This window comes from Bombina bombina, chromosome 5 (genome assembly GCF_027579735.1).
Source record: "Bombina bombina isolate aBomBom1 chromosome 5, aBomBom1.pri, whole genome shotgun sequence".
In the NCBI taxonomy this organism is placed as follows: domain Eukaryota; kingdom Metazoa; phylum Chordata; class Amphibia; order Anura; family Bombinatoridae; genus Bombina; species Bombina bombina.
Genome location: NC_069503.1, coordinates 1093194171 through 1093266259, shown reverse-complemented (window position 1 = coordinate 1093266259; position 72089 = coordinate 1093194171).

The window sequence follows — 72089 nt, the reverse complement described above, 5'->3', positions numbered from 1 at the left end:
AACCCACCCAAATATGGCCACTGCAGAACGTATTATGGAGGAGATCCACATCTTTTTGGATAGCTGCCGCACTGTACTTGAGCGTTCTAGCATCTCTGCGCCTCAACAAAAGGAAGCCACATCGACCACCCATATTGCCCATGCTCACTCTCCTATGCTTACCACCGTGTGGAGGGGCGCTTTGGAGCCCCGGCGTCCCTCCACCACTTGGCATTTACTCCATGTTACTCTGGGAGTGGAGGCTATGGCGGCAGTGACCCATCCAATTGTGACAGAAGCCGGAGGCAGCGCTCCCAAAGCAGAATACTTGGCTCCTTCAAGCGTTGCAGGCATCGCCTGCATGACATCGGTCACAGCGGAGCGATGTAGCCTGGTAAGATTTCAGGCACCTCTTGTTATGGCCCGTGGGGGTTTCCCGGGTCTAAAGTATGCAGCTCAACTTGGCCAGCTTGGAACGGGCCTTCCCTCCATTGGCTAGAACTTTTGTCACCTCCGGTATGCTCTACCCAGTACAGGCTATTCACTGTTGTCCAGAGCTCTGACATGGTGACCCAGAGACTTTGTCCAGCTTTCCGGTCCGGTGTGGGGAAACCTTATCCTTGTACACTGCATTACAACAACTCCTCTCTCTCAACCTGAAGGGTAATGCAGCACATTTTGTGAATTTTTCTAAACTCTACTATACATATAAGTCTGTTACCCGGATCTTAATCACACTCCTTTGCAGCCTGTTCACACGTTACTTGTTGTTAAGCCATCCTGCACTCCTGACCATTAGTACAGCTACAACTGCTCTTCTATCTCTAATCCTACCAGAGGACTTGGCCAAATTTAGAGACAGTGCTCCCAGGAAAATCGCTGCTATTTAAGTTTAAATTTAGGCTTCTTTGGACTGGCATGTAACACGGATGTACCACCACCTTACATAATATTTACTGTTTAGTGTGTATGTTGTGTTTAGATTTAAGCATACTTGTATCTCATATAGAAATGTACAGTATGTGTGCAAAGAGATTTGCAACACAAAGAAAGAAAGACTGCAGGTTACTGGATTGTGTAATAACTCCACCCACTGTAGGTAAAGGTCAGACAAATAAAGAATAAGTAAATATAAGGATCAAAATCATCCAAACATGCTCATTTGTACTAAATAACTTTATTGGTGAAAAATATTTAAAAGTCCGACTGGACTCATACACATGCACACACACACATACAATTAAAACTAGCTGGAACTCAGGTAATATGATTGGTATATCAAATAGCACTCTAAAGTACAAATTATAATAACTAACAAGGGATATTAACTGTTTATAGTGTTATAATATTGATCCCTGTTAGTATATGATAGGCTATAGACAGCAAGAAAAAATAACTGCTGAATTAGTTAGTCCTCCTTAAAGGCAAGTCTGCACCAAGTAAGATAGGCAAAAACACTATATAATCTGATGTGCTGGGTATTAGTGCATTAATTAGATATCCCTGCACGTCCTTAAATATCTACGTGTTTTATTCCCAAACTAAGTGAGAGTTGCACTATAATTATTATTTCCAATACTGTTGCTAGTAATAGTAAAGTGGTCAGTATATCGGCCCCATAGATATAAGGTATAAGCCTTTATTTCAAAGACAAAATATGGTGAGTGCCTCTTATTGAATCACCAGTATGGCAGTTGCTGTGTGTAACCTGCTGTTCGGGGTGAATATATTAGAGTAAATTAGCATCAACCGATATTATTTGCTACAAACTAACAAGCGTTGCCGCAATTTTTAGCACATCGCATAGTAGTGCTTTATCAACTAGTTTGAATACTGTGCAGTTAACCCGCTTTGATAACGTAAGCTTATGAGTTTTGAAATCTGACCCCTGCTATCGGCAGGAAAAATACCACAGAAATTCTTAGAAATATCCCATTACAGACAACAAACAAAGCTAAGTAGTAAATAAGGACTAAGCTACCAAAAGGTCTCTTCTATAGCGGAGACCTGATTACTTTTAACTGTCTATAGATATTATGCATATATCAAGAGTGCTATGACTGAGTCAGCGAATTAAAAAATAGAGGTTCAATAACCCCGTGTTCGTGCCCCTGACGCGCGTTTCACATTACGCTTCCTCAGAGGGGTACGCGCCAGCCGGACAGAGCGGGTTATGTTGGAGTCAAAAGCCCGCCTACGTGTTTTGATTGGTTCACCAGGATAACGCTATGTGGCTTCTCATTGGTCAATATTTGCAGTATGACAAATGGAAGTTCGAAAAGCGCATTTGCTTAGAGAGCTGATAGATTCTCATTTGCGAGCTGAATTTGTCAGAAACTTATTTAAAAGGGCAAGAGTTAGTGTATCTATCAGATACATATAGTCGAGCATCGAGAGCGAAATATAAAGTATTAGGTGCGCTTTATTATTTGCATCGAAGTGTGATACTTGTGAAGTATGTCTCTGTTGGTGATAAATTATGTTAGTAGAATGCTGCTGGTCATTTCATAGATATGGTATCTAAATCATCTATATCTACTTGATTTTACATTATACCATAGATAAATTTATGGAACTTATTTGTATCGATACTGGGATAGACAACCAATCATAGTTCGAACAGAGTGAGATATTAAATATCTACCATTAGTTGTCCAAGATTTTAAACAATATATCACTGTTCTATTTGTCAGACTAAGAATTCACAATTTGAAAAAGTTTTCTGTACAGTGCCCTATTTTAAGTACCATATACAATAGATGCACTTTGATTGAAAAATTCCTCGAGTATACAGAATAAATAAATCCACCATAGAATTAAAAGAACTAGACAGTGTAAATGTAATATAGTGTAGTGGAAGAGTGTGAACAAAGGACAAACATGAATAATAAGGGGATGTGGTGCTCGCAAAAAGTAAAAGAACGGGGGGTGTGAGTGAACATTTGAATTCCACACAAAGTATATTGAATCGTATGTTCCAATAGTATGTAGAAGTAAAAAGTCTTGCTACACTGTGTAAAGTGGAAAAAATTAATTGATAATTGTGTAGAAAAATGTTAGGTGAAGTGACTTATTAGCTAAAAAGTGATATTAAATGAATATACAATTTATAAATACCAGAGTGTGATAACATATATTAAGCGCTCATAAGACTTAGTGAAGAGCTGGTGTATACATAAGTTGTGTTTTTGTTAACTTATTATTAGAATAGTGGATTGAGGGAAAAGCTTTTTGGAAAAAGAACTTTTTATAAATAAACATTGTAATTGTTAAATTCATTTAATCCGTGTGGATGTACAGTATTGAGTAGATGTATCCAACGGCATTCTGCTTTTGGTAGAGAATTTTCTAGATTGCCCCCTCTAATGCCAAGGGAGACTTTATGCAGAACAGAGAATTTTAAATGGCTGCTTTGTCCTCGATGTTTAAGTAAAAAATGTTTCGCTACACTTGTAATCTTTTTTCCTTTTTGTAAATATTTTTCTGCGTTCTTAATATTGTTTTTATGTTCTAGAATCCTGACCCTTGCCTCTCTGGTCGTCATGCCTACATAGGCTTTTTCACATTCACAGTAAATGACTCCCAGGGATCTGCAGGTGAAGTGGTGTTTAAGTTTTTGACTTTTCCCATATTTGTCCTTAATTTCTTTAATTTTTCTGACATGAGGACAGACAGAACATGTGCCACATGGGTACATGCCAGGGTCAGTGTCACTTTTTTTCAGAGTGTGTACATAATGACTCTGTACAAGTTGATCCTTTAGATTTCTCGGTCTCTTATAGCCTATTTGTACTCTTGCTCCTAATGTATCTTTAAGCTCAGGATCACTGGTGAGGATGTGCCAGTTCTCGTTGAGTATCTTAATCACACTCTGCATCTGCGGGTTGTATGTAGTGATCAATCTAGGAATAGCGGTGGAATTGTCTTTGATTTTAGGACACAATAGGGTGTCTCTGGATGTTTTCAGAGCTTTGAATTTCGCATGTTTGATGGCCCTATTGCTGTAGCCTCTTTGTAATAGCCTAGTTGTAAGAAGTTTACTCTCATTTTCATATATAGAGACATCAGAACAATTTCTCCTCAGCCGTAGGAATTCCCCATATGGAATTGCTTTTAAAGTGCATCCTGGATGTGCACTTGTCCTGTGCAGTAGTGAATTTGTGGCAGTTTCTTTCCTAAAGACCTTGGTTGCAATGGTGCCATCAACATTTTTTGTAATTGTTAGATCTAGGAAATCAATTTTACACAGATCGGCTTGGTATGTCAATTTGATATTAAATTTATTTTGATTGAGAACTAAAAAGAACTCATCAAGATGTTCACGTGTGCCTTCCCAAACAAATAGCACATCATCGATGTACCTTATCCATAAAGGTACATGGTCTGTGTATTTTTCCATGCCTTCAGAAAAAACAATTTTTTGTTCCCAGTGCCCTAGGAACAAGTTGGCATATGTCAGGGCACAATAAGTGCCCATGGCAGTCCCTTGTGTTTGTAGGTAGAAACTATCTTTAAATGTAAAGATATTGTGAGTCAGGACATACTTCAAAAGGAGTAAAATAAACTCATTATGTTCTTTGTTATCCGATTCATTGGTGGAAAGAAAGTATTTAACTGCCTGTATACCATCATTGTGTCTGATACTGGTATATAATGACTCTACATCTGCGGTAATAAGCCAGGTATCACTATTAAGATGTAAGTTTTGCATAATCTTTAAGACCTCCATAGTATCGCGGACATATGAGGGCATAGCAGTCAAATATTCTCTTAATCTCTGATCTATATATCTGCTAGCTGCCTCAGTTAGATTATTATTGCCCGATACTATGGGTCTTCCTGGTGGTTTGGTAAGGTTTTTATGAACCTTTGGTGAAAAGTATATAGTCGCAAGAGTAGGGTTCTTTTGTATCAGGAAGTTTTTTTCGGTTTTGGTGATGGTTCCATTCTCCCATGTCCTGACTATGAGTTTATTATATTGTTCCATATAGTCAGATTGAGGATTGAATAGTAGTTTTTTATAACAATCTTTATTAGATAACTGTCTCATGGCTTCATCAACATAGTCATCTTTAGGCCACAACACTATGTTTCCGCCCTTGTCTGACGGCTTAATGACTACATCAGTCCATGTTTGAATATCATTCAATGCCCTTTTTTCAGGGAGAGTGAGGTTATTATTTACATCAAAAATAGGCAAAGTTTCTATTTTTTGACATACAATCTGCGAAAAGACACTGACTTGAGGTGAAATGGATGCAGGTGGTGTATATGTAGATTTTGGTTTTAACCCTTTCTTCCATTGAATAGCTTGGGTTTCAGTATCAGAGTCACTTAAGAGATCAGAGAGGAAGAAAGAGATGTGTCCATTCACCACAATCAGGACCAACTCATGAGAGTAATTAACCTGAGCAAACACTCTCTGAATACTAATCATGAGAGTGTTCTCTCTAAAGGATTAACTTTCTGTCCCACCAATACTCTAAACAAGTTTGAGTTAATTAAAGACATACACCTATTTTCACGAAAACTGTTACTAAAAAAGATGTACTCAAATAAAAATGATCCCTCTTTATCTAAAGAGGAATTAGACTCTCTGCAAGATTTGGAAGATCTCTTAAGATAGATATACTAACTCTTGCCCTTTTAAATAAGTTTCTGACAAATTCAGCTCGCAAATGAGAATCTATGAGAATCTATCAGCTCTCTAAGCAAATGCGCTTTTCGAACTTCCATTTGTCATACTGCAAATATTGACCAATGAGAAGCCACATAGCGTTATCCTGGTGAACCAATCAAAACACGTCTTCGGGCTTTTGACTCCAACATAACCCGCTCTGTCCGGCCGGCGCGTACCCCTCTGAGGAAGCGTAATGTGAGACGCGCGTCAGGGGCACGAACACGGGGTTATTGAACCTCTATTTTTTAATTCGCTGACTCAGTCATAGCACTCTTGATATATGCATAATATCTATAGACAGTTAAAAGTAATCAGGTCTCCGCTATAGAAGAGACCTTTTGGTAGCTTAGTCCTTATTTACTACTTAACTTTGTTTGTTGTCTGTAATGGGATATTTCTAAGCATTTCTGTGGTATTTTTCCTGCCGATAGTAGGGGTCAGATTTCAAAACTCATAAGCTTACGTTATCAAAGCGGGTTAACTGCACAGTATTCAAACTAGCTGATAAAGCACTACTATGCGATGTGCTAAAAATTGCGGCAACGCTTGTTAGTTTGTAGCAAATAATATCGGTTGATGCTAATTTACTCTAATATATTCACCCCGAACAGCAGGTTACACACAGCAACTGCCATACTGGTGGTTCAATAAGAGGCACTCACCATATTTTGTCTTTGAAATCAAGGCTTATACCTTATATCTATGGGGCCGATATACTGACCACTTTACTATTACTAGCAACAGTATTGGAAATAATAATTATAGTGCAACTCTCACTTAGTTTGGGAATAAAACACGTAGATATTTAAGGACGTGCAGGGATATCTAATTAATGCACCAATACCCAGCACATCAGATTATATAGTGTTTTTGCCTATCTTACTTGGTGCAGACTTGCCTTTAAGGAGGACTAACTAATTCAGCAGTTATTTTTTCTTGCTGTCTATAGCCTATCATATACTAACAGGGATCAATATTATAACACTATAAACAGTTAAGATCCCTTGTTAGTTATTATAATTTGTACTTTAGAGTGCTATTTGATATACCAATCATATTACCTGAGTTCCAGCTAGTTTTAATTGTATGTGTGTGTGTGCATGTGTATGAGTCCAGTCGGACTTTTAAATATTTTTCACCAATAAAGTTATTTAGTACAAATGAGCATGTTTGGATGATTTTGATCCTTATATTTACTTATTCTTTATTTGTCTGACCTTTACCTACAGTGGGTGGAGTTATTACACAATCCAGTAACCTGCAGTCTTTCTTTCTTTGTGTTGCAAATCTCTTTGCACACATACTGTACATTTCTATGTATATTATTGCATAAGGTTCTGGGATTCTGGGACTATAAGTATTATAAAAAGTGATTTAGTCCTTGAATTTAAGAATTATAACCCACTTCCTTTCCCTCTCCATCCTCAGTTAAACGATTGTATCTCATATACCCTTATCCTTATTATGCTTAGAGGTTTTGTTCAAGTTCTTATCTAGAGCCTACACCTAAAGCTGGCATGGTTCCTCCAACAGTCTGTTTAACCATGTCTTGTTTATATGGTTCTGTTTTGCCCGTTTCTAAGCATTACATGCAGCCTCCACTATCCTTTTTAAAAAACCTTAATCCCTAAAATTAGGCATATTTCCATTTACCCTGTCTATGCTATACTGTGATATCTATCAAACCCTGACTGATAATATATATGCTTGCTATGAATGGTCTTATTCACTGGTGTATTTTCTGGAAAGAGTTTATATTGCCTAGCAGAACCCCCTGTTTTTACAGCTTTCCTTTTAATCCAATTGTCCATTCCATATTCCATACCTTTAACATTACTTTTAGCATGCTCATATTATAATTTATGCCGCATCCATTCACAGCATCGCAAAGAGCCCACTACCACAAACTTGCTCTCTATTTTAAATTGACCTTTGCATTGTATTAGCTGCACACTTGTTTACAATTTAATATTCTCACTCTAATGTTCCTAATGTCTGCAACTGCTTAACCTTCTCTGAACTTCTAACGTTCCAGACCAAGTGTAGGATATACATGTACTTTGTAATTCTTAGGATGTTGGAACTATCTGTATATAGCCCCTGTCCACAGGTTTTGTATGGTGACGCCACCGGCGGCCGAGGTGGTGAGCCATACGTTTCATGATTACTGACATTTCAATACAAGGGGATATTTTCAATCCTCACATGCCACTAACTTTACTGGGTTATCTATGTCTATTTGTTTTCTTTCCTTTCTGCAACAGCACCTCTAAAGCCATTTAAATAGAAGTTAGAATGTGTGCTATAGTTTAATCTTTTGAGCTTGTTGGGGCTACAATGTGATTTACAGCTTGTTACATAGCAGTGTTGGATAGGTTTTTAGTGTAGGCTGGACCTGCTTTGTTACTCTTATGTCCCTATCTATGGTATACCACATAAGTCGCATAAACCTCATTTCACTTACCACCTCCTCCCCCCCCCCTTGTAATGTACCTCCTAATGTTGGAGGGCTATCTATATGGCTTATCTTGTCTATGCCATACTCTAACATAGCGACCATTCTACTTGCGTAGTTCACAGCATTTCCCCCATCTACTTTAATAATTTACATTATTTATGAGTAGTCCTGAGGATTTACTATTACTCCCAGTTAATACCCCTCCTGTCTTATGTTGCATAAATCTTCGGGACCTTAGGAACAAAACTGTTGTTAAATTTAAAAAATCCGAGGTTTATCAATGAGATCCAAAAGTGGTCTCCTTAATTACAATTTCCTTCTTTCGCTTCATTAATACCTGTTACTTTTGTTGGCCCAAGAGTAAACTATTGTGTCATATAGAAGGTTCATGAAAGATTAGCATCTTATCTGTATAATGTTTGCAAGCTATGGCCTAGATTTAGAGTTGGGTGGTAGCCGTCAAAACCAGCGTTAGAGGCTCCTAACGCTGGTTTTTACCGCCCTCTGGTATTTGGAGCCAGTCATTAAAGGGTCTAACGCTCACTTTCCAGCCGCGACTTTTCCATACCGCAGATCCCCTTACGTCAATTGCGTATCCTATCTTTTCAATGGGATCTTTCTAACGCCGGTATTTAGAGTCGTGGCTGAAGTGAGCGTTAGAAAACTAACGACAAAACTCCAGCCGCAGAAAAAAAACAGTAGTTAAGAGCTTTCTGGGCTAACGCCGGTTTATAAAGCTCTTAACTACTGTGCTCTAAAGTACACTAACACCCATAAACTACCTATGTACCCCTAAACCGAGGTCCCCCCACATCGCCTCCACTCTATTAAAAATTTTTAACCCCTAATCTGCCGTCCGCACGCCGCCGCAAGGTACGTTATACTTATGTACCCCTAATCTGCTGCCCCTAACACCGCCGACCCCTATATTATATTTATTAACCCCTAATCTGCCCCCCTCAACGTCGCCTCCACCTGCCTACACTTATTAACCCCTAATCTGCCGACCGGACCGCAGCGCTATTATAATAAAGTTATTAACCCCTAATCCGCCTCACTCCCGCCTCAATAACCCTATAATAAATAGTATTAACCCCTAATCTGCCCTCCCTAACATCGCCGACACCTAACTTCAAACATTAACCCCTAATCTGCCGACCGGAGCTCACCGCTATTCTAATAAATTTTTTAACCCATAAAGCTAACCCTAACCCTAACCCTAACAACCCCCTAAGTTAAATATAATTTAAATTTAACGAAATGAATTAACTATTATTAAATAAATTATTCCTATTTAAATCTAAATACTTACCTGTAAAATAAACCCTAATATAGCTACAATATAAATTATAATTATATTGTAGCTATTTTAGGATTTGTATTTAATTTACAGGTAACTTTGTAATTATTTTAACCAGGTACAATAGCTATTAAATAGTTAATAACTATTTAATAGTTACCTAGTTAAAATAATTACAAAATTACCTGTAAAATAAATCCTAACCTAAGTTACAATTAAACCTAACACTACACTATCAATAAATTAATTAAATAAAATACCTACAATTACCTACAATTAAACCTAACACTACACTATCAATAAATTAATTAAATACAATACCTACAAATAAAAACATTTAAAAAAACTAACTAAAGTACAAAAAATAAAAAAGAACTAAGTTACAAAAAATAAAAAAAAATATTTACAAACATAAGAAAAATATTACAACAATTTTAAACTAATTACACCTACTCTAAGCCCCCTAATAAAATAACAAAGCCCCCCAAAATAAAAAAATGCCCTACCCTATTCTAAATTAAAAAAGTTCAAAGCTCTTTTACCTTACCAGCCCTTAAAAGGACCTTTTGTGGGGCATGCCCCAAAGAATTCAGCTCTTTTGCCTGTAAAAAAAACATACAATACCCCCCCCAACATCTTTTTTATATTTTATACTTATTATTTCAATACATTTATATATATATATAACATGTAAATGAAGGATGTCTGGTGTGGGGAAAAAGCTTCAAAACAGGTAATTTTATTCAGCAATATTTAGAAACATCAAATGGTTTGTCCTTTGCAAGGAAAGGCCTGACACGTTCGTGCATGCACACATGGGGGCCTATCTATCAAGCTCTGAATGGAGCTCGATGCCCTGTGTTTCTGGTGAGCCTGCAGACTCGCCAGAAACAGCAGTTATGAAGCAGCGGTCACAAAGACCGCTGCTCCATAACCTGTCCGCCTGCTCTGAGCAGGCGGACAGATATCGCTGGAAATCAACCCGATCAAGTACAATTGGGTTGATTGATACCCCCCTGCTGACGGCCCATTGGCCGCGATTCTGCAGGGGGCGGCGTATTGCTCTCCGCATTCAGCGAGGTCTGGCGGACCTGATCCGCAGTGTCGGATCAGGTCTGCCAGACCTTGTTAAATAGGGGCCATAGGCTTCAGCAGAGGCTACCTTAGCTCAGGTTACATGTGATATTTATTCACTTGATCTACCAATCAGAATATCAACATTCTATTGTTCACATTATTGCTTAATTGTGTATGTAATTGGGTATATGATTAACCTCTAAGAACAACATGATTCTCTAAGTAATTATGATTCTAACATGTTAATATTTACTATAAGTAAAGTATGGTGAAATGAGATCCCTCAGATCATACATCAAGGTAAAAATTATTATTCGTATAATGTATACAGTTCGTTAAGGGAAAGATCAACTTTAAAACAAAAGTTTATTACCCAAATAAAATTAAGTGAACAGAAAATACACATAAAAGTAATAAAAACATTTTTATATAAAGAATGGTGGATATATGAATAACAATAAAAAATAATTTAATGAAATAACTATATAATTCCAAATAATAAATAAAGTAAATGAATAGCAAATATGGAAAAATATAAATATTTCAGAAAAATTCAATTCTAAAGTTTACTTCATCAAAGATTGGGCCATAACATATATATTTTTTTTATTAACTAAGGCCTAGATTTGGAGTTTGGCGGTAGCCGTGAAAACCAGCGTTAGAGGCTCCTAACGCTGGTTTTAGGCTACCTCCGGTATTTGGAGTCACTCAAAAAAGGGTCTAACGCTCACTTTTCAGCCGCGACTTTTCCATACCGCAGATCCCCTTACGTCAATTGCATATCCTATCTTTTCAATGGTATTTTTCTAACTTCGGTATTTAGAGTCGTGTCTGAAGTGAGCGTTAGAATTCTAACGACAAAACTCCAGCCGCAGAAAAAAGTCAGTAGTTAAGAGCTTTCTGGGCTAACGACGGTTCATAAAGCTCTTAACTACTGTACTCTAAAGTACACTAACACCCATAAACTACCTATGAACCCCTAAACCGAGGTCCCCCCATATCGCCGCCACTCGATTAAATATTTTTAACCCCTAATCTGCCGACCACCACCTACGTTATCCTTATGTACCCCTAATCTGCTGCCCCTAACACCGCCGACCCCTATATTATATTTATTAACCTCTAACCTGCCCCCCACCAACGTCGCAGCCAGCTACCTACACTTATTAACCCCTAATCTGCCGACCGCAAAGAGCCGCCAACTACATTATAGCTATGTACCCCTAATCTGCAGCCCCTAATACCGCCGACCCCTATTTTATATTTATTAACCCCTAATCTGCCCCCCCTCAACGTCGCCTCCACCTGCCTACACTTATTAACCCCTAATCTGCCGAGCGGACCTGAGCGCTACTATAATAAAGTTATTAACCCCTAATCCGCCTCACTAACCCTATAATAAATAGTATTAACCCCTAATCTGCCCTCCCTAACATCGCCGACACCTAACTTCAAACATTAACCCCTAATCTGCCGACTGGAGCTCACCGCTATTCTAATAAATGTATTAACCCCTAAAGCTAAGTCTAACCCTAACACTAACACCCCCCTAAATTAAATATAATTTTAATCTAACGAAATTAATTAACTCTTCTTAAATAAATTATTCCTATTTAAAGTAAATACTTACCTGTAAAATAAATCCTAATATAGCTACAATATAAATTATAATGATATTATAGCTATTTTAGGATTTATATTTATTTTACAGGTAACTTTGTATTTATTTTAACCAGGTACAATAGCTATTAAATAGTTAAGAACTATTTAATAGCTAAAATAGTTAAAATAATTACAAAATTACCTGTAAAATAAATCCTAACCTAAGTTACAATTAAACCTAACACTATACTATCATTAAATTAATTAAATAAAATACCTACAATTACCTACAATTAAACCTAACACTACACTATCAATACATTAATTAAATACAATACCTACAAATACAAAGAAATAAACTAACTAAAGTACAAAAAATAAAAAAGAACTAAGTTACAAAAAATAAAAAAATATTTACAAACATAAGAAAAATCTTACAACAATTTTAAACTAATTACACCTACTCTAAGCCCCCTAATAAAATAACAAAGCCCCCCAAAATAAAAAATGCCCTACCCTATTCTAATTACTAAAGTTCAAAGCTCTTTTACCTTACCAGCCCTGAACAGGGCCCTTTGCGGGGCATGCCCCAAAGAATTCAGCTCTTTTGCCTGTAAAAAAAAACATACAATACCCCCCCAACATTACAACCCACCACCCACATACCCCTAATCTAACCCAAACCCCCTTAAATAAACCTAACACTAAGCCCCTGAAGATCATCCTACCTTGTCTTCACCATACCAGGTTCATCGATCGGTCCTGGCTCCAAAATCTTCATCCAACCCAAGCGGGGGCTGGCGATCCATCATCCGGCGGCTGAAGAGGTCCAGAAGAGGCTCCAAAGTCTTCATCCTATCCGGGAAGAAGAGTAGATCCGGACCGGCAACCATCATCTTCCAAGCGGCATCTTCTATCTTCATCCGATGAGGACCGGCTCCATCCTGAAGACCTCCACCGCGGACCCATCTTCATCCGGCGACGTCCAACTGAAGAATGACGGTTCCTTTAAGGGACGTCATCCAAGATGGCGTCCCTCGAATTTCGATTGGCTGATAGGATTCTATCAGCCAATCGGAATTTAATGTAGGAATATTCTGATTGGCTGATGGAATCAGCCAATCAGAATCAAGATCAATCCGATTGGCTGATCCAATCAGCCAATCAGATTGAGCTCGCATTCTATTGGCTGATCGGAACAGCCAATAGAATGCGAGCTCAATCTGATTGGCTTATGGATCAGCCAATCGGATTGAACTTGATTCTGATTGGCTGATCCATCAGCCAATCAGAATATTCCTACCTTAATTCCGATTGGCTGATAGAATCCTATCAGCCAATCGGAATTCGAGGGACGCCATCTTGGATGACGTCCCTTAAAGGAACCGTCATTCTTCAGTTGGACGTCGCCGGATGAAGATGGGTCCACGGTGGAGGTCTTCAGGATGGAGCCGGTCCTCATCGGATGAAGATAGAAGATGCAGCTTGGAAGATGATGGTTGCCGGTCTAGATCTACTCTTCTTCCCGGATAGGATGAAGACTTTGGAGCCTCTTCTGGACCCCTTCAGCCGCCGGATGATGGATCGCCAGCCCCCGCTTGGGTTGGATGAAGATTTTGCAGCCAGGACCGATCGGTGAACCTGGTATGGTGAAGACAAGGTAGGATGATCTTCAGGGGCTTAGTGTTAGGTTTATTTAAGGGGGGTTTGGGTTAGATTAGGGTTATGTGGGTGGTGGGTTGTTGGGGGGGTATTGTATGTTTTTTTTTACAGGCAAAAGAGCTGAATTCTTTGGGGCATGCCCCCCAAAGGGCCCTGTTCAGGGCTGGTAAGGTAAAAGAGCTTTGAACTTTAGTAATTTAGAATAGGGTAGGGCATTTTTTATTTTGGGGGGCTTTGTTATTTTATTAGGGGGCTTAGAGTAGATGTAATTAGTTTAAAATTGTTGTAATATTTTTCTAATGTTTGTAAATATTTTTTTATTTTTTGTAACTTAGTTCTTTTTTATTTTTTGTACTTTAGTTAGTTTATTTCATTGTAGTTATTTGTAGATATTGTATTTAATTAATGTATTGATAGTGTAGTGTTAGGTTTAATTGTAGGTAATTGTAGGTATTTTATTTAATGAATTTAATGATAGTGAAGTGTTAGGTTTAATTGTAACTTAGGTTAGGATTTATTTTACAGGTAATGTTGTTATTATTTTAACTAGGTAACTATTAAATAGTTATTAACTATTTAATAGCTATTGTACCTGGTTAAAATAATTACAAAGTTACCTGTAAAATAAATATTAATCCTAAAATAGCTATAATATAATTATAATTTATAGTGTAGCTATATTAGGATTTATTTTACAGGTAAGTATTTAGCTTTAAATAGGAATAATTTATTTAATAAGAGATAATTAATTTTGTTAGATTAAAATTATATTTAATTTAGGGGGGTGTTAGTGTTAGGGTTAGACTTAGCTTTAGGGGTTAATACATTTATTAGAATAGCGGTGATCTCCAGTCGGCAGATTAGGGGTTAATAATTGAAGTTAGGTGTCGGCGATGTTAGGGAGGGCAGATTAGGGGTTAATACTATTTATTATAGGGTTAGTGAGGCGGATTAGGGGTTAATAACTTTATTATAGTAGCGCTCAGGTCAGGTCGGCAGATTAGGGGTTAATAAGTGGAGGCGACGTTGTGGGGGGCAGATTAGGGGTTAATAAATATAATATAGGGGTCGGCGGTGTTAGGGGCAGCAGATTAGGGGTACATAGGGATAATGTAAGTAGCGGCGGTTTACGGAGCGGCAGATTAGGGGTTAATAATAATATGCAGGGGTCAGTGATAGCGGGGGGCGGCAGATTAGAGGTTAATAAGTGTAAGGTTAGGGGTGTTTAGACTCGGGGTACATGTTAGAGTGTTAGGTGCAGACGTAGGAAGTGTTTCCCCCATAGCAAACAATGGGGCTGCGTTAGGAGCTGAACGCAGCTTTTTTGCAGGTGTTTTTTTTTTTTTTTCAGCTCAAACAGCCCCATTGTTTCCTATGGGGGAATCGTGCACGAGCACGTTTTTGAGGCCTGGCCGCGTCCGTAAGCAACTCTGGGTATCGAGAGTTGCAGTGGCGTTAAATATGCTCTACGCTCCTTTTTTGGAGCCTAACGCAGCCATTCTGTGGACTCTCAATACCAGAGTTATTTTAAAGGTGCAGCCAGAAAAAAGCCAGCGTTAGCTACGCGGGTCCTTACCGACAAAACTCTAAATCTAGCCGTTATTGTTAATGTCAAAATATTGAAACAATCTTGGTGGTATTGAGTAACATTTAAATGTTAAAATAATAAATTAATTGTATTATTAATAAATATAAAGCTAAGGCAAAGGAGAATACTAAATTACTGTAATTTCAAGTGAGTTGATTGTAAACAAGTAAATTAAGCCCTTACAGGAAAATTCTCAAATAAATGGGGACAACTTTATAATGGATAAATAGAGTATCAATCTAGAAATAGATCCACATCTAGTCTTTTGTTAATACCTTCAGGATATGTTGTATGTAATTTAAGTATCCAAAATACTTCTTTTTTATGTAGAGTTGCCATCCTGTCACCTCCTCTTCGGTTTTTCTTTATCTGATCTATTCCTATAAAGAAAAAATGATTTGTGCCTAGTCCATGTAAACGGAAATGTTTTGCCACAGGAGTTTTGGGTTCCTTATCTGCTAGGGAAATAAGGTATCGCGTATCCTATCTTTTAGGCACGTGAAGTGATCCCTATATATTGGTGCGATAATATATAACATAATGCAAGGTGCAATCAATTATATGTCTAATATCAAAAATGTTTCCTGTATTCGTTGATGTAAAAGTACTTTTGCAGGGGGCATGGCAACATTTATAGAAACCCATTGTTGGTTTGGGGGTGCGGTCAGAACTGATATCAGTTTCAGTAATGTTTTTTTCTTGTGATATCACCTATTGAAGGTGCTTTTCTTGCAATACATTTAACTCCACTGGTAACAATTTGATTTAGTACATTATCACCTTTATGTACATTGAGATTTTTGGTTATAATATGACAAATTTTATTATATTGTTTACTGTATTTTGTGATAAATAAAATATTTGTACTGAAATTGTCTCTAGTGGTGGTTGTTTTTGGTAAAAGTACTTTATCTCTGTTAGTAGCAGCTATCTCAATATTGATGTTGTTTAAGTGGTGTCTATTATAGCCTCTTTCTACTAATCTATATGTGAGCTTATTTGCTTCAATATGATACAACTGTAAATTTGAACAATTTCTCCGTATGCGTAAGTACTGACCTTTAGGAATGCCTTTTTTGAGATGAGGTATATGACATGAGTCTGATCTCAGTGTAGTGTTTTTTGCTGTGGGCTTCCTATAGGTAGTACTCGAGATGTTATTATTAATGTCTATGCTTAATCTCAAATCTAGATAATCGATGGTATTAAAATTGTGTTGGCTAGTGAAAGATAAATTATACTCGTTACTAATCATGAATTCCATATATATATGATGAACCTTCTGTATTTTGCCAGATAATGATAAGATCATCTATAAAACGACCGTATAAAATTATGCTAATGTTATATGGAAAACTATCTGCAAAAATGCGGTTGAGCTCAATCCAGCCCATATAAATATTAGCATAGGCTGGGGCAAATTTGGCCCCCATGGCTGTACCAAATTTCTGCAGATAATAAACATCCTTATGCACGAAGTAGTTATGTTGAAGTAGAAATTGAGTTACTTCTACTAGAAATAAAATGAATTCATTGCTGTAGTCAGTATGTTTGTGTAACATCTAATTTAGTGCACGTAATCCCAGATTGTGAATGTTCTTCACATAGAGGAATATGTTCTAAATATTTTTAACCGCTTAACGACTGTACGTCGCTGGTTGTTAAGGTTTTACTTATTTATAATAGTGCTTGTCCCACAGCAAGCAGAGACCGCACTATTATACTATTATATAGAGTATAATCAGATATACAGGTATAGATATAAATTTTACCAAAAAATGATCAGATACATTTAGAAATATTTATTTAAGAATAAATAGAACATATTCTACTATGTGAAGAACATTGAAATGTGAAATATTAATATTTCATGTCAGGTTTAAGGCTCCTGAATATACGCAGTCGGGTTAGCGCGGGTATGTGTTAGTTTTTTTTTCGTGTTGCATTGAAGTCTATAGCAGAAGAAATTAATGCGGTCGCGATAATTTTGTTGTGCGTCGGATTTTTGCTTGCGTGCAATATTTTACTTTCAATAGTTTACGCTCAAGTGGGAGCGCTAAATTGCCCTCAACTAGTTATCAAGTCCATAGTGTTTTTATGAATGTAATGCAGAGAGCAATATAATAGCATCCTCAATTTGACCCAAACGGATGCATATAAATAAATAAGGTCAGCAGTGATACTTCTAGTGACACCTCTGCAGATATAAATCTAATAAAAACACTTACATTCGGATTCTGATGAAAGTAAATAAAAAAGCAGAACTTTTCATATTTACTTCTCTTTTAAAATGAAAAACAAACTTCCTTAAAAAAAAAACAGTTGACTTAATTTAGGGTCAGATTACAAGTGGCACACTAATGATAACGTGGGCCGCGATATGCAATATCGCTGAACTGTGTTAACATTATTGCGCAACTTGATATTACAAGTCCATGGTAAAGTTTAGCGCGGCCAACTTCACTCAAGCGCCACCTATACTTTCCATGGAAGTCGTGAACATGGTAATTCGTGCTCGTATGTGTGTTTTAAAAGTTGATAATTATAGTTTATGCTGGAGAGAAAGCTGAAACTGTGTTAGAATATTTAGCATGATTTCAGACCTGATATAAACTGTAGGTTAAACAAAAAGTTGCACAAAACAAATCACAAACACATTAAAACAAGGTATTACACTCATATATACATTTTTTTAAATAAAAATATATAATTATAATATCAATAAAAAGATTTTAAAAGGGTTAAAAGTCATAAGGTATATATGTGTGTGTGTGTGTTTGTGTATGTATGTATATATATATATATATATATATATATATATATATATATATATAATATATATATATATATATATATGCATATATATGTGTATACAGTACATGTGTATTATGTGTTTATATGTACGTGTGTATATATATATATATATATATATATATATATATATACAGGGAGTGCAGAATTATTAGGCAAGTTGTATTTTTGAGGATTAATTTTATTATTGAACAACAACCATGTTCTCAATGAACCCAAAAAACTCATTAATATCAAAGCTGAATAGTTTTGGAAGTAGTTTTTAGTTTGTTTTTAGTTATAGCTATTTTAGGCGGATATCTGTGTGTGCAGGTGACTATTACTGTGCATAATTATTAGGCAACTTAACAAAAAACAAATATATACCCATTTCAATTATTTATTTTTACCAGTGAAACCAATATAACATCTCAACATTCACAAATATACATTTCTGACATTCAAAAACAAAACAAATCAGTGACCAATATAGCCACCTTTCTTTGCAAGGACACTCAAAAGCCTGCCATCCATGGATTCTGTCAGTGTTTTGATCTGTTCACCATCAACATTGCGTGCAGCAGCAACCACAGCCTCCCAGACACTGTTCAGAGAGGTGTACTGTTTTCCCTCCTTGTAAATCTCACATTTGATGATGGACCACAGGTTCTCAATGGGGTTCAGATCAGGTGAACAAGGAGGCCATGTCATTAGATTTTCTTCTTTTATACCCTTTCTTGCCAGCCACGCTGTGGAGTACTTGGACGCGTGTGATGGAGCATTGTCCTGCATGAAAATCATGTTTTTCTTGAAGGATGCAGACTTCTTCCTGTACCACTGCTTGAAGAAGGTGTCTTCCAGAAACTGGCAGTAGGACTGGGAGTTGAGCTTGACTCCATCCTCAACCCGAAAAGGCCCCACAAGCTCATCTTTGATGATACCAGCCCAAACCAGTACTCCACCTCCACCTTGCTGGAGTCTGAGTCAGACTGGAGCTCTCTGCCCTTTACCAATCCAGCCACGGGCCCATCCATCTGGCCCATCAAGACTCACTCTCATTTCATCAGTCCATAAAACCTTAGAAAAATCAGTCTTGAGATATTTCTTGGCCCAGTCTTGACGTTTCAGCTTGTGTGTCTTGTTCAGTGGTGGTCGTCTTTCAGCCTTTCTTACCTTGGCCATGTCTCTGAGTATTGCACACCTTGTGCTTTTGGGCACTCCAGTGATGTTGCAGCTCTGAAATATGGCCAAACTGGTGGCAAGTGGCATCTTGGCAGCTGCACGCTTGACTTTTCTCAGTTCATGGGCAGTTATTTTGCGCCTTGGTTTTTCCACACGCTTCTTGCGACCCTGTTGACTATTTTGAATGAAACGCTTGATTGTTCGATGATCACGCTTCAGAAGCTTTGCAATTTTAAGAGTGCTGCATCCCTCTGCAAGATATCTCACTATTTTTGACTTTTCTGAGCCTGTCAAGTCCTTCTTTTGACCCATTTTGCCAAAGGAAAGGAAGTTGCCTAATAATTATGCACACCTGATATAGGGTGTTGATGTCATTAGACCACACCCCTTCTCATTACAGAGATGCACATCACCTAATATGCTTAATTGGTAGTAGGCTTTCGCGCCTATACAGCTTGGAGTAAGACAACATGCATAAAGAGGATGATGTAGTCAAAATACTCATTTGCCTAATAATTCTGCACTCCCTGTATTTATATATATATATATATATATATATATATATGTGTGTGTGTGTGTGTGCGTGTATATAAGTGTACACATGTGTATTTATGTATATATATATATATATATATATATATATATATATATGTGTACACATACATACACACACGTTTGAGCCCTGAAAAAAACATGCAATATCATCATTTTTTTTTTTAATGTGTTTTAATAATTTTTGTATAGAAATACATGAAATTCCTATTTTCTTCACATAGAATTTTTTTATTTTATTTTAAAATAAATATATCTATCTATATATATCTTTAATATAGACATATAGGTATAGATAACTATTTTACAAAAAATAATCATATATATATATATATATATATATATATATACATATATACAGTATATATATAAATATATGAGAATTCTGAGGAAGAACAGCACTCCTGAGATAGAACAGATTTCCATGTCTGCTCATTTTTAATGCAACTCAAGGTGCGCGTTCCTTTAGCACATTATGCCCCTTCACAGAGAAAAAATATCCTAAAGCATATCAGTCTGACCCTGCCCAATGACAGTCCAGCGCCGAAATACCAGGCAATTCTTCTCTGAACAAGGGAAGCAACAACCCCAAACGATCGTTTCGGCCTTATATGGGCCTCGTCAGTGAGGTGCAGTTACAACTCTCTAAGGGAAAGTGTGCAAGGAGTCCACGTCTGGTTTCCCCCATTACTCTTAGGGTGACCCAAAAGTAAGTTGCATAAATAAATGAGCATTCTGAGGAAGAACAGCACTCCTGAGATAGAACAGATTTCCATGTCTGCTCATTTTATAAATATATGTTTCTTCTATGAGGAGAACATAGGAATGAAAAGAAACAAAACACTTTCGGCTTTAGCGCAGTTGGTCTAACGTAATGTCAGGCTAGCGTGCTAACAATAACTATTATTTTTTTACAGATCACCCTATAGAAGTCTATTCAGAGAATGCATTACAGTGATTGCAATATCTGAAGTTTTTACTTTCAACTTATAATATACGTGCTAATGCGGGAGTGCAATATTTTTACTTTGAACTCAGTTAAAAAATCTGGCCCTTACATGGTTAAAGTAAATGTCAATTTTTATGCTAAAGTACCCATTTTTTTTAAATTTTATTAAAAACAGGGGCACTTTAATTCATCAAAATTTACATTTCACTCCTGTTGAGAGAAAAAACTTTAATCTTTTAATCTTCACAGCAGCTCCAGCTTCCTCCACCCGTCGCAAAGCCTCTTCCTGGGTCCTTGTCAGTATATAACCTTCACTTTTATTTTTGTCAATCCTGACCCCTAAAAAAAAAAATGTTTTTGCTGCTGGCTAGCAGCAGTAGCACTAGCTACTAGTTTAACTGTATTTAAGTTTAAGCTGCTGTCAAGATGCTACTCTGCTGTCCTGAAGTTGTGTGCTCTATTAAATTACAGACAAACAGATTTTCTTTAACAAGCAAATTCCGAACGAATATCGGATGAAAAAAATATTTTTTTAATGACAAACAATTCAAACAAATGTATTTTTTGTTTGTTCATATCTATAAAATAATGTCATACATTCATTACAGATTTCTTCAAACTCTACTGAAGTAAGAGCTGCATAGTAATTTTGGTCTGTTTCCTATCTCCAACTAAATTAATAAATAAATAAAGCATTTCAGATTAGCAATACCCCATCTGATTAACAGTTTCTGCAAAGCAGAATTATGGCAAATAATAAGTTTTCTTAGCTAAATTATTCCAGCCAAAAATATATGAATGGGACCACTCATCCATAAGGGTTCTCCAGATGTTGGATCAGTTAAAGTTAGATATTCTTATATAATGTGTGTAGGGATGAGTTGAACACAGTGCTTAATGATATAATGTACTGATATTTCTACAATAAATCAAAATTTAAACTGAGGCTCCTGGAATGCAAGTGCCCATTGAGTGCCAAGAAGAAACATATGGGTGTAATGGGCAGAAGGTAACTACACTGTGTGCAGAATTATTAGGCAAATGAGTATTTTGACCACATCATCCTCTTTATGCATGTTGTCTTACTCCAAGCTGTATAGGCTCGAAAGCCTACTACCAATTAAGCATATTAGGTGATGTGCATCTCTGTAATGAGAAGGGGTGTGGTCTAATGACATCAACACCCTATATCAGGTGTGCATAATTATTAGGCAACTTCCTTTCCTTTGGCAAAATGGGTCAAAAGAAGGACTTGACAGGCTCAGAAAAGTCAAAAATAGTGAGATATCTTGCAGAGGGATGCAGCACTCTTAAAATTGCAAAGCTTCTGAAGCGTGATCATCGAACAATCAAGCGTTTCATTCAAAATAGTCAACAGGGTCGCAAGAAGCGTGTGGAAAAACCAAGGTGCAAAATAACTGCCCATGAACTGAGAAAAGTCAAGCGTGCAGCTGCCAAGATGCCACTTGCCACCAGTTTGGCCATATTTCAGAGCTGCAACATCACTGGAGTGCCCAAAAGCACAAGGTGTGCAATACTCAGAGACATGGCCAAGGTAAGAAAGGCTGAAAGACGACCACCACTGAACAAGACACACAAGCTGAAACGTCAAGACTGGGCCAAGAAATATCTCAAGACTGATTTTTCTAAGGTTTTATGGACTGATGAAATGAGAGTGAGTCTTGATGTGCCAGATGGATGGGCCCGTGGCTGGATTGGTAAAGGGCAGAGAGCTCCAGTCCGACTCCCGCCAGCAAGGTGGAGGTGGAGTACTGGTTTGGGCTGGTATCATCAAAGGTGAGCTTGTGGGGCCTTTTCGGGTTGAGGATGGAGTCAAGCTCAACTCCCAGTCCTACTGACAGTTTCTGGAAGACACCTTCTTCAAGCAGTGGTACAGGAAGAAGCCTGCATCCTTCAAGAAAAACATAATTTTCATGCAGGACAATGCTCCATCACACGCGTCCAAGTACTCCACAGCATGGCTGGCAAGAAAGGGTATAAAAGAAGAAAATCTAATGACATGGCCTCCTTGTTCACCTGATCTGAACCCCATTGAGAACCTGTGGTCCATCATCAAATGTGAGATTTACAAGGAGGGAAAACAGTACACCTCTCTGAACAGTGTCTGGGAGGCTGTGGTTGCTGCAGCACGCAATGTTGATGGTGAACAGATTAAAACACTGACAGAATCCATGGATGGCAGGCTTTTGAGTGTCCTTGCAAAGAAAGGTGGCTATATTGGTCACTGATTTGTTTTTGTTTTGTTTTTGAATGTCAGAAATGTATATTTGTGAATGTTGAGATGTTATATTGGTTTCACTAGTAATAATAAATAATTGAAATGGGTATATATTTGTTTTTTGTTAAGTTGCCTAATAATTATGCACAGTAATAGTCACCTGCACACACAGATATCACCCTAAAATAGCTATAACTAAAAACAAACTAAAAACTACTTCCAAAACTATTCAGCTTTGATATTAATGAGTTTTTTGGGTTCATTGAGAACATGGTTGTTGTTCAATAATAAAATTAATCCTCAAAAATAAAACTTGCCTAATAATTCTGCACTCCCTGTAATGTATTATAGTAGCAATTGACAATGATATCAGCATGGGAAACTGCACAATCACTACAGGTCCCAACTTCTGCAATGTGAATACCTAAGCCAACAGGTAGTCACAGACTAAACAGACAACAAGAAGAGTGTTGTTTTGCACACATATATGATTTGGAAGATACTGCAGAAACAATAGAGCAAGTGAGAGCTACAGGATGTTTCCAATTTTACCTTAGGTAAATCTAGGATCAGCTTACAGCAATAGAAACAGCAATGTAATGCTAGAATTGTGTTCAAAGTCAACAAAGTAGTTATTTAAACAACAAAAATGTTCATAAGATATTTCACAAACATATTATAAAAGTCATAGACTACACAGTTGCAAAGTACTATAGAAAAAAAAATAAGAAAAGAAGGCACTCCAATGGCACAATATATAAACTGCTCAGAAATCCCTCAAAAAGTTAACCACCCAATCCAAGGATACTCACAAATGGAATGCATGTATCTCAAAGTGAGTATAAACGAAGCAATATTGTTTATTGCAAACACGTTCAGCTTTGTTTTTAACATTTTGTTACATATTTTTAATAAATTACCCACTAGTGTACCTAGTAGGGTTTTTTTTATATATATATATATATATATATATATATATATATATATATATATATATATATATATATATATACATATACATATATATATATACATATATATATATATATATATATATATATATATATATATAACACATAGAAACACCCAGCACTCACCAGCTAGCTCACAGCTAAGATAAAATCACAACTGAAAGGTTAGTCACCGCATCTGGCCCAAATGGGAAAGCTCAGGCACCACGTCAAGGTCCTTACCATTGCCTGAGTCCCTAACACAGCCACACCATCATGCGATCTCACAAAGCCAAACAGACTGAGAACAAAGAAGGGGTGCACAGGTGGCTGTAATCACCCAGAGAAAATATAAAACATGGAAGGGAACTGCACTCCAAGACCAAGGACCTTGACGTGGTGCCTGAGCTTTCCCATTTGGCCAGATGCGGTGACTAACCTTTCCAGTTGTGATTTTATCTTAGCTGTGAGCTAGCTGGTGAGTGCTGGGTGTTTCTATGTGTTGTATTACTTTTTGTTTGTAATCCCCCTTGTTTCTTGCACCCATTCCGGACTGGGGTTAACTGCCTGTGGCTCTGGTGACATCACAGCTTTTTTGGAGTGCTATTTAGCACCCAGGGCTGGATGTCACCTGATGTGTACCTGGTCCGGTCTTGGAGTGCAGTTCCCTTCCATGTTTTATATATATATATATATATATATATGTGTATATGTCATTTGAGTCCTGGATGGTGTTCTTTCCTCTATAACACTGTGGGACATACACTAAAAGTGTCCTTGCTTAAATCCTGGGGGTGAGTGAACTGGGAAGCTCTTGATTGCCTGGATCGCTTTATACGCACTTTGAGATAAATTCATTCCATTTTTGAATATCCTTAGATTGGGGGATTACATTTTTGAGGGATTTCAGAGCAACTGAGATATTGTGCTATTGGAACGCCTTATTTTCTTCTTTTTTTTCTATAGTACATAGGACTTTTACCTTGAAGAAGAGTTGACCATAGCACAGAAGTGTGGAGATTATCTGGAATTATCATCTGAAGCCTGTGCTGTCATCTTTTGTACCTCACCTATGGTAGTGGGACTGAGATTTATTGAAAGAAAGAATACAGATGCAAAGTGCATATAACACCTGATTTTCCAAAACACTCCAGAATCAATAAAAAATATTGTCAACAGTTCATAGGGGCACAACTCGGTAAGAAGAAGAAAAATTGCAGAACTTGGAAGTCACAGAGAGATGACAGGTTTTTCCCATAAACATTAATAAGGACCTATGGGATATATAATCTCTTAACGAAAAAGTCAAGGTTAACAGGGGGGCATCCGGCACTGATATATATTCTCAGCTGGATACTAAAGAAACTGAAATGTTTTCCCCTACAATTTAACTTATTTAACTTGTATTTGCTTCTAGTTTAGTGTAACTATATTTCTGTCAGTTAAATATGTGTATTGTGTATTTAAGCAAAAATCACCTACATGCAGCTGACAAGATAAATCAGAAGTAAAATGCTTTGAGAATATAATGAGGCTTGTGAAAGAGCTTCTGACATATTCCTTTCCAACCCAAGGAACACCATGGTCCAGCCCAATCTACAAGTTTTATTTCACAAAGAAACAATATAAAATGAAATGCAATTTATTAAAGATACTCAGAAATATAAAAAGTATGATCTAATTATTTGTTAATGTTACATAAAAACATTAAAATTATAATTACAGAGCCTACAGCCGAAGGGACAGGACGCAGTGGAGGGGAGCTCCCGACTCCAATTCAATTTTTAAGGGCTAACCTCGAAATATTGACTCTAATTGAACATATATATGCCCTAATGTGCTTATGAAAGATTGATGAAGCTGGGGAAGTCAACACAAGCAGGCAGACAACATAGATCTACTGGTTAGGCAGTGACGCAGTCGCCATTTTTTATGAAGTTGATTGTGACTAAAGCTAGAATTGCGACAAAATACCGGACAATAAATATAAATATATCACCATGGAAGCCTTCATGAACACGAGCGTATGGGAGGAAAACATTCTTCAGGTACTGGAGGCCCACATTATTACTCTGAAATACATTGTGACCACTAAATTCCAACCCCTAACTGATATCCCTCTAGATTCTATTGGAGAATGACTATGGTCAAGAGGGAATATACTGCTGATGGTGCTCAGTACGATACTCTGATCGTCTCCAAGCAAGCTGGCACTGCATCTAGACAGGAGACTAACCTTTCTCTCAACATGGAAGATTACCAGAGTTTACAGTCACTAGAGCCATGTAGACATGCTATGTGGGGTAACCATGTAGAAACAACAGCCATTCTAGATCCACTACAGTCAGTGAGGTATTTGCTAGATCACTTTGGCTTGAATACTGACTCTTGCACATGTATGCTGATATTGCCCCTTGAAGTCCACCCTGCTTCTGCTCATCTGCTGGGAGCGCAGATAGAGAGGTTCTATAATATGATTATATTTAAACAGAATATGTTATATTTAAAATTTCAATAATGCACCTTAAGGTTACTTTTTCATGTGTGCTAACCTGACACCTTGTTTGACCTAAATCACAAAACACAAACTGCTATACACATATTTTACATATATATATACAGTAAACACACAGTAAAACACATTTATTAAATATTATCATGGAATTATTATTTACACACATACAAACACACACACACACATATATATATATATATATATATATATATAGCCCTTTACTTTCAAATGCATTTTCATATACCATATACCTTTGAACCCTTTTCAATATTTTATATGAATATTTCTATGACAATTTTATTTATCAGATAGTGTTTATATACGTGTACCACTTTATTTTAGTGTATTTATGTTGTTTGGTACAACTTTTTTTGTAACTCTCTACACTTTATGCGAGGTTGTCAGTTGTGCTAACCCGTCAACTGTAAATCGCAATTAAGCGCTCGTGTTTGCGTTTAATAAAGCAGAAGAAACTTAAAATCACTTGCGTGCAAATGTTAGCACCCTATTTGTAACCTTTGTTAAAAGGGCCTGATAACCCAACATTTTTTATTCATGATACAGATAGAACATACATTTGTAAACAACCTTCCAGTTTACTTCTAGTATAAAATTTGCTTAATTCTCTTGATATCCTTTCTTGAAGGAGCAGCAATGCACTACTGAGAGTTAGCTGAATGCATTGGTAAGGCAATCACAAGAGGCATATATGTACAGCCACCAGTCAGCAGCTAGTTGCCAGCTCCTTAGACTACCTAGATATGCTTTTCAATAAAGAATACCAAGAGAATAGATCAAAGAAGTAAATTGGAAAGTTGTTTAAAATTGCATGCTCTTACTGAATCATAAAATAAAAAATTGGAGTTTCATGTTACTTAAATTTCTACGTTGTGTATGGAGTATGGATGGTTTTAATGACACCTTAAGACAAAAATCAATATTTACAATTCCACAAACCATATCCTATATATTAAAAGGCCAGGTAAGTTTGTTCAAAGCTGTCATGAGCAGTAGAGATTGCGTGAGGACAAACATTGCTGGCCACAATGAAGGATCAGTCAGTGAGGATCAGACAGCAGAGAGGGTGGACAGGGGCATGATCGGACAGGAACAGGTGTGGTCAGATGAGATTGGGCATGAAGGAGTGTGGTCATTTGGAGCAGGCATGAAGGGGCTTGGCCGGGCTGGAGAGTGGGCCAGTGGGACCGCTGCAATGCAAAAAATGGCCTGTGTACATCGGCTTTAGGACTAGTATGGAAAAAAAATGATTTATCTTGTTTGCTAGTATCACTCACTACAAGCTGAGCTTTATTATTCTATGGCCCATATTTATCAAGCTCCGTACGGAGCTTGAAGGACCGTGTTTCTCAAGTTATGAAGCAGCAGTCTAAAGATTGGCCGCGAGTCAGCAAGGGGAGGCATTGCACCAGCAGCTCTTGTGAGCTGCTGGTGCAATGTTAAATGCGGAGAGCGTATTGCTCTCCTCATTTAGTGAGGTCTTGCGGGCTTGATCCGCACTGTCGGATCAGGTCCGCAAGACCAATGATAAATAGAGGCCTAAATTTCAAAACTGCTTCTCAATAATTCCTGTACCGTTTTTTTTATGCTTGAAATGTTTTATGTTTTATTTAGTGTTAGCGATGTGGGGGGGAGGCGGTTTAGATTCGATTAGTTAGAATGAATAAGAATGGGTCAGAGAATTCAGAAACTGATTTATTAATTTTTGGAATTTTTCAGGATTTAAGTTATGGTGAATTCGGATTCATCTGCATCTCTGAATCAGCCAAAATTCAGCCGAAAACTAAATTAATCCGTAACGAATTGCACATGTCTAATCTATACCTGTATATATTCATATAGGCAGATAGGTACAGATATATATATTGTACAAAACAATAGTATATATTTATTAAAACATTAAATAAAAAGAACATTTTATTCTATATGAAGAACATTTGAATGTAAAAAATTCATAACTACCTTTTGCTTTAGCGTGGTTGGTCTAATGCGGTGTCAGGTTAGCACACAAGCAATAAGGGTTAGGTTTTTTAAAACATCCCATCAATTTAAATCCTATGGTAGAAAAAGTTAACACAAAAGTGATATCCAAAGTGCTGGGGCGCGATCCGATATACGGCGTAGTTTTCGGCGCAAGCGAGGGAACCCGCGCCGCCCGTAATTTCACCTCGCACATCGGGGTATCCAATATACGGCGCCGTCAGATGCTAAAGTGGTGTAAGTAGGACAAACTGGCATTGTTCAGAAAAGTGCGCAAATACACATTTTAGTCGTCGCAAGTACTTACGCCAGTATTTTGTACACGTATAGTCTCAATAAAGTGTAGTTTTATGCAAATTAGGCTAACCCTTGTAAAAATTACCCGCGACTCCATCTAAAAATGCGCAACGTAATTACGATATTCAAAGGTCATATATAAACCCCGCCATTTTCTTCAGTGTGTTTGGATGGTTCGTTGAGCTACAGCACACTACAGTGAGTTTAGGATTAGTAAGAGTAGTGAGAGAGGAGCAGCATAATAGTTAGTTAAGTCGGATTTTTGTTTGGGTAAGCTTGTACATTTACTTACACTTATTTTTACATATTGCACACATATTGCATACATACATATACAAAATACACAACACTTTTTTTTTTTCTAACACCTCACACATTTTATTTCAATTTTACAGTGTGATAGGCTGAGTGTTTGGTTGTGATTGTGTGTGATTGAACTGGGAGTGAGTGTGAGTGTGTGTAGTGTGAGGATGTCAGGGAGAGGTAGGGCAGAGGGGAGGAGGGGAGCGGAGTTGCAGTGAGAGGTGTATTGTAGCGGACAGGAGGAGCAGCGGGGTCCCCGTCAGGGAGTAAGTGGAGTGGGGAGAGGGAGAGTTAGAAGGGATGATGGGAAGGGAGATGCCCAGAGACCAGGCACACTTAGAAGAGGGACAGAGGGTGCACATGGGGACAGAAGGGTGGAGGAGGGAGAGGATAGGGAGGAACCCACACCAGAGACATCCCAGGGAGCAAGCCAGGTGGCCACAGAGGATGAGCGCATGAGATGCCCAAACTTCTCATTCGCTGAGAATGTTGCGCTAGTCCAGGCCATCATGGACAACCACAGTGCCCTCTTTGGCCAGGAGAAGGGAAAAGGCGTTGCCCGAAGGCGTAAGGCAGCATGGTTGGCGGTAGAGGATGCTGTAATGGTTGGCGGTAGAGGATGCTGTAAACAGTGTGGCCCCGCAGAAGAGGACTGTTGAGGGACTTAAAAAAAGGTGGAACGATTGTAAGAGGTGGGTGAAAGAGAAGATGGGGCAGGAAGCCATGCACCAGAGGGGAACAGGTGGTGGTCCACCCCTGGGAACCGAATACAACACCTGGCAGGAGATGATACGCAGGTCCCTGAGTATCACAGCAGTCCGTGGACTTCCAGGGGCTCGTGACTCAGGGGCTGCAACCACAGCACCTCATGCTGGTGAGTAACATCCCACACACCAGTATTATATGTATTTGAGATATAACATCCTTTAATGTCACACATTCATGTACACAATGAGGAGCATGGTATTTGGCCTACTAACAAAAACATCTACAATTATATTTCACATTAATGCTATTTAACACAATGCAATTCATGATATGAGGTGGAATAGTGCAATACTAACATGTCTCAGAGTAACACAGGCCACAAGCCACATGTTGAGTTTTCAGTAAATGGACACTATAGCAATCACAATACTTTTAGCTCAGAAAGCAGGTTCTGTGCCTACATCAGGCTAAAGTAAATTGTGTCACCATAGTGTCACTTAAAGAACACATTTTCTCCATCACTGACATGTACACATAACTATTGTATGAAACACATACCTGTATACTGTGCAGATTTAAATCCCTCATATCACAAATCACATTGTGCACATGCATGTTATACAGTTTGACATGAGAATGAGTATTGTCCCTAGCATGTATCAATGTACATTGTATGCCCACATGGACATATATATGACTCATCATTTGACTCCTCCACAGAACCTCCTGTAACCAGTCTGCAAACAGGCATGCCGCCACCTCCACCACCACCACCAGTCACAGGCCTGCAGCCACCTCCACCACCAGTCACAGCCATGCAGCCACCTCCACCACCAGTATTCAGGCAGCAACATGGACAGTATGCTCCCAGGCACGAGCAGGGTTGGATTGCCTCCGTTGAGGACCTAGAAGTGATGCCACCACCATTGGCATACGATTCCTGGCAAGATACCTGGCCTGAGGAATATCCTTTTGGCTTTGAGGGGGAGCCAAGTCAGCCACGAAGAGTCCATGTCTTTACCCCCCCCACAATATCAGGCCAGTCATGGCTTTTACACACAGGGGATGTCACAAGAAATGCAAACTGGACAGGCTGAGTGGTCACACACTAGTCGTCAATGGGACTACCAATCCAGCCTGAGAGCTCCACCATCCTCTTCCCTTGGGAGAGCTCCACCATCTGCTTCCCTTGGGAGAGCTCCACCATCCGCTTCCCTTGGGAGAGCTCCACCATCCGCTTTCCTCGGGAGAGCTCCACCATCCTCAGATGAGCAAATAGCTGAAGTTGTCCCTGAAGCACCAGCAGCTGCAGTTGTCCATGAAGCACCAGCAGCTGAAGTTGTCCCTGAAGCACCAGCAGCTGCAGTTGTCCCTGATGCACCAGCAGCTGCAGTTGTCCATGATGCACCAGCAGCTGAAGTTGTCCCTGAAGCACCAGCAGTTGCAGTTGTCCATGATGCACTAGCAGATAGAGCTGAACCTGCACCTAGAATCACTGCTGCTCAAGAGCCTCTAGATCCACTGTTTTCTCCCCTGGGCGAGGAATAAATTTCACTCCAGAGAAGGCTCTTAACAAGCTGCGAGAGCAGACAAAAAGGCCAACACAGGTTTCACAGGAGCCAACAGAGGTTACTCCAGCGTACCATAGAGCTGCAGAGGGACATGGCAGCATCATTAAATGGTATAGTACAAAACCAGTCGCAGATGATGAGAGTTATTTCTGAAATGCAGATGCAGATTGACAACAGATGGCGGGAACAAAACCAACTCTTGGGTGTGTTGGTTGAGCACTTCACACAACAGCAGGACACTGCCTCCAGCCTATCATCTGTGACCAGCACTCCAGCAGAATCATCTGAAGTTTCCCAAACCAGGAGAACCAGGAAATCCACTCCAGTCACCTCAGCCCCCTCATCCAAGAAGCCTAAAAAAGAAAATATTCTTATAGTTCACCATAAATCTTGTCCTCTGTTATTTACCATATACTTGTCATCCACATCCATGTGAGAGGTGTTTTAGTACACTAATATTGTTTAAACATATAATAAGGCCTGTGTGGAAAAGGCCCAAAAAAGGTAATATCATCATGTTTATGACATATTCATGTTCTATAAACCACATCACATAGTTGTGTATGAAGGGTGCATATAGTAATATTCACTTATAAGATGCAAATCAAGGTTTCTCACATCCAATGGATATTGACACATGGGCAGGGATAGGCAGAAGGCAAGGCTGTGGCGGACATTTTCTAAGGTAAAGACCTTTAGTGAAGGACACCTTGCCTATCCCTGCACATGGATATATATATCTAAATAATAATGTTTTTACAGAAGGTGTGAACATAAGGTATAAACATCCATTTTCATTCTTCTTAATGATAGTCAATAAATCATAGTGACCTAAACATGAATTAAACTAATGATATATTTTCAGTAATTAAGGTGGTAAAGGGAAGGGGGTGGGATGTAGTAGTTTCACTTACATGCAGTGGAAATCTGCAGTATGTAATTCTATGACCAGCTGCAGCAGGGGCAGCAGCAAGGGCAGCACCATGACCAGGGACCTCAGCAGCAACTATAAAATCAGCATGTATAGACGGAACAGCAGGGGCTTGTAGGGCTTCCAGCACCCCTTGTGCCCCATGATGCATCCCTTGTGCCCCATGATGCACCCCTTGTGCCCCATGATGCTCCCTTGTGCCCCATGATGCTGCCTATCTATGGAAAGCAGGAAAACATGGTGGCTAATGAGGATGTGCATTGGTGGGTTTTTTAGGCTTCCTGTTGTAAGGTTGTGCTGTTTGTGATTGGTTTGACACACTTGCAGGGGCAGGAATAATAAATGCTTTGAAGAGGTTTAACTATTTAAAGCTGCTGATATGTATGTTGTTGAGCATGCATTTGTTAGGCCTTCAGAGAGTTACGTTGGTTTATAAGTCAGTGCAACGGTTGCTGCGCCTGCAATTTGTGGCGAGATGAAAATGGAGTAGATTTTCTGAATTCTGCGCGCGTAAGTCCTTACGCTGTATATTGGATACCAAGCTGCGCGTGTTTTGTATGTCAGTCTATGGGTAAAAAAAAATACGGCCGAAGGCAGAAATATACGCGCGTAAGTTGTATGCTACGCTGTATATGTGATACCAAACCAGCGCAAAATGTGGCTTTTGCGGGCGACGCTGCATATCGAATCAGGCCCCTGAAGTTCGTGTGCATCGAACTTTCGCTCATGCTAAACCCCTTGGGATAAAAGTTTATTTTTATTGCAGCACGCGAGGGAAAGTAAAAGTTAGCTAACCACTTGTAATCACATTTGACTCAGATCTTTCTTTCACTCCTCACATTCATTCCTTGGCTATAGCCTGCCGCTTCCACCTTAAAAACATCTCTAAAATTAGACATTTCCTAAAATTTTAATCTCTCTCATCCTTTCCCGCCTCAATTACGGCAACTCTGTCCTCTCTGGTCTCCCCAGCTGCCGCCTAGCTCCTTTACAATCCATAATAAATGCCTCTGCCAGGCTCATCTTCCTTACACGCCGCTCTTCATCTGCTGCACCTCTCTGCCAATCCCTTCACTGGCTTCCTCTTGCCACTAGGATTAAAAAAATCCTCACTCTGACATACAAAGTCCTCAACTGCACTGCTCCCCTCTATATCTCAGACCTTGTCTCCAGATACTCTCCCTCCCGTCCCCTTCGCTCTGCTCATGACCTCCTCTTCTCCTCCTCTCTTGTTACCTTATCACACTCCCGTTTACAGGACTTCTCCAGACTGGCTCCCATCTTGTGTAACTCTCTGCCTTGCTTCATAAGACTCTCCCCTAGTTTTGAAAGCTTCAAGCACTCCCTAAAAACTCTACTGTTCAGGGATACATACAACCTACGCTAACCTTTCTTTATACCAGTTTCTCTCCTCCATTGTTATTCCCTGAACACCCTTAGCATGTAAGCCTAAGAGTCCAGCTGTTTGTAGATAACATTCTTAAGAGTTGACTACAACAGTGCGACTCTTGGCAGGGCCCTCTACCCATTTGATCCCTATAATTGTTTTGTTGTACTCCCCCTTTGTTTATAGCACTGCGGAATCTGTTGGCGCTCTACAAATAACCGATAATAATAATAATAATCTAGCCCATTGTGTGAGCCAAAAGCAAGATGCATATATACAGTCACAAATAAGCAGCTAGCTCCCAGAAGTGCAATGCTACTCTTGAGCCTACCTAAGCATGCTTTCAACAAAAGATACCAGGAGAATAAAGCAAATTATATATAATAGAAGTACATTTCAAAGTTGTTGAAAATTGTATGTTCTATTTGTATAATTAAACAATCATTTTGAGTTTCTTGTCTCTAGAGATATCATTGCAAATAATCAATATGAATTTAAGAATATAATTAATAATACTTCATTTGCAATCACCATTCTGATGATAATATTTATTTTGAGGACAATTTCCATTTTGAGAGTGTGATTTCAGCAATGTTTTTAACTTGTGATTAAACCAATATTGGGCCAGGCTACAACTGGAGTGTTATTTAACGCTCTCGCCAAACTTTAACTTTACTAGAAGTAAACTTTTTGCGCTTGTATTACAAGTTGAAAGTAAACTGTTTTCGCTTGCACACTAACCCAATGCGTGTAAAATGCCGAACTTACAATATGACACGCAAACCTAACCGCATATTGCATTTATATGTTACGATGACACTACAAGTGTTGTTTCCTAAATAAGTAATGTAAATATATCTGTACAATAATATTTTCTGCAAAAAGATTAGATTGGGAAGGAAGAGGTGCTGTGCACTAGAGATAATGGTATTTACAAAATCCAGTAGACACTGGAGTGTGTGCACAAAAATAGCACTCAACAACACTCAATATAGTTTAAAGTTGACAAATGTTCGGTTCTCCAAAAGAAGGGGTTAAAACTTTACTTTTAATGGGTTAAGGTAAAATAACACACAAAAAACACAATATTGTAGCAATGGTGCACTCTGCAATAATATTGATTGATTGTATTATCCCCTAGTGGAAATGCGGAATCAAATGCTCAATACAGATAAGTGGTAAGTTCAGGTTTATAATAAGGGCAACTTGAGAATGCAGGACAGAAACTAAAACTAACCGATTGTGTGTGGTATACTAGATAATGGCTCCTCAATATATTACGTAACTAGAGAAGGTATGTATAACATTCTGAGCCAAACTCTAGGTATATTTCATAGTATTGGATCAGGTCACTAATGTGTATCGTTGGTTCTAGTGATGTGATTCCTACTATGGTAGTGCGATAAAAAGGAGTTAACTCTGTTGTCACCGGATTGGACAACTAATGTACTGATAATTTTATAAGTAGCCAAGTAGATTATAATATAAGGTGTATCATATTAACAAAGACATTGTATACCTAAGTAGATTTCTCTGCAACGTAAGCTACTATGATGCGGGTAACTCCTGGTATAGTTGTAGCCCTAATTTAGGTACAATCTGAACAGATATATCTGGGAAGACAATGAAAAGTAAGTGTGCCGGTTGCAGTATAAGATAGTTAGCTAGCAGTATGGTACTCTAGAGGTTAAGGATAGCTTATCATATATGTAACTAGCTAGTATTGCAATTACTTCAATTACTGGCGACACAATTTGTCAGCCTTAACCACATATGTAAAGGGGGAGGTTAGTTCGGCAGTGTAATAGCACCATATTAACAAAAATTTGCTGATTAAAAAGAACTCCACGTCCCCACCTTATTAATATGTCTATATATGTGTACAGATGTATTTATGTGTTAATATGTGTATGTTTGTCTGTAATTACATAAAAACACATATAAATTAATAAATACAATGGGGCAAAAAAGTATTTAGTCAGCCGCCAATTGTGCAAGTTCTCCCACTTAAGAAGATGAGAGAGGCCTGTAATTTTCATCATAGGTATACCTCAACTATGAGAGACAAAATGTGGAAACTATTCCAGACAATCACATTGTCTGATTTGGAAAGAATTTATTTGCAAATTATGGTGGAAAATAAGTATTTGGTCAATATCAAAAGTTCATCTCAATACTTTGTTATATATCCTTTGTTGGCAATGACAGAGGTCAAACGTTTTCTGTAAGTCTTCACAAGGTTGTCACACACTGTTGCTGGTATGTTGGCCCATTCCTGCATGCAGATCTCCTCTAGAGCAGTGATGTTTTGGGGCTGTCGCTGGGCAACACTGACTTTCAACTCCCTCCAAAGGTTTTCTATGGGGTTGAGATCTGGAGACTGGCTAGTCCACTCCAGGACCTTGAAATGCTTCTTACGAAGCCACTCCTTCATTGCCCGGGCGGTGTGTTTGGGTTCATTGTCATGCTGAAAGACCCAGCCACGTTTCATCTTCAATGCCCTTGCTGATGGAAGGAGGTTTGCACTCAAAATCTCACAATACATGGCCCCATTCATTCTTTCATGTACACGGACCAGTTGTCCTGTTCCCTTTGCAGAGAAACAGCCCCAAAGCATGATGTTGCCACCCCCATGCTTCACAGTAGGTATGGAGAATAGCAAATGTAATACCTCTTCATAAAAAGGGCAGTAGAGAAGAATCTGGCAACTACAGGCCAGTTAGTTTAACTTCAGTAGTAGGGAAATAAATGGAAAGCCTCTTAAAAGAAAGAATTATGACTTACATAAAGACAAACAATTTAGAGGACCAAAATCAGCATGGTTTTACTTCAGGGAGATCATGTCAGACTAATCTAATTGACTTCTTTGATTATGTAACAAAAGTATTAGACAAGGGAGGAGCAGTTGATGTAGCATATCGAGATTTCAGCAAAGCATTTGACACCGTCCCACACAATAAACTTATTCACAAACTATATCTCCTTGGTCTAGATTCAAAAATTGTGAACTGGGTGGAATGCTGGCTTAAGGACAGAAAACAAAGTGTCTTAGTAAATGGAGTTCATTCAGCAGAGGGGGCTGTAACTAGTGGTGTTCCTCAGGGGTCAGTTCTGGGGCCTGTTTTGTTTAACATATTTATCTGCGATATCAGCAAAGGGCTACAGGGGAAAGTATGTATCTTTGAAGATGATACAAAAATTTGCAACAGAGTGGATGTTCCAGGGGGGGTAGACAAAATGAGAAGTGATATACAACAATTGGAGGATTGGACAAACGACTGGGATATAAAGTTTAACACAGCAAAGTGTAAAATAATGCATTTAGGGAAGAAAAATCCAAATGTTAATTACAGACTCAATGACACTTTACTGACTGTTACAGACGAGGAACAGGACTTGGGAATTATTATTTCAGATGATTTAAAACTTAGTAAACAATGTAGTAATGCAGCGAGTAAGGCTAGCAGAATGCTTGGATGTATTGGTAGAGGTATTTGCAGCAGAAATAGTAAGGTTCTTATGCCACTTTATAGATCATTAGTTAGGCCTCATCTTGAGTATTGTGTGCAGTTCTGGAGGCCATATCTTCAGAAGGATATTAACAAACTTGAATCTGTGCAAAGGAGGGCTACCAAAATGGTACATGGTCTAAAAAATAAAACTTACCAGGATAGGCTCAATGACCTAAATATGTATAGCTTAGAGGAGAGAAGGGAAAGAGGTGATATGATAGCAACTTTCAAGTACATTAAAGGGTTTAGTAAAACTGAGGCTGTGGGTATTTTACATAAAATGGAAAATTCAAGAACAAGGGGTCATGAGCTCAAGCTAAAGGGTAGTAGATTCAGGAGTAATTTGAGGAAGCACTTCTTTACAGAAAGAGTGATTGATTTATGGAATAAACTTCCTCAAGAGGTAGTAGCAACAAACACTGTGGGGGACTTTAAAAATGCATGGGACAAGCATAGGGCTATCCTACGAACTAGATAAGTTTATACTGTTAGGTAAGGTCGGGCAGACTTGCTGGGCCTATGGCTCTTATCTGCCGTCAATATCTATGTTTCTATGTTTCTATGTGTTCTTTGTTTGCAACTCAGCATTCTCTCTCCTCCAAACACAACGAGTTGTGTTTCTACCAAACAGTTCTACTTTGGTTTCATCTGACCATATGACATTCTCCCAATCTGGATCATCCAAATGCTCTCTAGCACACTTCAGATGGGCCCGGACATGTACTGGCTTAAGCAGGGGGACACGTCTGGCACTGCAGGATCTGAGTCCCTGGCGGCGTAGTGTGTTACTGATGGTAGCCTTTGTTACGTTGATCCCAGCTCTCTGCAGGTCATTCACTAGGTCCCCCGGGGGGTTCTGGGATGTTTGCTCACCATTCTTGTGATCATTTTGACCCCACGGGGTGAGATCTTGCGTGGAGCCCCAGATCGAGGAAGATTATCAGTGGTCTTGTATGTCTTCCATTTTCTAATTATTGCTCCCACAGTTGATTTCTTCACACCAAGCTGCTTGCCTATTGCAGATTTAGTCTTCCCAGCCTGGTACAGGTCTACAATTTTGTTTCTGGTGTCCTTCGACAGCTCTTTGGTCTTCACCATAGTGGAGTTTGGAGTGTGACTGTTTGAGGTTGTGGACAGGTGTCTTTTATACGGATAACAAGTTCAAACAGGTGCCATTAATACAGGAAATGAGTGGAGGACAAAGGAGCCTCTTAAAGAAGAAGATACAGGTCTGTGAGAGCCAGAAATCTTGCTTGTTTGTAGGTGACCAAATACTTATTTTCCACCATAATATGCAAATAAATTCTTTCCAAATCAGACAATGTGATTGTCTGGATTTGTTTCCACATTTTGTCTCTCATAGTTGAGGTATACCTATGATGAAAATTACAGGCCTCTCTCATCAAGTGGGAGAACTTGCATAATTGGTGGCTGACTAAATACTTTTGTGCCCCACTGTACACCTGTACACACACACACACACATATATATATATATATATATATATATATATATATATATATATATATATATATATATATATATAGTAGATATATATATATATATACATATTTAGAGATGTATATGTATTATGTATCTCTATGTTAAAGCTCTTTGCCTGCCTTTTTTTCTCTAACACCTGAGACCTCATATCTTTCCACACTTTTTTGTGCAATATTTTTATTAGATAGTGTAATCATGAGTATAACTGTACTTTGTAATGTATTTTTGATGTGTCGCACTAACCCAACATGCGTTAACTTAAATTGTGCTCTAGCGATCACATTTACTTGTAACTTGTAATACAAGCAAAAAACCTGACTTGTGCAAACACCTGCTATAAACCCCTTTTCGCTTGCTCCTTTATATTTATTAATATGTGAACTGTGCAAAAATTCTAAATAGACTAGATATGACAGCTAAAAATCCCTGAAATTGGATTTTCAAAATATTGAGGCTGTAGAATTTAAAAAGTGGAGGAATTATATGAAATTCTGATCGAAAATAGTTTTTTTATCATTTGAAACACTGCTGTCAAATTGTCCCCTTGCAAGATATAAATATAAATATACGAGGTGTTCTTGTGTCACAAATGTATTTGAAAAAAAGCTTGATGTGTTGATTATTGGAAAGTTTCTAATGAAATGGTTCGGTCTGTTGTGAGGCACCTTGAAAGGGAATTGTGATAGAATGTTGTGCTCTTGTTTCCATATGACAATCAATTAGAAACACTTTTGGGTTTTCAATACACTTTTCAGCTGGTTGAAAATATGATCCTATTGGAAGCCATCACAAGGTGACAATATCTCAATACTCACTGCACCAAATGCCTTATATTGTCTTGTGATTTTAGTATAATTGTAATGTATGAGTGGATTTCTTTTGATTTGTATGCGTCCTGTTAAAAGGATATGAAAGCCAAATTTTTTCTTTCATGATTCAGATAGAGCATGCAATTTTAAGTAACTTTCAAATTTATTCCAATTATCAATTTGTCTTTGTTCTCTTGGTATCTTTATTTGAAAACCAGGAATGTAAGCTTAGAAGCCAGCCCATTTTTTGTCTAGCACCCGGGTAGCACTTGCAGATTGGTGGCTAAATGTAGTCCAGGGTGCTGAACAAAAAATGGGCCGCCTCCAAAGCTTATATTACTGCTTTTTCAAGTAAAGATGCCAAGAGAATGAGGAAAAACTAAGAATGTAAGCTTAGGAGCTGGACCATTTTTGGTTTAGCACCTGGGTTGCACTTGCTTATTGGTGGCTAAATGTAGTCCAGGTTTCTGAACCACCTTCTAAGCTTATATTACTGTTTTTTTCAATTAAAGTTACCAAAAGAACAAAGAAAAATTCATAATAGGAGTAAATTAGAAAGTTGCTTAAAAATGCATCCTATATCTGAATCATGAAAGAAAAAAAGAATGTGGTTTTCAAATGCCTTTGATGTACTTTGTCACATATGGTGTCCTTTTTGTTTTATGTTTTTTGTTTAAGGGATATGAAACATAATTTGTTCCCCCATCAATGCAGACTTCAGTATAAATCAAATATGTAGTCTAAATACCTTGTGCTATCTTTTTTTATTTTTTTTTTACTTTAACTGCAACAATCAATTGATATCCAGCCAATTTTCAAACCCACCATATTACTCATTAACATTATCAAATCACGTGGACCACCTGAATTGTTGATGCGTTGGCCCTGCCTGGTCGCGTGCATGTACACACGCATGCGCAAAACTTATTTGTATCTATGCTGTCGGTGATCACATCCTCCTTCACCCATTTGCGTATGCAGAATAGTGTGAAGAATTAGGATAAATGGAGGCAGGTAAATCATAAATATGTAAATTTGCAGCTCTGTGATTGGGCTGGCTTGGATGATGTCATTAGAAAAAATAAAAAATATATTTTATTCCCGATGGAAGCTTTGTTTCATATTTCAAGTAAATGTAATTGAATTGCAATAACGTTATCAGTCAGAGGATACCTTGTTTATATGGTCACTTTGACAAAGCTGTATAACCCTTTAATCACTTTTGTTAGATACAATGAAGATGGTGTAAGATCCTTTCTGTTACCAAGTTACAATAATATTTAAATACACTGTATTGCTCAACAGTTTTTTTTCTCTCTTCAGATTTTTGTTTTATGTTGTTTAGATTGTAGAAACATAAAAAAATGTTGATCGATTTGTTTAAACAAAATAGAAAGTACACAGATATTAACTGTCTGGGGCTTATTTATCAAAGCGTCATTCGCCAGCGTCAATATGCTCGATAGACATCACTGCCGCGGACCTGAATATGTTTTCCTTATTTATAAAAAAACCCGTAAAAAACATACGCGTCAAGTACGGTGCAAAGTATTTGTATTTCTAGGAGTCATATTTTTCATTTATTTTTAAAATTATTATTAATGCTAGAATTTGTACATATATCCTTGCACATACTTATATATATATATATATATATATATATATATATATATATATATAAATATATATATATATATTTGTGTGTTATGTCAGAAATATTTTGCAAACATATTTACAGTCATGTCCCTAAGTTCCTTTTTTGTTCTAAACAATGTTGTCTGTCATATCTCTGTGTTTATTTATACCACTATACGTATATATTGTAAATGTATTATTATTCTGAGCAGGAATAATTGTGAATATAACATGTAATAAGAGTATCATATGTATTTATTTGCAATCAATGGATATTTTAAAGAGATAGGAAAGTAAAAATGTAATTTGCACTAGTGGGAGCTAGCTGCTAATTGGTGCCTGCACACATTTGTCTCCTGTGATTGGCTATATAGATGTGTCAGCTGCCAGTAGTACAATGCTGTTCATTCAGCAAAGGATAACAAGAGAATTAAGCAAATTTGATAATAGAAGTAGATTTGAAAGTTGTTTAAAGTTGTATGTTCTATCCAAATCATGAAATAATATTTTGCGGTTTCCTGTCTTTTTAAGAACTGGGACAGTTTTCTCTCTGCACCTGTCTAACCTCTCCTGATTGCAATCTATTTTTAAAATCCACCCCTACACAGGTGTTATAAAATGGGCTGACATATAAGATGACATTTCTTACTGAAAAAGAAATTCAAGAGAAGGAAGAAATACACTGAACATAGCATGACAGTAAAGAGGTGATTTTAATTTCTGCTGTATCTGAATCATGACAGTTTAAAGTTAGGTGGGCAGATGTCATAAATTACGTGATTATGCATATTCCAATCAAAAGTGGTGAAAAACTCACTAGTGTGTGGGTTATTAAGGAGTTTGCGTCATAATTGTGTTGAGTCAAATACGGCGCAAAGTGGAGAGTGGGACCTGTATTACATGGCTTAAACATGGAAGTTATCTATATTATGTTGTGTATTTATTTCATTTGTATCTCTAGATCTATATTAGTGCAACAAGTTTGGGGCAAAACTTTGCACCAAATATGTAGAAATAATATTGACCCCTTTTTTTGTAATGAGAGACAAACGGCGAGATTATGAGTTTTGCGTTAGGAGCTATGTGGTGCTAACAAGCAGTTTTTTTCTCACTGTTCACTTACCTGCAGTGCTGGTATTACAGGTTTTTACAAACCCAGCGTTAACAGGCAACAAGTGAGCGTAGAGAAAAATCGAGCTCCATACCGCACTCCAATACCAGCGCTGCTTAAGTCAGCGGTGAGCTGGTCGTACGTGCTCGTGCACGATTTCCCCATAGATATCAATGGGGAGAGCCAGCTGAGAAAAAGTCTAACACCTGCCAAAAAGCAGCGTAAAACTTAGTAACGCAGCCCCATTGATTCCTATGGGGAAACACATTTTATGTTTACACCTAACACCCTAACAGGAACCCCGAGTCTAAACACCCCTAATCTTACACTTATTAACCCCTAATCTTCCGCCCCTGACATCGCCGACACCTACATTATTCTTATTAACCCCTAATCTGCCACTCTGGACACCACCACCACCTACATTATACTTATTAACCCCTAATCTGCTGCCCCCAACATCGCTGCCACCTACATTATATTTATTAACCTCTAATATGCCGCCCCCAATGTCGCTGCAACCTACCTACACTTATTTACCCCTAATCTGCCGCCCCCAACGTCGCTGCCACTATATTAAATGTATTAACCCCTAAATCTAAGTCTAACCCTAACACCCCCTAACTTAAATATAATTTAAATCAATCTAAATAAAATTACTATAATTAACTAAATTATTCCTATTAAAAACTAAATACTTACCTATAAAATAAACCCTAAGCTAGCTACAATATAACTAATAGTTACATTGTAGCTAGCTTAGGGATTATTTTTATTTTACAGGCAAGTTTGTATTTATTTTAACTAGGTAGAACAGTTACTAACTAGTTATTAACTATTTAATAACTACCTAGCTAAAATAAATACAAATTTACCTTTAAAATAAAACCTAACCTAAGTTACAATAACACCTAAGACTACACTACAATTAAATAAATTACCTACATTAAATACAATTAAATAAATTAAAATAAATTAGCTAAATCACAAAACCCCCCCACTAAATTACAGAAAATAAAAAACAAATTACAGATCTTTAAACTAATTACATCTAAGCTAATAGCCCTATCAAAATAAAAAGCCCCCCCCAAAAAACAAAAAACCTAGCCTAAACTAAACTATCAATAGCCCTTAAAAGGGCCTTTTGCGGGGCATTGCCCCAAAAAAAAAATACAAACAACCCCCCCAACAGTAAAAGCCACCACCCACACAACTAACCCCCCAAATAAAAAGCTAACTAAAAAAACCTAAGCTCCCCATTGCCCTGAAAAGGGCATTTGGATGGGCATTGCCCTTAAAAGGCTCTATTGCAGGCCCAAAGCCCTAACCTAAAAAATAAACCCACCCAATACACCCTTAAAAAAATCTTAACACTAACCCCCAAAGATTAACTTACCAGGAGAAGTCTTCATCCAAGCGGCAAGATGTCCTCAATGAAGCCGGCAGAAGTGGTCCTCCAAACGAGCAGAAGTCTTCATCCAGACGGCATCTTCTATCTTCATCCTTCCGACACGGAGCAGCTCCATCTTCAAGACATCTGGCGCGGAGCATCCTCTTCAAACGACGTCTTCTTCTGAATGAATATCACTTTAAGTGACGTCATCATAAGGTAGAAAAAATCCTATTGGCTGATGCAATCAGCCAATAGAATGCGAGCTCAATCCTATTGGCTGATTGGATCAGCCAATAGGATTGAAGTTCTACCTTAATTCCGATTGGCTAATATAATTCTATCGGCCAATCGGAATCTAAGGAACGTCATCTTGGATGACATCACTTAAAGTGATATTCATTCGGAAGAAGACGTCATTTGAAGAGGATGCTCCTCACCGGATGTCTTGAAGATGGAGCCGCTCCGCGTCGGAAGGATGAAGATAGAAGATGCCGTCTGGATGAAGACTTCTGCCCGTCTGGAGGACCACTTCTGCCGGCTTCATTGAGGACATCTTGCCGCTTGGATGAAGACTTCTCCCGGTAAGTGAATCTTCAGGGGTTAATGTTAGGATATTTTTAAGGGTGTATTGGGTGGGTTTAATTTTTAGGTTAGGGCTTTGGGCCTGCAATAGAGCTAATTGCCCTTTTAAGGGCAATGCCCATCCAAATGCCCTTTTCAGGGCAATGGGGAGCTTAGGTTTTTTTTAGTTAGGCTTTTATTTGGTGGGTTGGTTGTGTGGGTGTTAGGTATTACTGTTGGGAGGTTGTTTGTATTTTTTTTACAGGTAAAAGAGCTGATTTCTTTGGGGCAATGCCCCGCAAAAAGCCCTTTTAAGGGATATTGATAGTTTAGTTTAGGCTGGTTTTTTTTTTTTTTTTGGGGGGCTTTTTTATTTTGATAGGGCTATTAGATTAGGTGTAATTAGTTTAAAGATCTGTAAATTGTTTTTTATTTTCTGTAATTTAGTGTTTAGTTTTTTTGTCATTTAGCTCATTTAATTTAATTTATTTAATTGTATTTAATTTAGTTAATTTATTTAATTGTAGTGTAGTGTTAGGTGTTAGTGTAACTTAGGTTTAGTTTTATTTTACAGGTAAATTTGTATTTATTTTAGCTAGGTAGTTATTAAATAGTTAATAACTATGTAATAACTATTCTACCTAGTTAAAATAAATACAAACTTGCCTGTAAAATAAAAATAAACCCTAAGCTAGCTACAATGTAACTATTAGTTATATTGTAGCTAGCTTAGGGTTTATTTTATAGGTAAGTATTTAGTTTTAAATAGGAATAATTTAGTTAATGATAGTAATTTTATTTAGATTTATTTAAATTATATTTAAGTTAGGGTTAGGGTTAGACTTAGATTTAGGGGTTAATACATTTAATATAGTGGCGGCGATGTTGGGGACAGCAGATTAGGGGTTAATAAATGTAGGTAGGTGTCTGCGATGTTGGGGGCAGCAGATTAGGGGTTAATAAGTATGATGTGGGTTGCGGCGATGTTAGGGGTGGCAGATTAGGGGTTAATAATATTTAACTAGTGTTTGTGAGGCGGGAGTGCGGCAGTTTAGGGGTTAATATGTTTATTATAGTGGCGGCGATGTCCGGAGCGGCAGATTAGGGGTTAAAATTTTTATTTTAGAGTTTGCTATGCGGGAGGGTCTCGGTTTAGGGGTTAATAGGTAGTTTATTGGTGTTAGTTTACTTTTACTTTTTACTTTTAGCACTTTAGTTATGAGTTTTATGCTACGGAGTTGTAGTGTAAAACTCATAACTACTGACTTTAGAATGCGTTAGGAATCTTGGAGGTAGAGGGTGTACCGCTCACTTTTTGGCCTCCCAGGACAGACTCGTAATACCGGTGCTATGGAAGTCCCATAGAAAAAAGGGTTTACAAAGTTTACATAAGTCGTTTTGCGGTAAGGCCAGAAAAGTGTACGGTGCCCCTAAACCTGCAAGACTCGAAACAGCAGCGGTACTGAAAAAGCAGCGTTAGGAACTGTTAACAATGCTTTTTCATCTTACCGCAAAACTCGTAATCTAGCCGAAAGTTTTTAGCATAATCCATAAGTAGTAATGTATTTTTCATTTAATCACTATATCTACTAGTGCACCAAATGTGGAGCAATAATATTGTTTGATTTAGAAAGGGTATACAAATGTAATAAAGTTTCTAATTTACTTTTATTATGTAATATACTCTTGCAGCATCGAACATAAGCTTTCTGTGTTTTCAGACTCCCATTGACTTCTATGGCATCCGCAACCTCATAGGTGGCAGATTGAAAACTAGGTTCGCTGAGTAGGAAAAGACATGAGAATGTAGAATTTTTTATAACTTCATTAGAGCTTCAAATAGTGTCGAATAGGAGGGCAAATGATCACAATTCCGCTCGAACACCACAGTTTTCAACTCGCATTGATCTGTGTCGGATTGAGATCGCGGGATCGTATTTTACGTCACAAATTTCAACATTTGACGATCTTGGCATTTTGATAACTACGGTGGATCAATCTTGCGACAATTACAACATGGAATTTCAGCGTATTTTCAGTTGATGCTTTGATAAATAGGCACCTCTGGCTGTTTCATTTATGCATTTTTTAAATATGCTTTTTATTGTGCAATTTTTTGTGCTATAAAATTGTCTGTGTATCCAAGGCTGTATTTGATATTTTGCCACAATGTTAAGAACAGATAATTCACTGAGAACTAGTGGAGTGAGAATTCGTATACATGTGAGTGTAACTTCACCATAAGGATGACAGAGATGGAAAAATACCATTTCATAAAAATAATCCATGTATTTTTCTTGTTTTATTTTTTTGGACCAATATTTACTATATACAAAAATAATAAGAGCTCTCTACTACATTAAAGTTTGCAGTGGTTATGGACAGGTTATTTTAATCCTGTAATTTAGTTTTTTTTTATTTGTAGTTTATTTTATTTTATTAAAATAGTTATGTTAGGTTTATTTATCTTAGTTGTTGTTTTTTTTATTTCACAGGTAAGTTTTAATTTATAGTTATATTGTAAATTTAATTTAAAGTTAGGGGGGTATTAGGTTTAGGGGTTAATAACTTTATTATAGTAGTAGCGATGTGGGGGGCCGTTGGTTTAGGGGTTAATAGGTTTATTTAGTGTTGGTGATGTCGGGGGCGGTGGTTTAGGGGTTAATAGGTTTATTTAGGTGTTAGCGATGTGGGTGTGCTGCGAATTAATGTTTAATAAGTTTATTTAGTATTGGTGATTTCAGGGGGCGGCAAATAAGGGGTATTTAGACTTAGGGCGCCATGTACTAAATGGCGGGCGGACAGCTTCTTAACTCGCAAAGCTGTCCGCCCGCCTTCGCTACACACGGGCAGCGGATCTGTTGATCCGCTTGCCAGTATGTATCATTACACACTCATCGGAGTGTGTAATGCCCGCCCCTTCAATCGCGCGACCAATCACGCGACTGAAGGGGCTGTCAATCACCGAGAGCGAGCGTGCTCTCGGTGATTTTGCTTCACCACCTAAGAGATGGCGTAGGGTGTAGGAAGCAGCGGTCTAATGACCGCTGCTTCTTACATTGCGGGAAGCAGGCTCGCATATGCGAACCTGCCCCACAAAGGCTCCGGAGCAGCTTTCGCTGCTTCGTACATGGAGCCCTTAGAGTGTGAGATTTATAATAAACTTTCTTTTTCACATAGCAATCAATGAGAATAGCGTTATAGCGATTGTCATTCCACGATCTCCATTTATGCCTATGGGGGAAAAACGTGCACGAGCACGTAAATTTAGGCCTTGGGTTTTGTGAAGTATGGAGCTTATTGCACCACACCGCACCACAAAAGAAGGTTTTTCAGTAACTTGTAATGGCAGCGCTATGGCGAGTGGGATACCGCAATTTTTTTTTTGTATTATTTAAGCACCCGGTTTAGCGCACAACTTGTAATCTTGGTGCAAGTGTCTAAATGTAGCCACCAATCAGCAAGTGATACCCAGGTTCTGAACCAAAAGTGGGCCGGCTCCTAAGCTTAAAGGGACACTGTACCCAAATTTTCTTTCGCGATTCAGATTGAGCATGAAATTTTAAGCAACTTTCTAATTTACTCCTATTATCAAATTTTCTTCATTCTCTTGGTATCTTTATTTGAAATGAAGTTTGGATGCCGGCCCATTTTTGGTGAACAACCTGGGTTGTCCTTGCTAATTGGTGGATAAATTCATCCACCAATAAAAAAGTGCTGTCCAGAGTACTGAACCCAAAAAAAGCTTAGATGCCTTTTTATTCAAATAAAGATAGCAGGAGAACGAAGAAAAATTGATAATAGGAGTAAATTAGAAAGTTGCTTAAAATTGCATGCTCTTTCTGAATTTCAAAATAACATTTTTGGATTCAGTGTCCCTTTAAATTAAAATAATGGACCTTACTCCTCTAGCAGCTACCGACACGCAGTGTCGGAAAGGGACATAGTTAAGCTGGCAAGCGGTGCGGCAGAAACGAAGATGGACATTAACAAGATGGTAAGCCGTATGTGACAAAGTAAAGTTTAAAGGCCCATGATAGAGGAAATGAGTGCGGTAGCGCTGATACCACTATAATAGCTGACTCGCACAGCATGATTTGATATAGTTAGAGACAAATAATCCCATTTTCTTTTTGGGTCTCAAAGGGTCAATTGCAGATATTACTCACAGGGCCCTGGCGGAGGAGGCCATAACAGATAACAGATTACCAGACATTTTATCTTTGAAAGAGGGCCTATACTAGGGAGGTGGTTAATAACCTAAAATCAACAGATCCCAAACTACGGAGGTAGCTTGTATAATACTGCACAGAGTTAACTATTGCCAGGCCTGCTCGACTGAGGAATATTTGAGAGACAATTTTATCTCCCCACTTAAGAGGAGGTGCATTTATTGGGGACAAGGCCTAATATTTCCCTCATATCAGATCTGGACACACATCGCTACTCACGGGGCGACTAGGCTTATAATATCACAGATATGTCAGCCAGGAAGAACACTAAATCAGACAAAGGGCTAAAATCTACGGCTATGGAAAACTTTTTAAAACAATCTAAGAGTTTTAGCATGTCAGAGACATTGGAAAGGGAAGGTGAAGAGGTTAATACACTAGCTGACAATCAGCAGGATTCTGCAGCAACCTCGACTGCTGTCACAAAGGCTGACCTTCAGGCACTAGTTTCAAAGGTTGATATGACGGCCAGCTTCGAAAAGCTAATGAGTAAAATAGATATCCTTCATACCTCGGTTACCAACAGCTTAGCCGAAATTAAACAGGACATATCTGATCTAGGGGATAGAGTGGAGGCGGTAGAGAATGATCACAAAACTCTGGCAGAAGACATAGCAACGACCACTGAGAACATTTCACAACACCAACAACAAATTCAGGACCTCCAAGACAAGATGGAGGATCTTGAAAATCGAAACAGAAGAAACAACATTAGACTTAAAGGTGTTCCAGAGTCTATAGAAGCCACTGATCTACATACCTACCTCGCCCAACTGTTCAGAGCTATCACTGGAGATGAGGGGGGCCCAGAATTCCCGATAGAATGAGCCCACAGGGCCCTGAAGCCTAAACCAAAAGAAAGCCTCCCACCTAGGGATGTCATAGTTCGGATGTTGAGATTTACAGATAGAGAAACCATCATGTCAGCCTCCAGAAAACATCAAACCTTCAAATACAAAGGGAACATTATCCAGTTTTTCCAAGATTTGTGCATACGCACTCTTCAACGGAGATATGCCCTCCGCCCTCTCACTTCTCTGCTGTGGAAACAGAAAATTCTTTACAGATGGGGGTACCCCTTCACCCTACACATCTCTCATAACAACAGAGTGTTCACTCACAAATCTGACAAGGATATCCCGGAGATCTGCAGTTACCTGAACATCGAACCACCAGAGACACGACAAGATTCCTCTCCTCCATCGCAACTTGGCTCTCGGAGCCCACAAGCATCTGCACGGAAATCCAGATGGACAAGAGTCTCAAACAAGAAAAAATTCAAGACCTGAGTGTTCATTCTGGGCCAAGAAGCTAATTAAAGGCTAGGGTTTAGTCTTTACATTGATTTAAACTTGTTAGCATTATTGATATCAAAATGTTGCTTTACATGTTTTATTTAAATCTTCTGCACTTATTTATATGGAATTTCATTACATGGCAGTTAGATGCCTGGACTAGCACTGCAGTTTCATATGTATATATGTTTTATTTAATTTGTATTAACTATAGTATAAGAATTGGTCGCTGTGGGAACAGTTCCCCACCCTTTGCTTCCTTGCCCAGTCCCGTAAATGGTTTTGGTTATGCCTATGGGTATATGCTTCTATATTGCCAAGACCTATGTGCTTGCATACATCGATTACAGAGATCAGGTACAGGACATCTACTGGGGAAATACTTACATGTACATGGCTATCCCAACACTTAATTTAGTCTCACACAATGTGAGAGGGTTGAACTCAGATTGTAAAAGGCGCACCACATTTAATCACTATAGAAAACTACAGGCAAATGTGATCTTCTTGCAAGAAACCCACCTCACCAAACCACACATACCTAAATATTGGGGCAGGAACTTTCAGCAGTCCTACCATTCTACAGCAGACACAAAAAAAGGGGAGTTTCAATATTACTACACTCTTCACTACACTTCACACATACTAAAACAATTGCAGACAGGGAGGGTAGATACTTGTTGGTTCAGGGCCGGATGCAGGGAGTGGATGTGTTGTTGTGTAATGTCTATGCCCCAAATGACCGACAAGACGTGTTCTTTAGGGAAATCACACACTTGCTTGTTGGTCACAAACACAAATAATCTTAGCTTCAATACTTCAATATTGACTTACAGGCACTTAAGTACAGGACAAATGTGCATCTATCCAAAAAACAAACCCGGGCAAGAACAATGGCTAATACAGTTTTACAACTTCTCTCACCACATACCCTCACAGATACATGGAAATATCTATATGGTACCACATCCAACACCACATATTTCTCGACGGCACACAACAGCTATTCCAAGTTAGACTATATTCTGATTAGCCAGATTCTATGCCCTTTATTAGTATCAGCTAACATCCACATTTGCACTTGGTCAGACCACTCGATCACGCAGATTCTACTCAAAAGTGTAAAAGACAGAGACAGGACTAAGACCTGGACATACGACCCTACGTGCCTCCGAGACCCGCAGACTAAAACCAACACACTTAAAGCTATGGGAGAATATTGGAATATTAACCTGGGGTCTACTGTAAGCCCAGTGTCGGTATGGACGGCACATAAGACGGTACTTAGAGGTTTACTAATAAAAGAGAAATCGACACTTATTAAAAAAATAAACTCTACAATTAACTCCCTCACAAAAGACATTGAGATACTGGAGAAACATCAACACCCTATATCACTAATGACATCAACACCCTATATCAGGTGTGCATAATTATTAGGCAACTTCCTTTCCTTTGGCAAAATGGGTCAAAAGAAGGACTTGACAGGCTCAGAAAAGTCAAAAATAGTGAGATATCTTGCAGAGGGATGCAGCACTCTTAAAATTGCAAAGCTTCTGAAGCGTGATCATCGAACAATCAAGCGTTTCATTCAAAATAGTCAACAGGGTCGTAAGAAGCGTGTGGAAAAACCAAGGCGCAAAATAACTGCCCATGAACTGAGAAAAGTCAAGCGTGCAGCTGCCAAGATGCCACTTGCCACCAGTTTGGCCATATTTCAGAGCTGCAACATCACTGGAGTGCCCAAAAGCACAAGGTGTGCAATACTCAGAGACATGGCCAAGGTAAGAAAGGCTGAAAGACGACCACCACTGAACAAGACATACAAGCTGAAACGTCAAGACTGGGCCAAGAAATATCTCAAGACTGATTTTTCTAAGGTTTTATGGACTGATGAAATGAGAGTGAGTCTTGATGGGCCAGATGGATGGGCCCGTGGCTGGATTGGTAAAGGGCAGAGAGCTCCAGTCCGACTCAGACGCCAGCAAGGTGGAGGTGGAGTACTGGTTTGGGCTGGTATCATCAAAGATGAGCTTGTGGGGCCTTTTCGGGTTGAGGATGGAGTCAAGCTCAACTCCCAGTCCTACTGCCAGTTTCTGTAAGACACCTTCTTCAAGCAATGGTACAGGAAGAAGTCTGCATCCTTAAAAAAAAACATGATTTTCATGCAGGACAATGCTCCATCACACTCGTCCAATTACTCCACAGCGTGGCTGGCAAGAAAGGGTATAAAAGAAGAAAATCTAATGACATGGCCTCCTTGTTCACCTGATCTGAACCCCATTGAGAACCTGTGGTCCATCATCAAATGTGAGATTTACAAGGAGGGAAAACAGTACACCTCTCTGAACAGTGTCTGGGAGGCTGTGGTTGCTGCTGCACGCAATGTTGATGGTGAACAGATCAAAACACTGACAGAATCCATGGATGGCAGGCTTTTGAGTGTCCTTGCAAAGAAAGGTGGCTATATTGGTCACTGATTTGTTTTTGTTTTGTTTTTGAATGTCAGAAATGTATATTTGTGAATGTTGAGATGTTATATTGGTTTCACTGGTAAAAATAAATAATTGAAATGGGTATATATTTGTTTTTTGTTAAGTTGCCTAATAATTATGCACAGTAATAGTCACCTGCACACACAGATATCCCCCTAAAATAGCTATAACTAAAAACAAACTAAAAACTACTTCCAAAACTATTCAGCTTTGATATTAATGAGTTTTTTGGGTTCATTGAGAACATGGTTGTTGTTCAATAATAAAATTAATCCTCAAAAATACAACTTGCCTAATAATTCTGCACTCCCTGTACCAGATGCATAACAGAATCAGTTCTGAATTTTGAAAAGGAAAAATCATATATTCTCTTTCATTTTCAGAGAGTGACTTAATATATACTGCCCATTTATTAAAAAAATTCCTTATGTCTTCTTCATTATCTATGTCTGTATCCTTCTGTTCTAATAAACATTGTTTTTTCAAACAATTCTTAATTTCAGACACACAAGGTACAGAGCGCATTTTCCATTTTTTACAAATCAAATATCTAGTAGCTAAGATAGAGATGGAGATGAGCTTGTCATTAGGGTGACGCTTATTTAAATTATCAGTACATAATATGATCTGATATAGGGTAAGGGTTACTGGGGGAATTTTCAGTACCCTGTTCAGCCAGTATTCTAACTTACGCCAGATGTTTCTCACTTTTGGACAGAACCAAAACATGTGTTCAATGTCAGCTGCTGGGAGTGAACATTTAGGACATTTGTCAAAGCCTGAATTATGTACCCTGTGGCCCTTTTCCGGAGTAAAATATGCTCTGTGAAGCACTTTAATGTGCACTTCCCGCCATGTGGCAGAGAGAGTTATCTTTGCCACTTTATTTATGGAATATTGCAGAATTTTTGAATTCACCCTGTTCTGCTCTGACAGTGAGGTCCAGGTTGAGGCAAGTCTTGCCAGATTTAAATTACCCCTATTGATACCCAGAAGATGATAGCACACAGAAATAGACATCCGATCAGCACTCAAAAGTGTGATCCAATTTTCAAGTTTACCTAACTTCCAACACCAACCTTCTTCTCTAGTAATTTCAGAAAGAAAATGCCTTATCTGCAAATAGGCAAAGAAATCTTTATTCAGTAAGTTAAATTCCCCTTTTAGTTTTTCAAATGTTCTAATAGATTTTCTGTCAGTATCTATCAATAAGATCATTTTATTTAATCCAGAGTTATACCATCTGTTGAAAACCTCAGAATGTAGTCCAGGTTGGAATTTTGGGTTCCCTATCAGGGGAAGGTAGTTCGTAACCTTAGGGTTAATAGAGAGGAGCTTTGATATTTTCCACCATGCCTTGATAGGATTGGAGATAGTTTTAAGTCTTTTAAGTTCTGGAGGTAACTCTTTAGGAGAGGAGTGTAGTAGTGCTAAGGGGAGGTAGGGGTCACAAATATTGATTTCAAGATGATTATTTAAAATGTAATCTTTAGACAGAATCCAGCCAGTCACTATACGTGCCAAGAAGCTAAGGTTGTATGCTCTAATATCTGGGAGTGCCAGACCTCCAAGCTCGCATGAAAGAGAAAGCTTGTTAAGAGATATTCGTGCTTTTTTCCCCTGCCAGAGAAATTGACTAATTAAACTGTTGATCAGCCGTACATCCTTTTCAAAAAGAATTACTGGTACATTCTGAAGTATATATAACAGTTTCGGGAGGAGGACCATTTTAAACAGTGCTACTCGTCCCGAAATTGAAAGTGGTAAGCTTTGGCAAGTTCTGAGTTTTTCCTTGATTTGCCTAATAATTGGAGGTATATTGAGTTCATATAAATTGTCAGAGTTCGTCTGGATATTTATCCCTAAGTATTTAAATGAATCTATTACTCTTTTGAGTGGATTATCTATACATGAGTCACTATTCCTACGAATCCAGTAGATTTCTGATTTGGATGCGTTTATTTTGTATCCTGCAAAGGTACCAAAATGATCAATTATCTGCATGAGCTTTGGGATGTTAATTTTAGTATTTGATAAGTACAGCAGAACATCATCTGCATATAAACCAATTTTCATCTCATGATTTGAGATCTTTATTCCCTCCAAGCTTTGTCTTATCATAATTGCCAAGGGCTCAATAGCCACATCAAACAAGAGTGGGGAGAGAGGGCAACCCTGGCGAGTTCCTCTTTCCAAGGTTATTGGTGGGGATACAGCAACATTGACTATCAAACTTGTGGCTGAGCATTTATAGAGATTCTCTACAAATTCAGGGAATTTACCCTTAATGCCGAACTTCAGCAAAGATGTATTAAGATGTTTGAAGGTGACAGAGTCAAACGCTTTTTCTGCGTCAATGGAAAGAATAGCCATATCCGGTATTCCAGGTATTTCCTCTCTCCCCTCTCTGATCCGCAGGGTTTTTTCAAAGTATTCCAGCGTGACTAGTACCTCTCTAATTTTAGCCGAGGAATTTCGTCTATTTAAGAAGCCAGCTTGGTCCGTGTGGATCACTTTTGGTAGAATTAGCTGTAACCTGGATGCTAAAATAGAGGTTAGAATCTTGTAGTCTGAATTGAGTAAAGCTATTGGCCTATAGGATTCTTTGAGCCGCGGATCCTTTCCTCCCTTTAATATTAAGGTCATATAGGAAGATGAAAATGAAGCTGTTACTGATTTACCGTTAATATAAAAATCCTTATATAAGTTTGTTAAATAAGGGGAGATTTCTGAAGAAAGTATCTTATAAAATTCACTAGGTAGTCCATCCGGACCTGCTGCCTTGTTGATGGGGAGTCTAGAGATTGCCTCAGCTACTTCTTGTGCTGATATAGGGGTGTTGAGATTACTAATACAATTGTCTGTTACCGAGGGGCTTACGATCTTATTCCAGAACTCTGCAGATTTATCATGATCATAGCCTTTGCAGGAGTATACATCTTGATAATATTTCAGGAGTGCATCTGCAATTTTATCGGGGTTTGATATTCGCACACCCTTATCCAGGAGTTCTTCAATGTAAGATTGCTTTTTTTCGTTATTAACCAATCTGGCCAACATCTTTCCAGATTTGTTCCCAAATCTGTATAGTTTGGTCTGAATGTTTAATTCTTTCTGTGTTTACTGAGTCAGAATAAATGTATCCCAGACTTCTTTAGCTTGCACATACTTATCCCAGTTTAGGGCAGTTTTGTGAAGCATAAATTTATTATATGCATTGGTTAATGCTTTATATATTTCTTTTTCCCTTAGCTTCAATTTCTTGGTGAGTGCTATATTATAAGCCAAAATTTCACCTCTGAGCACCGCTTTAGCAGCTTCCCAGAACAATTCTGGGCGTTCAATGTAATCAGAGTTAAACTGTAAAAATTCCTCAAACTTAGATCTAAGACGGGTTTCAAAACTTCATATCCATCACTAAGTAGTATGGGAAATAGAAACGCAAAGATTTGAGTCTCGATTGTTTAAGCTGAATATCCAATGTAATAGGGCTATGGTCTGATAATAGTATGGGAGTAATTCCTGCTTGTACCCTTGAAGATCCTAGGTGCTCGTCTATAAGGAATAGGTCTATTCGAGAGAGAGTTTTGTGCGCTTTTGAAAGACAAGTGAATTCCTGAGTGTCCGGGTTCTGGCTTCTCCAAATGTCATGTAGTGCTAAGTTTTGCTTTATTTTCTTAAACAATTTGGTTTCTAAGTTATCCTTTTTCTGTTTTTTCTGTTTCATGGCTTCTCTGAGCCTGTCTAGCGGGCACTGCGGAGCCATATTAAAGTCGCCTCCCATAATTAAATGCCCATGACTGTACAGAAGAAGTTTAGATTGTATTCTATTCCAGAACTCTGGATCAAAAGTATTAGGCCCATAAATATTACATATCGTATAGATTTCCTGGGCGATTCTTACTTTTAGCAGAACAAATCTTCCCTCCAGATCAGGCTCACAGTGAACCACCTCAAGCTGAGCCCTTTTCCCAATTAAAATGGCCACTCCCCATTTTCTGCCAACACTAGGCGAGTAGAATACTTCACTGACCCATGAGGCTCTAAGTTTGCAAGATTCCTCTGAATTAAGATGTGTTTCTTGAATTAACATAGAAACATAGAAACATAGATATTGACGGCAGATAAGAGCCATAGGCCCAGCAAGTCTGCCCGACCTTACCTAACAGTATAAACTTATCTAGTTTGTAGGATAGCCTTATGCTTGTCCCATGCATTTTTAAAGCCCCCCACAGTGTTTGTTGCTACTACCTCTTGAGGAAGTTTATTCCATAAATCAATCACTCTTTCTGTAAAGAAGTGCTTCCTCAAGTTACTCCTGAATCTACTACCCTTTAGCTTGAGCTCATGACCCCTTGTTCTTGAATTTTCCATTTTATGTAAAATACCCACATCCTCAGTTTTACTAAACCCTTTAATGTACTTGAAAGTTGCTATCATATCACCTCTTTCCCTTCTCTCCTCTAAGCTATACATATTTAGGTCATTGAGCCTATCCTGGTAAGTTTTATTTTTTAGACCATGTACCATTTTGGTAGCCCTCCTTTGCACAGATTCAAGTTTGTTAATATCCTTCTGAAGATATGGCCTCCAGAACTGCACACAATACTCAAGATGAGGCCTAACTAATGATCTGTAAAGTGGCATAAGAACCTTACTATTTCTGCTGCAAATACCTCTACCAATACATCCAAGCATTCTGCTAGCCTTACTCGCTGCATTACTACATTGTTTACTAAGTTTTAAATCATCTGAAATAATAATTTCCAAGTCCTGGTCCTCATCTGTAACAGTCAGTAAAGTGTCATTGAGTCTGTAATTAACATTTGGATTTTTCTTCCCTAAATGCATTATTTTACACTTTGCTGTGTTAAACTTTAGATCCCAGTCGTTTGTCCGATCCTCCAATTGTTGTATATCACTTCTCATTTTGTCTACCCCCCCTGGAACATCCACTCTGTTGCAAATTTTTGTATCATCTGCAAAGAGACATACTTTCCCCTGTAGCCCTTTGCTGATATCGCAGATAAATATGTTAAACAAAACAGGCCCCAGAACTGACCCCTGAGGAACACCACTAGTAACAGCCCCCTCTACTGAATGAACTCCATTTACTAAGACACTTTGTTTTCTGTCCTTAAGCCAGCATTCCACCCAGTTCACAATTTTTTAATCTAGACCAAGGAGATACAGTTTGTGAATTAGTTTATTGTGTGGGACGGTGTCAAATGCTTTGCTGAAATCTAGATATGCTACATCAACTGCTCCACCCTTGTCTAATACTTTTGTTACATAATCAAAGAAGTCAATTAGATTAGTCTGACATGATCTCCCTGAAGTAAAACCATGCTGATTTTGGTCCTCTAAATTGTTTGTCTTTATGTAAGTCATAATTCTTTCTTTTAAGAGGCTTTCCATTAATTTCCCTACTACTGAAGTTAAACTAACTGGCCTGTAGTTGCCAGATTCTTCTCTACTGCCCTTTTTATGAAGAGGTATTACATTTGCTATTCTCCAATCATCTGGGACAGCTCCTGTTAATAGTGACTGATTAAACAGATCAGTTAATGGGACAGTTAGCACTGATCGAAGTTCTTTTAAAACCCTTGGATGAATATTATCAGGACCCACTGCCTTTTTAACATTTATTTTTGATAATGCTAACAAAACCTCATCCTCTGTAAAAAGATTACTGTTAAGCTTGTTTCTATTTTTCGTAGCATCCCTTAATGTAGACATTGTATCTTCACAATCTTTTGTGAAAACAGAACAGAAGTAATTATTGAGACAGTCTGCAATCTGCTTATTTCCTTCTATTATTCTACCATCAACTGATTTCAATTTTACTATTCCTACCTTATTTTTTCTTCTTTCACTGATGTATCTAAAGAATGTTTTGTCCCCATGTTTTACTGACTGTGCTATCTTCTCTTCTGCATGAGCTTTAACCTTCCTAATTAACTGCTTAGTCTTTTTTTGTTGGAGTCTCCATATTTTCATATCATCATCTGCTAGTGTGTGTCTGTAATTTTTATAAGCTATCTTTTTTGTCTTTACAGCATGTGCTACTTCTTTGGAAAACCAAATTGGTTTCCGCTTTCTTTTACTTTTACAGACATGTCTAATACAGTGTGCGGTTGCATCTAAAATGGCACCTTTCACAAATTCCCACTGTTCTTGAACCCCTGTAATAAGAGTTTTCCCCTTTAAATAGTTTTTTAGGTATTCTCCCATTAATGAAAAATCTATATCCGTCTGAAATTTCCTTAATTGCGTCAATATGGTTTTTCATTTAATGGGAGTAGAGATCCCTCCCACATTCCACAATATTATCCTAAGTTTTTCTATTCTTCTGTGTCTTTAAGGTTTATCTGTAGGAGGAGGGGGCGGTGAAGGAGAGAGAGAGAGAGAGAGAGAGAGAGAGAAAAAAACAACAACAAAAACCACAAAGGAATAAAAAGGAGAAAAAAAAAAAGGAGGGGGGAGGACCCAACAATTGCCCTGATTGCCCCATCTATCCCCGTTTAAGGGATCATCCCATTTATTGAGCCTGCTCTGACTAAGTAGGGGCTGTTCCCTCTGCTGCTACTGAGTCTAAGGATGAAAATAATTTCTCGGCTGCGTGTGCCTCCAGGAAGTAATGTACTGTTCCTTCCACAGTTACTTTAAGTTTAGCTGGATACATTATAGTGGCATTTAATCCAGATTTTATAAATTTGGTGCATATGGGTGCCAGATCTCTCCTCTTGGAGGCTGTTTCAGCCGAGAAATCCTGAAAAATGAGGATCTTAGCCCCATTGATGATGAGAGGTTGACTTTTACGAAAATGTTGTAGTAAGGAGACTTTGTCTTGGTAATTGAGTAGTTTTACAATGACTGGTCTAGGCCTATTAACATTTTTAACTGTTTGTGGTGGTCCCAGCCTATGGGCCCTCTCTACCAGAATACTATGATACAAGGGTGGGAGTTTAAGAGCTGTCTTCAAAGTGTCAGAAACAAAAAGGACTAGGTCTTCATATTGTTTCTCCTCTGGAAGACCTATTATCCTGATATTATTTCTCCTACTATGATTTTCTAGGTCTTCTAGCCTCGAGAATTTTTTTTTGGGTATTACTGCTGATATTATCAAGCTTGGTGCCTTGCGACACTGCCATATCTTCTAGATCAGACACTCTCTGCTCAACCTCCTGCATTCTAGAGGAGAATTGTCTAATTTCTTGCAACAAGGAGGAGATGTCCTGTTTGATCTCCATCCTTAGCGCATCGAATTTAGGAGAGAGGGCTTCAGAGATGCTGGTAACTAAACTTTGAACATTTAATACTTCGGGTAGGGCTGTGTTTAATAGAGCTGATTGAACATCAGCTGTTGGGTCCTGTGTGCCCTTAAGTTTCTTATCTCTTTGTCTGTCTGCCATTGTTGGAGAAGATGTTTTGGCAGGAATGCCAAGGAACTTATCCATCCACCAGTTGTGGTATGATAGTTATGAAAAAAAAAAAAGGGGAGGGAAAAAATTAGTGATCTCTGTGAGTGAGGTTACAACGTGAAAGCACTTATAGCTACGCCTAGTCTGAGGCAGTAGACTGTGTATTATATTAACCACCTGTGCAATGTGAGTTTGTGAATACTGATAAGAAGTTGTGAGGAGGCAGCAGGCAAAAAAAAAAAAAAAAAAAAAAAGAAGAAGGGCAACCGTGAAGGAGGGAAAGAATTAGTGGTCCCTAATTGTGACTGGAACGAATAGGCACTGTAAATGCGCCAGTTCTTAAAGTGGCAGGTTGTGTGTTGTGACACCCTAATTTGCTTAATTAAGTGAAAATTACCACTGCGGTGTGAAATTCAGGAAGAGGGAAAAAAAAAAAAAAAAGTAAGCAGACTGTGATGGAAGGGAAGAAGGTGACCCCTAATTGTGATTACAACAATTGAGCGCTATGAATGCACCAATTTTGGGTGTAGCGGGCTGTGTATTGTGGCGCCCTGAATTATTTGAGTGAGTGAAATTACCACTATTGGTGTGAAGTTCAGCGAGAAAAAAAAAAAAAAAAGTAAAAGTAGAAAGTTTTAGTATCTTTTTCTTATATGTGAGCAATTAACCTTTCCAAAGAGATTTCAATACTTAATGTATATAGATAGATATCTGTTTTACCAATAATTCCAATAAAGGTTATGAGAGGGCTTTAATGTTTAGGTTAGTCCTATATATTATTCATTTGTTCAGTTGCCATTTTAAATTTTAGTAGCCTTACTACGTTCAGTCATTGAGTTAGAGTGCTTACAGGGGTAATAATACCTGTAAACCAGTGAGACTCCTCCTAAGTGCTGTGAGCGCAAGTTGTCTGCAGTCTTGTTACAGCCTTGTACTCTAGTGTTCAACACTTATATAAGTTAATACCAGCCAAGGTTACATAGTAAGTTAAGACAAGAGACTATTGCCCGACTCTAAACATAGAGTTACTTCCTTATAATTCAATACCTTTTATCACGCAGTGGCCTAAGGCTTTCAACCTCTGAGTAGGAACAGTTTGAGTAATAAAGAAAAAGAAAAGAAAATAATGAAAAAAAAAAAAAGAGAAAAAAATAAAATAAATTATCAGCCCATTAAACTGGTCCTAGATATGCAAGCAAAAGATTATAGACTCACAGGGTGAGGGAAGGGGATTATACTATTGAATGTTTTAGGCAGGATAAAGAGGTACAGAGAGTATTAAATTAGAGCTGTCCTGTCCCTCATAAAAACTCAGGCACATTTATGAACAAATATGTACCTTTAGCACCTTGGGGGTTAGACAGCAGTTTTTTATTGTAGAAAAATAAAGAATTTTTGCCCTTTTTGCAGGTATTAATTTCTGCAATTAGTAATAGGCTAGAAAATTACTGCCTATGCCCCATTTGAGTGCTATCTTATATTTTTTACGTAGCAGTAAAAAGAATGAGGAGAAAAAAAAAGAAACAAAGAGTTCCATTCGCATAGAAACAAAAATACCAGTTTTGCCAATGTTCTGTCTATATCATGTAGATTTCAAAAGTAACAGTCATCCCAATTTAGAAAAAGTCATATTGTAGCTGATTTATCAAGAGTAGAGTTCGTTGCTAACACAATAACCAATATCCAAGTCTCTGAAACAAGATATAGCAGCGAAGGGGCCTCCTAATTAACTTAATCCCCTCTTCCAGGATCAGCAGTATTTTATGGTCTGTCTGCCTCGTCTATGCTATCAGTGACAGTCTTTTTTCCCTTTCTTCCTTCCGCCTGTTCTCCTTCCCTTTTCTCTTTCCCCTACTTTCCTTTCCCTGTAGCCCCCTTCAAATGCAGGAAGAATGGGTTCTTTTGTATAGTAGCCTTTTCAGTATGCCTCCAATTCCTCCTGAGCTATATTTTTAAAGTTCAAGCTGAGGATCATAGTATAGGGCCAGTATGCATACAAGTGGGAAAATGTTAGTAGAGCAGTTCTGAGTAACTCACCCCCTCTTGCGCTACCTGCTCACCCGCCATGGTCTTCATCGACGCGTAGGTCACTGTGGTGTAGATCCAACCGCAGTAGGGCCACCTTCAGGTGTTCCACTATTCGGCTCCTTCCGCGGCTCCGACCTCAGCTCCCCTCTCGCAGCATCGATGGGAGGGGAGAGGAGGGCCGCGTCAGGCACCGGCACCGGCACCAACGGAGTAGACAAGCTCCTTACCCAATCCTCTGCTCAAAATTGAATCCGACTCCCTCCCACGCAGCACCGGTGGGGGAGGGGGTGGGGCAGTTACCCGGTAACAGGAGCCGCAGACCGGCAATGGGGAAGTCTTCAGCGGCGCAGCAGGTAAGGTTGTAGATGTACGAAACACACTTAGTTCCCAGAATTGACCTGGCGGGGAGAGCAGGCACGGGGGGGGGGGGGGGAGGGATTGGTAGTCACACAACTAGCACATCTCCTCCAGGGGAGGGAAAAAGGAGAGTATTGTCTTGGAGCTGAGATACAGGTAGCATATCACACTTCTCTCAGGAACAGGTAGGTCAGTTGAAACATACAAAGTAGGCTCAAAATATGTTTCAGTGGGTTGGGAGTCCACCGAATAGGGTTCCAGAGGCGTTTTTACTGACTGTCCTCTAAAGCAGCCCCAGAATCTGGGGTAAGGCGCGAAGGTATCCACCGCCAAGAATTACAGGACTGGAGGTGTGAGCTCAGCAACACCTGTCTGACTCCTCCTCCACCGGAATCCCTAAATCACATCATTTTAAACAACTTTCCTTTTAACTTATTTTATAAAATTTGCTTAATTCTCTTAGTATTCTTTATTGGGAGAGCTACAAGGCACTACTGGGAGCTAGCAGAACACATCTGGTGAGTCAATGACAAGAAGCATATATGTGCAACCAACAATCAGCAGCTATCTTACAGTAGTGCATTTCTGTTTCTGAGGATATATATGTATGCTTTTCCACAAAGGATACCACAAGCATTAAGCAATTTAGATAACAAAACTAATTTTGATAGTTGCTTAAAGTTACATGCTCTATCTAAATCAGGAAACTTTAATTTTGACTTTAAAACACCCCAAAAGTACAGTGCAATGTGTAAAACAATTCGTTTTATGACTGCAAATCTTATGTGAAGAGAAGAATTGGGCTCATAGCAAAGGCTGCAAAATGGAAGGTGGATCTCTTGTATATATATCCTTCAAGTAGGAAGTGATGCTTTAAAATGCACTATCAAAATGTGGCTGTGTCTTTGGATTTCCAGGGACAGTGGATATGGAGGATGCATCTGCAAACAGAACATCTGGTAAATGCAACTTGGTCTTTATGTCAAAAATTATTCTAATTTAATGTAAAATTTAGGTTGCAATATATGTGCAGTATATTTGAGTTATAATGGTATAATGTTAATGTAATAGTATTTGCAAATAATATGCATCTCTTTGCTTTAACATTATTAAAACATTTAAAAAAAAAATAGTTGTCTCTTAAAAGGACATAAAGCCCAACATAAAACATACAATTTTAAACAACTTTCAAGTTTACATCTGTTATCAAACTTGCTTCATTCTCTTGGTATCCTTTGTTGAAAGAGCAGCAATGTGCTATTGGGAACTAGCTAAAAACCATTAGATGAAGTGAAGTGTGTAGCCACCAATAAGTAGCTAGCGCGCAGTTGTGCATTGCAGATCCTGAGCCTGTTTAGGTATCCTTTTCAACAAAGAAAAAAAAATAAGATTATAGAAGTAAATTAAAAAGTTGTTTAAAACTGCATGCTCTGTTTGAATCCTAAACGTTTAATTTTGACTGTACTGTCCCTTTAAGCAGTAAGATTAGTAATCCTTTTTTAAAAATAAATAAATAAATAATAGTTTGAAGTCAAATTGAAATCGAGAAAAAAAGTTTTTATTTAATACATATCTGTAATTAAGAAAAAAACTGTAGAATGTTCACATAGGTAAATATTGTAATATACATATATTTTTTTCTATAGAAGTTAAAGCCTGAGTATGTTCATACAATTAACGTAATTAGCAAAATGATCTTACACATTTTATTTAAGGTCATTTGTTTGGCAAATAGCTATTATATAGCATTAAGATACAATATTCACTGTAATGCCATAAGTGTAACTTCAACCTTCAGAAAAATATTATTATTAATAATATAATGAATAATGATTACTTTCTGGTAATGATGTCTAAATATTCTGTTTGCATTGAATTAGTCACAACCTGTTCATTGATGTAATGGAATAGTTTGTGGTTCATAAAGAGTATGTGATCTATGATCTATCTGGATTCTGCAATGGTGCAGTGTATGGTTCCAAAGAAAATTGACATATTTCCCTGTGCATAAATGTTCCTTTTCATGCAGTGCCACCACACATGTGTAGAATTTAAAGGGATATTAAATACTTTCAAATTGTGATATAAAATGTTTAACTATGAGTAGTTTAAAAAAAAAAAAAACCTTAAATTTAGTTCTTAATATTGTGGTTTTCCAATTTCTGCAAGAATTATAATTTCCTACTCTGTACTGTAGAAGTTTATTTGTATACGTCTAAAATTGGCCTCAGCTGTGTCGATAAAATAAGAGTAGAAAAGGAGAAAGTCTCAATCTATGTTATCACTTATAAAACATTCATAGTAGCCAATAGTAACACTTTGTATCCTGCAAGGGCAAATGCTCTTCACATCTAAAAATGTATGCTTTAATTAATTAATATAGTTGATTTGCAACTCCTCGCAGTTCAGGGGGCAGACCAATATAATGCCCTATATGAGTCCCAGTATATAAAGGCAAAAAGTCCTGAGTAAATATAACCCAAAAATGGTGCTCATATGCACATATATAAATATTCCTGTTACCCGGTGCTCCTATTACAGATGTCAATGTTCAACATCAGAGGCAAGGTACACAAACTAGACAGTCCCCATATAAGGCTTGTATCACTCACCGGCTGCCGTGCTTTACCGGGTACCGTCCCGTCCACCATCCGCGGAATAAGCTTCTTCTCCGGCAGCCTGGGAGTTTCCGAATCTTGAGCGAGCTTTACCGGGCACCAGGCCGTCCACCATTTGCGGAACAAACGCTATCTCCAACAGCCTGACAGTGCCTGAGACTTGCTGCTGTATGGATGGATGATGATGGTTGCTGGTACCATAGTGTGTTGATACATAATTGTGGTTGCCAGCACCCTGCTGTGTAGAGGGATAGGAGTAGGGTTGCCACCCGTCCCTTAAAATACAGAACACTTATAAGTTACACATGCTGCAGGGTGTTCAGGGAGGAATATGTATAGTGCCTATGAATAGTGCTGTCCATAAACACAATACCCTGCAGCATGTGTAAATCATAAGTGTCCAGGAAAACATGGCTGAGGTGGCAACCCTAGATAGGAGTAATCAGAATAATTAGTAGATGTCTGATACCTATTGTACTGATTCTGTTTACCTCTAGTTTGTACTGTGTGCTGTGAGACCCTAGCTCTACCAAAACCTGGCCTATTGCCCCTTCCTCGTGGAGGGAGGTTCTAGCCCCCTGTCCTATTATAACACAGTACATTACTTAGATTTGGAATTGAAGGGGTGGCCAACAGGTAGAGTCACCTCGGAGGTCTACAGGAAACCAATATCAGGTAACAGTCTCCTACATGCTAGGAGCTGTCATCCGAAGCAGATGCCCTATTCAGTAGCTAAGGGGCAATTTGTGCGATTGAAACGTAATTGCACTTTGCCCCTTAGCTATAAGAAACATGCGGATGAATTGGAACAACGCCTACTACAAAGAGGGTATAATAGAAAGATAATTAAAAAGGCTAGATATGAGGTTAATTCCCTATCTAGGGAACAACTTCTAAAGGATAATCTACCTATCAGAGAGAATCAAGGGAATAAATTGACTTTTGTCACAGATTACTCAGCTCAATATGGAGAAATCTGTGACATAGTCAGAAACCACTTTCGTCTGTTGGTGGCAGATGATGCCCTTGCAGTGACTGCTAGGAATGGCTGTAGATTCTCCTATAGGAGAAATAAAACCATTGGGAATTCAGTGTCGCCATCCATGCTTAGGAAACCAAATTCTGCAGTGGTACCATCGTCTTCCTGGCTCAGACACAGAGGTACTTACAGGTGTGGCTATTCACAGTGTAAGGCCTGTGAATATGTCCAAGTGGGGACCAGTTTCTCTTCGGTAGTGACCGGTGAAACCTTTGACATTACTTCCTGTTTGAATTGCAGATCCTCTAATTGTATATACTTACTCTGGTGCTCAGCCTGTGAACTGCAGTACATAGGTTTGACCACCAGGGATGTTAGATCTAGGATCAGGGAACACCTGTCTACCATAAGGGTGGGTAAGAGTAGTACACCTTTGGTGTCCCATTTCGTTCAGCGACATGATAAAGACTGTCGCTCCTTGAAATGGATGATTGTAGAAAAGGTTCAACCACAGAAGAGAGGGGGTGACCAATTTAAGATCTTGTCCAGACAGGAAATGTATTGGATCTTTAGGCTCCAAACTAAAAGACCTTTGGGCCTAAACTCCAAATATGATTTCATTAATCATTGGAATTAGATCTTGGTCACCTCTAGTTCAAAGGTCTCATTTGAAATATTATTCTGGAAAACAAGGAATACTGTAACAGTAAAAATCAAGAAGTTTTTGGAAGTTTGTAATTTTTGGTATTTAATCATAATATACAAACTTATAGACTTTATGTAACAGGAACAAGATAGCTTCATGTTTTCTGCAAAGTGTAATTTGTATATGCTCTACTGTCCTCTTATTTAAAATTTAAAATTTATACTTTAAAAATTTATACATTCTCAGCTATACACATATACATAGTGGGATATTTGAAATATGTGATAGTTGTATTTGGAGACTAGAGTATTAATGTCCCCTTTTCAGGAGCTTCAGGTATATATATGCTAAATTATTGATAAAAGTGTATATATTTAGTTCATTAAATGTTTATGTTCTACAAGTTAGCGCTCCTTCCAAGTACTTTAGGTGTATATACTGTGTAGACATTTATGTAATGCACATTAATTAATGTATAGGTATCACAATACATGCTACATCCCCCGTGTATCTTTAAATTGCAATTAGTAACCCACCAATAGTATGGGAGCACTGGGTTTATAAGGCATTTTGTTTTTAAAGGTTTTAGGGACTATGATTACGGCGTTCTGTGCCGAAACAAGTCAGTCTGTCTAACTTTAGGGGTGTTATCCCCTCTCTCTCCAAGTTTTAACTTTGTCATAATAAAGTTTATTAATTTTTAAATTTGAGGTGCCTGGCGAATCTTTTCTCCATTTTTGGACGATAAAATAAGAGGCCTTTTAAAGGGTTCTACAAAATAATGCAGATTTTGCAGTTTCTAATCTGCTAACAAGTCCAGATTGACTCCTAAATAAGGTATTTGGTCATGGGCCATTGAAAAACTATTTTAATATGTGAATGGATTCAGCAAGTCTTCACACTTGACTGGTATTTTGATTTTCTAAAAAATTGCAAAATGTCTTGTAATTACAAGCACCGAGATTACGAGTTTTGCGGTAACAGGGGTGTGTTGCTAACGAGCAGTTCTTTCTCACCGCTCACTTAATACAATGCTGGTATTACGAGTTTTTTTAAACCCGGCGTTAGTCGCAAAAAAGTGAGCGTAGAGCAAAATTTAGCTCCACATCTCACCTCAATACCAGCGTTGCTTACGGTAGCGGTGAGCTGGCATAACGTGCTCATGCACGATTTCCCCATAGGAATCAATGGGGCAGAATCGGCTGAAAAAAAGCAGCGTTCAGCTTCTAATGCAGCCCCATTGATTCCCATGGGGAAACAAAAGTTATGTCTACACCTAACATCCTAACATGAACCCCGATATTACAGTTATTAACCCCTAATCTGCCGCCCCCAACATCGCCGACACCTACATTATATTATTAACCCCTAATCTTCCGCTCCGGACACCGCTGCCACCTACATTATCCCACCCCTAATCTGCTGCCCCCAACATCGTCGACACCTACATTTTATTTATTAACCCCTACTCTGCCGCCCCCAATGTCGCCGCCACCTAACTACACTTATTAACCCCTAATCTGCAACCGCCAATGTCGCTGCCACTATAATAAAGTTATTAACCCCTAAATCTAAGTCTAACCCTAACCCCACCTAACTTAAATAGAATTTAAATACATCTAAATAAAATTACTACAATTAAATAAATAATTCCTATTTAAAACTAAATACTTACCTATAAAATAAACCCTAACATAGCTACAATATAACTAATAGTTACATTGTAACTATCTCAGGGTTATGGATCAGCCAATAGGATTTTTCCTACCTTAATTCCGATTGGCTGATAGAATCTTATCAGCCAATCGGAATTCAAGGGACACCATCTTAGATGATGTCATTTAAAGGAACCGTCATTCGTAGTGTATTCGTCGGTCTGGATGGATGCTCCACGTTGGCTGGCTTCAAGATGGACCCGCTCCGCTCTTCATTGTCAAACCAGCAATGGCTCCTCCAATGAGACCGCTTAGACCCTCCAAGCCCTCAGAATGATTAGAAAGAAACAAATAGCAACACAGTCGCAGTCTCAGTAGAAATAAGCAAGGAGAGATTCCTTTAAGGTTAAAAAGTTCTATTTAATGTATACATCTTAAAAACAAAAAAGGCACAGCAGACAGCTGTTACAGCTGACGAGTTTCCTGCCTCAAGGGCAATTCATCAGAGCTGAGAAACAAGCGTCACTAACAGCTGTTAAATCTCAAAGGCCTAGATTTGGAGTTCGGCGGTAAAAGGGCTGTTAACGCTCCGCGGGCTTTTTTCTGGCCGCACCATAAATTTAACTCTGGTATCGAGAGTTCAAACAAATGCTGCGTTAGGCTCCAAAAAAGGAGCGTAGAGCATTTTTACCGCAAATGCAACTCTCGATACCAGAGTTGCTTACGGACGCGGCAGGCCTCAAAAACGTGCTCGTGCACGATTCCCCCATAGGAAACAATGGGGCTGTTTGAGCTGAAAAAAAACCTAACACCTGCAAAAAAGCAGCGTTCAGCTCCTAACGCAGCCCCATTGTTTCCTATGGGGAAACACTTCCTACGTCTGCACCTAACACTCTAACATGAACCCCGAGTCTAAACACCCCTAACCTTACACTTATTAACCCCTAATCTGCCGCCCCCGCTATCGCTGACCCCTGCATATTTTTTTAAACCCCTAATCTGCCGCTCCGTAAACCGCCGCAACCTACGTTATCCCTATGTACCCCTAATCTGCTGCCCTAACATCGCCGACCCCTATATTATATTTATTAACCCCTAATCTGCCCCCCTCAACGTCGCCGACACCTGCCTACACTTATTAACCCCTAATCTGCCGAGCGGACCTGAGCGCTACTATAATAAAGTTATTAACCCCTAATCCGCCTCACTAACCCTATCATAAATAGTATTAACCCCTAATCTGCCCTCCCTAACATCGCCGACACCTACCTTCAATTATTAACCCCTAATCTTCCGATCGGAGCTCACCGCTATTCTAATAAATGGATTAACCCCTAAAGCTAAGTCTAACCCTAACACTAACACCCCCCTAAGTTAAATATAATTTTTATCTAACGAAATAAATTAACTCTTATTAAATAAATGATTCCTATTTAAAGCTAAATACTTACCTGTAAAATAAACCCTAATATAGCTACAATATAAATTATAATTATATTATAGCTATTTTAGGATTAATATTTTTTTTACAGGCAACTTTGTAATTATTTTAACCAGGTACAATAGCTATTAAATAGTTAATAACTATTTAATAGTTACCTAGTTAAAATAATAACAAATTTACCTGTAAAATAAATCCTAACCTAAGATATAATTAAACCTAACACTACCCTATCAATAAAATAATTAAATAAACTACCTACAATTACCTACAATTAACCTAACACTACACTATCAATAAATTAATTAAACACAATTCCTACAAATAAATACAATTAAATAAACTAGCTAAAGTACAAAAAATAAAAAAGAACTAAGTTACAGAAAATAAAAAAATATTTACAAACATAAGAAAAATATTACAACAATTTTAAACTAATTACACCTACTCTAAGCCCCCTAATAAAATAACAAAGCCCCCCAAAATAAAAAATTCCCTACCCTATTCTAAATTAAAAAAAGTTACAAGCTCTTTTACCTTACCAGCCCTGAACAGGGCCCTTTGCGGGGCATGCCCCAAGAATTTCAGCTCTTTTGCCTGTAAAAAAAAACATACAATACCCCCCCCCCAACATTACAACCCACCACCCACATACCCCTAATCTAACCCAAACCCCCCTTAAATAAACCTAACACTAAGCCCCTGAAGATCTTCCTACCTTGTCTTCACCATCCAGGTATCACCGATCCGTCCTGGCTCCAAGATCTTCATCCAACCCAAGCGGGGGTTGGCGATCCATAATCCGGTGCTGAAGAGGTCCAGAAGAGGCTCCAAAGTCTTCCTCCTATCCGGCAAGAAGAGGACATCCGGACCGCCAAACATCTTCTCCAAGCGGCATCTTCGATCTTCTTCCATCCGGAGCGAAGTGGCAGGATCCTGAAGACCTCCAGCGCGGAACATCCATCCGGACCGACGACTGAACGACGAATGACTGTTCCTTTAAGGGACGTCATCCAAGATGGCGTCCCTCGAATTCCGATTGGCTGATAGGATTCTATCAGCCAATCGGAATTAAGGTAGGAATTTTCTGATTGGCTGATGGAATCAGCCAATCAGAATCAAGTTCAATCCGATTGGCTGATCCAATCAGCCAATCAGATTGAGCTCGCATTCTATTGGCTGTTCCGATCAGCCAATAGAATGCGAGCTCAATCTGATTGGCTGATTGGATCGGCCAATCGGATTGAACTAGATTCTGATTGGCTGATTCCATCAGCCAATCAGAAAATTCCTACCTTAATTCCGATGGCTGAAGAAGTCCAGAAGAGGGTCCAAAGTCTTCATCCTATCCGGGAAGAAGAGTAGATCTGGACCGGCAACCATCTTCTTCCAAGCGGCATCTTCTATCTTCATCCAATGAGGACCGGCTCCATCGTGAAGACCTCCAGCGCGGACCCATTTTCTTCCGACGACGTCCAACTGAAGAATGACGGTTCCTTTAAGGGACGTCATCCAAGATGGCGTCCCTTGAATTCCGATTGGCTGATAGGATTCTATCAGCCAATCGGAATTAAGTTAGGAAAATTCTGATTGGCTGATGGAATCAGCCAATCAGAATCAAGTTCAATCCGATTGGCTGATCCGATCAGCCAATCAGATTGAGCTCGCATTCTATTGGTTGATCGGAACAGCCAATAGAATGCGAGCTCAATCTGATTGGCTGATCGGATCAGCCAATCGGATTGAACTTGATTCTGATTGGCTGATTCGATCAGCCAATCAGAATTTTCCTACCTTAATTCCGATTGGCTGATAGAATCCTATCAGCCAATCGGAATTCGAGGGACGCCATCTTGGATGAAGTCCCTTAAAGGAACAGTCATTCGTCGTTCAGTCGTCGGTCCGGATGGATGTTCCGCGCTGGAGGTCTTCAGGATCCTGCCGCTTCGCTCCGGATGGAAGAAGATTGAAGATGCCGCTTGGAGAAGATGTTTGCCGGTCCGGATGTCCTCTTCTTGCCGGATAGGAGGAAGACTTTGGAGCCTCTTCTGGACCTCTTCAGCACCGGATTATGGATCGCCAACCCCCGCTTGGGTTGGATGAAGATCTTGGAGCCAGGACGGATTGGTGATACCTGGATGGTGAAGACAAGGTAGGAAGATCTTCAGGGGCTTAGTGTTAGGTTTATTTAAGGGGGGTTTGGGTTAGATTAGGGGTATGTGGGTGGTGGGTTGTAATGTTGGGGGGGGTATTGTATGTTTTTTTTTACAGGCAAAAGAGCTGAAATTCTTGGGGCATGCCCCGCAAAGGGCCCTGTTCAGGGCTGGTAAGGTAAAAGAGCTTGTAACTTTTTTAATTTAGAATAGGGTAGGGAATTTTTTATTTTGGGGGGCTTTGTTATTTTATTAGGGGGCTTAGAGTAGGTGTAATTAGTTTAAAATTGTTGTAATATTTTTCTTATGTTTGTAAATATTTTTTTATTTTCTGTAACTTAGTTCTTTTTTATTTTTTGTACTTTAGCTAGTTTATTTAATTGTATTTATTTGTAGGAATTGTGTTTAATTAATTTATTGATAGTGTAGTGTTAGGTTAATTGTAGGTAATTGTAGGTAGTTTATTTAATTATTTTATTGATAGGGTAGTGTTAGGTTTAATTATATCTTAGGTTAGGATTTAT